Here is a 55,981-nt window from a genome sequence, read left to right as displayed (position 1 = left end):
TTATAAACTAACAGCTTACATTTTCAAAATTTCTGTAACGCTACAGGCAGGTAGCTACTTGTTAGCGGTTTGAAATAAAGTTTATTGAGGTGGGGGGAGGGAAAAAAAACATGACTGCGACAATATTGCCTCGCGGACTCACGGACAGCAGGTGAGTTTAACCCACAGGTATGCGGGAAGTGTGTTTTACTCACCTTTCTGTCAGCTTTTCTCTTTATTTTCTGGCACCTTCCATATGAACCGGAGCCTATAGTGTGCAGCACCTCGTAGTCCTCCACCCGGGACGGCATGCTGATTTGTAACCGATTCTAACGTTCAAAACTTACCGGACTGGCGTCACCGTCAGCTAACGGCAACGTAAATATAAACCGGAAGTAGTGTCCTTCAACACAGGCTCTCAGTTTAATCCTAAACCGCCTTTTATGTCTATGTATATGTTTAAATGGTCATTTCCTTATATTTCTTTCCTCTATCGTGTACTCGTGTGTTAACTACCAAAACAGGAAGTGATTACTCTCTGTTTAAATTGGTGCCGAAATCCTTGATTGTGATTGGCCTTGCTCGCGCAGCTGATTGGCAGCCGATTGGTCAGCGCAGAGACGCAACTTGTGAGGTTGAAGCGTGTGGACCTTAAAAATGAGCAGCGTTAGATTAAAAAGGTCAGTTATTAATGACTTAATATTTTATGTTAATTTTTATATTGATATTAGATATTGATGTTTTACTATTTTATTTTACTGACTTCATCTTTTTTTTTTTTTTAACGTTTGTTGTTGTTGGTAACTTAATTATTCCAATGAAGGAAATTCCTTTCTTTGGGTCAAGGGTTACTTTGAAAATACATCAGCTCTCAATGGGGAGATAAACATGTTGGATATCTACACTCATATAGACTGGGTAATGCATTAGCAATAAAATGATGCCAGATCCTTTGACAAAAGTGAAAATTATTAAATGATTTACCTTTGGAGGGCTTAATTTAAAGACCCTGAAACTCAAAGTAAAAAATAATGTGTAGATTTTGCCAAAATGTACCCAGTAGTTTGAATGGCAGGAGGAACCCAGGATTTCATCCCAATACCTAATGGCAGTCCCTTCATGGATATACCTACACAGACCCTTACTCACCCAGCACCACACTGGTCATGCTGAATGATGTTACAGACAGCACAAGTTCTCCAAGGCTTCTCAGACAGTGAGCACAGGGCCCAGATCAATATCCCACAAGAGTATACTGGTGCCGAAATCCTTGATTGTGATTGGCCTTGCTATATAGTCACCCCCCCAGAGGCCCTTTTTATTAAGGTCTGTATTGTGTAAATTCCTGTATTTACCTAATACTCTTCCTGCTGTGCTGTAATCAGTTATTATTTACGTTTGTGTCTGACAGTAAAGCCTGTTTTTCTGGTTTTATAGCCATTGGCAACAGTGACATGTGTTTAAATGCCGTCCCTATTTTAAGGAGCATTTCATAACTCAATTCATAACATAATACATTTGATTGTACATTAAGACATTGTATGCAGTTTATCCTTCTCTGCCTCCTGACATCTGACCCACATTAAACTCATGGACTGAACATACACACACCCACAATGGACAACTGTACCCTCAAACACACAATAATAACATGGACTGAACCACCACTCACAACCACTAGCACTTTATATAGCCTCTCTAGAAACTATCTACACCCTCACTTATCTTAACTGCACTACTGTATAGCTCTGTGTAAATAATCATTCTGTACATTCGATAATCTTTAATCCTACAACTGTTTACAACTTGCATAGTTCCCATTTCTGTATAGCTGTATATCTCAGATTTCTGTAAAGTTATTTATTTCATATTCTGTATAGTTTTTCATATTTATATCCTGTTCATAGCCTGTACATAGCTTGTACTCACTACAGCCTGTACATACTTATAGTTATACAATATTCACAACATACTTCATACCGTGTACATTATAACATACCATAATAGACCCATTTCTGTAATATACTCACATCTATATTATTGCTAATATATATTGTAATATATCTATATCACTAAAGCACTTCTGGATGGATGCAAACTGCATTTCGTTGCCCTGTGCATGTGCAATGACAATAAAGTTGAATTCTATTCTATTCTATTCTTCTAGGGCAGGAGTTGGGAACTCAAGCCTCAAGGGCTGGTGTTCTGCAGGTTTTAGATATCACCCTGGATCAACACACCTGAATCAAATGATTAGTTCATTACCAGGCCTCTGGAGAACTTGGAGACATGTTGATGAGGTCATTTAGCCATTTGAATCAGCTGTGTTGGATCAAGGACACATCTAAAACCTGCAGGACACCAGCCCTTGAGGCCTAGCATTCCCCCCACCCGTGTTCTAGAATAAAGACAAGTTGCCCGAGTTAGCTTTACTTTTCCATAGCTTCCACTTGTCTTCTTACGACACTGGCCTTTATGGAAAGACATTCTCTGATCTCTGATTCAGATAACCACGGTTCTTTGACTTTTATGTCTGTAATTCTGGTTAATTCAAAGCTGGTTTGTATCGTAGATCCTGGTGTGGAAGGAGCTGGATTATGGCACCATGGCAGAGGGTGAGAAGCAGATGCTGGTGTCAGAGGTGAACCTGCTGAGGGAGCTCAAACACCCAAATATAGTGAGGTACTACGACCGCATCATAGACCGGACAAACACCACTCTGTACATTGTCATGGAGTACTGCGAAGGCGGCGACCTGTCCAGTCTCATCAGCCGCTGCATCAAGGAGAGGTGGGGTTGAATGCTAAATGATACTGACGGTTGCATGCTGGTGAGTCCTTTCCCTTCATCGGTGTATGCATGTGTTTTTTTTTTACCTTGACAGGCGCTATTTGGAGGAGCAGTTCATCCTGCGAGTCATGGCCCAGCTCACGTTGGCCCTGAAGGAGTGTCACAGGCGGAGTGACGGCAGGGCCACAGTCCTTCATCGGGACCTGAAACCAGCCAACATCTTCCTCGACATCAAGCAGAATGTCAAACTGGGCGACTTTGGCCTGGCGAGGATCCTGAACCATGACACCAGCTTTGCAAAGACGTTTGTCGGGACGCCGTACTACATGTCTCCAGTGAGTGGCTTCATGCTGCTGGAGTTTGAAGTGTTTAATCTGAGCTTACAACTTTCCTTGCCTGAACTTTTGATTTTATTCTTGTTTGTTAATCTTTGTTTTACTTCATGATTAAAAAAAAATGAGGACAAATATAATCTCTTTTTTTTTTTTTCTGTCAGGAACAAATAAACCGGATGTCATACAACGAGAAGTCCGATATTTGGTCTCTGGGATGTCTGCTCTACGAACTCTGTGCCTTATCGTAAGTTTTCCAGCTGTTCCACTTTAGCTGATTTCCCCACTGCAAACTGTTAGGCAGCAGATCTTGCAGTTTTTCCTGCATTTTTCTTTTTCCTCTCCAGGCCTCCTTTTACTGCTTACAACCAAAAAGAGCTGGCAGAAAAGATCAGAGAGGGCAAATTCAGAAGGATCCCGTACCGGTACTCTGAGGAGCTGAACACTCTGCTCGGCAAAATGCTCAACTTAAAGGTTGGAATTGAATTTATTTTTAAAATTTACATGATATGGTGCCTGAGCTATCTGATTATTTTAGATGGTATAAAAGATGGACCACGTGTCCACATCTGGAAGAGGGGAAGTCTGTGCAGAAATACTTCAAACCTTGCATTCTTTCTAACAGCCTGCAGGGGGCAACTGCTCTAGTTTTAGTGCCTTCCATGGCAAACTGGCCCTCAGTAACTACTTTCCCATGACTTTATGGACTCAAGTGCTAGTTTTAGGTCACTGAATAAAACGTGAAGAATTTTGTAAATTCTAGTTAAATGAGCACTCTAAGCACTTTTTACCACCACCCACATTCACCCATTCTCACACACATTCATACGGTGCCTTTAGGTGCTTTTTCTAACTTTCTCACGCTTGCTCACTCTTCGGTAGATCCTGAACTGGGCCAATTTGTTGTTCAGTATCTTGTCCAAGGACACTTGACATGTGGATTGGGATGTCATGGTGGCTACATCCATCTTTTATGCGGTCTAAGGTTTTGCACCGACGTGATGCTGGCGTCTGATCTGGAATGGGTTCGGGGCATTTCCACCCTTAAAGTGCCAACAGATATTACCCTAGCCTCTGCTAGCAGCATTACATAATAACTGGACCTCAAACTTGTGGAAATGGGAACTAGTTCTCAAAATGAAACCACTGGCAGCGACACTAGCACCACATTGGCAGGAACAAAAAAGGCTATTTATGTTTCATTTATGGGCCCCTTCTCTTGGCAGGACTATTTGAGACCTTCTGTAGAATCTATTCTCCAGAGCAGCCTGCTGAGCGAGGCGGTTGCTGAGGAGCAGAGGAAGGTACAGTCGCGACTCCAAAGGAGATCAGCTGATTCTGATGTTCCTCTCCACAAACCGGCAGAGACGGCGCACGCCTCGGCCACGGAGATCAGACTGAAGGAGCAGGCGCTGCGGGACCGAGAACAAGCACTGAAAGAACGTGAGGAGCAGCTGGAGAGTAAGACCTGTTTAAGCCCTGCTTTTAGCCGCACATACCTCAAGCATATGTCTGTCAGTGTTGCTGTAGTCTGGCCTAGATTTTGGGAGAAATTAGAAAAACTGTATTGTATTTTTAGTAGAGAAATATTTGATTTACATCAGTTTGAAGAGGCTACTCCTAACAGGAACATCCTCTTCTGCAAAGAGGACTCATCAGTATTATCTCATGTTTATGGACTTGTTTTCACATTGGCAGCAATAAGTAAAGTTGAGTAATACCATAGAAAGTACTAGGTACATCTTGCTAAGAGGGTGGAAGTGTAGTTCAAGAAACCTGTGTGGATGGAACAGGTTTCTTCATGTTGCTTGGGGTGTCGCAACCAAACGATGACCTACTTCTACACCTACAGCTCCTACATGTGTGTGTGTGTGTGTGTGTGTGTGTGTGTGTGTGTGTGTGTCCAGAAATATGTGGAAATAAGAGATTGTTAGTCACACACAGCTATGATAAAATAAAATGCCTCCTCTTTTCATTCTAAGATTTTACATGTGCAGACATAATGAAACCTTTTAAATATTACCTGATTTTTAAGACCCTCTGAGGGATGTCCTGGTGTTTAGACTTGAAAGAGGGTGTACTTTCTTGAAAAGTGAGGGATAAATTCCCAAACTGAAACTGTCCATTTTTGTCTTTTAATTACAGGAAGAGAGCAGGAGCTGTGTGTTCGTGAACGACTTGCAAATGAGAAGCTCGTGCGGTAAAAAAAACTTTTAAGATAGAAATGATTTAAGTAATTCATTTATTTTCATTCTAACCATTCTTTGGCAGTCTTTCCAGCTGATTTTAATTTTTTTTTCCCTTTATGTTGAATCAACCGCTTCAGAGTGGAGAGTTTGCTGAAGAATTACAGCCACCTACAGCACCACAGGGACACGACACCGATCTATGACAAAGACATAGGTATGGGAATCCAGCAAAGACTTCTGAACTTACTGAACCAAGACCAGAGCTGAGCAGTTTACTTTTAACGTGTGTTTTAACGCATGTGTCGACAATGTGAATGACTTTGGATCAAATGTATTTTTTTTTTTTTATACAACAATAAAGAAATTATTTTTAAAAAGTTGCAGTTCTAAAAGCTCACACGACACACCTCAGAATCACAGCTGTTGAGATTGTGATTTGTTAACAAGTTTACGTGACTGCTTTGGTCTAGATGCGGAGAACCTCTCTCCGGGTAAGAAGAAGGTCCACTTTGCTGGCGAGAGCAAAGAGAACCAGCGGCCCGATGCTCTGCAGAGAGCGCCGTCCCAGGAGCTGGTGCTGCTGAGGAGGCTGCAGGCAGCGGCCCAGCGGAGCCAAGCTCTGAGTGAAATGGAGAAGATGTGCCAGCTCAAGAGCAGGCAAATCCTCGGCCTGCGCTGATCGCACAGGTGTGACCGTGAAAGCTTCTGAAGGCCTGGAGTCATAACAACTGGATGAAAATGTTCATGTGTAGCTGTGTGTGTGTGTGTGTGTGTGTGTGTTACTGTCTTATTTTTATGTAGCCTGATGAGTGAGTGTGTTATCTCGGGCAGCTAATGCGATTATCAATGTACTGTGTATAGTTTTTTGCTGTATTTATGGCTGTAGACCTTCTTTAGAGACATCTCTAGAAGAAGGGAGACTATGTGGAATGACATGATCCTGTGATGTCAATAAACAAAGTGATTATATTCATTAATACATTAAATTAGGCATGATGCGATGATAAATACTTGTTCTATACCATTTGGGTTTGTTTTTTATTTTTAATTTTTATTTTATATAGCAGTTGAAATGATGTAATAATTTTAGTATCTGCCAAACAGATATGCTGTATTATAGAAGGAAAGAGGATGTGGTCTGAGAGGTGTTCTGGTGTCAGTGGAGCTGAATCCTTCAGTTAGAGAAGATGTTCTGCTGCCTGTACAGTAAGTGGTGTAGAGGGTCTAGATCACAGGTGTTGAACTCTAGGCCTTGAGGGCCAGTGTCCTGTAGGTGTTAGATATGTCCTTAATCCAACACAGCTGATTTAAGTGGCCAAATTACTTCCTTAACATGTCTCGAAGTTCCCCAGAGGCCTGGTAATGAATTAATCATTTGATTCAGGTGTGATGACCCAGGGTGAGAAACCTGCAGGACACCAGCTCTTGAGGCCTGGAGTTCCCCACCCCTGCTCTAAAATGTGTATACTTGATATATCAACAAGCAAACATGACTGATAAATGAGGAATTCTTACTCCACTCAGTTTGTGGGGAAATGTGTGCTTCTCTTGTTTGTTGCCTAGAGACATTACAGCTGTCTATGTTACTTTAACAGGGATAAATCTGTTTGCCCGGCCACAAAAAAAGAATCTGCCCTGGGGTCTATCACAGGGCTGTTATGCAATATGCTATATTTCATATGTATACAGACTGTAGTGGGTCTAAGTTGGGCCAAAACTAGTTTCTCCTGTGGTTTTTCACACTAGTGTAGCAATAGATGTATATGAAAAAGAGATAAGTTACAGGCTGGGCTGATCATTTTCATAGTAATGGAATTGTTTTTATATAATACTAGCTCCCACAAGGGGTCATCACTTTTCCATGAAAAGATATTAAAATGCAATTTGCAATCAAGCCTTTGCTTTGAGTAAGTAGCAGAATAGATGTAACTTATTGTTACATCTGTCTTTATTTCCATTGAAGCTGGTAGCTTACTGGCTTGATTACTGAGTTTTTTTGTGTTTGCTTGTTTGGTTGGTTTTTTCTTGGAGGGGGGGGCAACTTGTATTTAACTTAATGTAAAATTAAATCATTTTACAGCGTAAGTATACGGACATTTGGAAAATAAAATATAAAATAAAGGAAGCAATTATAGTGTGTAGTTGGAACATCAGTAAATTTATTTAGGGATTTTTCCTTGATTAAAAGCTGAGTAAAGACCACTGATTGTATAAAAAAGTGTTTTTACTGGCAAGGGCTCAGTTTCTGTGATTCTTCGCAGTCACCTGGTTTCAGCTGAAACGCCAAGATTTACGAATCAGTTACGGACCTCATCGCGATATTACAATTGCCATTAGCGTGCGTAGCAACCACCGTTGTTTGGCTTCTTTGCGCCGCCTACTTGCAAGAGTTGCAGAACGTGACCAATTACGTTCCTCCCTGTAGCTCGTCGACCAACGGAAATCGTAGTAGGCGTGTCCCACTATGTGCCGTGTTCCGTGTGGAAAGTTTACCGGCTCGGGTGCAAAGTTTCAGCCGTCTGCAAAGCGGAGCTCGTCGGCAAAACGAGCGAGGAAGGTGCTGGTATTTATACGGTTGCTGAATCATTTTTAATCGCCAATTGATTCGGTGTGTGTTTGTCCTCAGATATAGCCGAGTGTTGCTGCCGTCGCCGAATAAGAGTGTTTTACGCGGATGATATTACCAGCGATCGTATTGTCTCAGGGAGCCAAGCTAGCTTAACGTAGCCCGGAGTTAAACGGGAAAGCCAACCAGCGGATGTCGTGGGGATTTCTTGGGCTTTCTCAAACCTGCTGATTTCTTCAACGCTAACTTATCAACGCTAACTTAAACTTGAATCGACTGTGAGGAAGGAAAAATGGCTTGCGAACCCAATCGTGCCCGGCTGCTGTGCATGCTATCATTGACTTTTGGGTTTTTCATCGTGGAAGTGGTGGTCAGTCGGATGACCTCGTCCCTGTCAATGCTGTCGGACTCCTTCCATATGCTGTCGGATGTCATCGCACTCGTCGTGGCTCTAGTGGCGGTTCGGTTCGCGGAAAAAACCCAGGCGACCAACAAGAACACCTTCGGCTGGATCCGAGCGGAGGTGATGGGGGCTCTGGTCAATGCCGTCTTTCTCACGGCGCTGTGCTTCACCATCGTCCTGGAGGCGGTCGAGCGTTTCACCGAGCCCCACGAGATCGAGTCTCCAGTGGTGGTGGCCGGGGTCGGTGCCGCGGGGCTTCTGGTTAACCTGCTGGGGCTCTGCTTGTTCCACGGCCACGCGGGCGGAGGCCACGGACACTCTCACGGAGGGCACTCTCATGGGAGTAAGAATAAGCGGGGCAAAACGAGCAAGAACTCGAAGGCTGGAAACGGGTCTTCGGGAGAGGAGACCAACAACTTGGTGGGAAATCACAACAGCCCAGGCGATGGGAGACCAAGAAATGGTGAGCAATGAGTTGTTGGTGCTTTAGTTTTGAAATGGACAGTCCACCCTCACTATCTCACCATTAATCTGGATACATGTGCCAGTCTTTATCTTCACTGTTAGCACTCCAGATTGTGTAACAGTGCATCAGCCTGCCCTGAGAACTGCCCAAGTGACTAATCCGTATTGGGGGTTTTTCTTGACATATGTGTTTGGCGTCTCATATTTGTTGGGTTATTCTATCCTTGGAAACATGGTCTCCGTGTTGGTGACATTCCTGGGTAAAGCCTCAGGTTTCACTCTGGCTTCTAAATAATGATAACGAGAAGTTTCTGACTGACACAGTTGAGTCAAACTGAACTCGATTTTAAGTTTTTACCTGAATTTCCACACTGACTGTAGCTTGGGCCAGTATTTAAAACTTATAGTGGGATCCTTGTAAAGTCTCCTGACCCCCTGAAGAGCTTAGTGAGTTACCTTATCTGCTAAATAATTAGTAACTAAAGCTTAAAAATAAATGCAGTGAAGTAGGTGCCCACCCTTTACACTCTCCTGGCTGTCAGCTATCAGCAAGGAATCAGAAGCAAAACAAACTCATCTGCATACAGGCAGCTTTTATTTTAGCTTCTTCTTAATTTAATTGTGCTTCTACAAGGTATTGAGTGGAAGAAAAACCGGACAAAGGCCAAAGTGGGGCAGCAGCTGGCCAATCAGCTTGTCCACCATACATTTTTGTTACATTAAACGCTTCTTACCAGACAAGTTGATTGTACTGATAACCTCATGTTGGTGTCTGCATGTCAGTTAAAAAGTTTCACAGCAGCACTGGAGAGCTTCCGTGGCCCTTTCTGCTGGTCAGTCTAACTGAAGGGTTAAACATACAGAAACTCATTTATTCTTCCCCCCGCACTGTTAGACCCTGCCAGTTTCAATAAATGGGGGTTATATCCCCCGCCCCTCCATGCACTGATTGCTGTTACTGGGCCATACATCAGTGTAGCTGTGGAGTCGACAGCCCCAGACACACCATTAGCCACTGATGAATAGACCAGCTTGGTCCCTGGGATGGAAGCGAGCCATTGTTGCTCAGGTGCCGTTGCCCCAGCTTAGAGTGTGTTGCCTGCCATTACTAACTGAATTTGCCTAATGTGAATTACTGAGCAGCATTTTGCTGCGTTTAGGTTTTTTTCTTTGGTCATCTGGCATGTTGTTTTCCTGAGTGTGGCCTTGGGCAGTTATATAGCACAGATTCAGTCACAAGATGAAGTCTTCAGCAGTGAAATCTGCAACATTGTTATGTAGTTTCACATGAACTTTTCCCCTTTCGCTCTTAATAATGGCATTGTATTTAACAGCTGGCTGCCATTTGATGGCATCCAGAGTTTTTACCAGGAGAAAAACAAAACCGAGTAGGGTTCACTGGGAGTTTTTGACGGTGTTGGAAAGTGGGGTTTAATTTTATTCAAAACTGAATACATGTTTTCTTATCACATGACCAAAAACAACAGGACAATTCACTGAATTCTGTTGTCAGGTGACATGATTTCTCCCCCCCCCCCCCCCCATCTTAACTATATGATTAACAATCGTTCAGTGTGCTTAGTCCCCATGCTCAAAATGGGCCCTGGGTGGGGTGGGGGGTACAGTCAGTCTAGACAAACGGACTGTGTTACCTTAGTCCTTGCAATTTCTTACAATTTGATAACCTAAACTGTGTTATTATGGTTTAGTATATTAAATACTAACAAACCTGTTAGCCCCAGATAAAATCTTCTTTCAGGGTGTGTGGGAAACACATGCTTCTTTATGTAGGATAAACCCTGGTCTGTATAATTTGTGTGAAACCTGTGTGTCAAAGTCCATTTGATTATTTAACTGTTCCAAACTAATCTCTGTTTTCCCTTTTTAATCTTTAGAAATCAGCTGTAAAGGCAGCACAGAGGTGCAGATGAATGGAAACACCCACTATGAGGAGATGGATCCCGACCACGACTCGTCGTCGCAGCTCAACATGCGCGGGGTCTTCCTGCATGTGCTGGGCGACGCCCTGGGCTCCGTCATCGTAGTGGTCAACGCTGTAATATTCACCTTTGTGTGGCAGCCCTGCATCAAAGGTGAGAAGTGCGTGAATCCGTGCGTCAACAGCCACTCCGCTGACCATTACCATGACAACAACACCTTTGTCGATCTGCACGTGGGTCCAACTGTGCCGACCATGAAGTTCGCCGGCCCCTGCTGGGTTCTTTACCTTGATCCCACGCTGTGCATCATCATGGTGAGCATCCTGCTGTACACTACCTACCCTCTCCTCAAAGAGTCGGCCCTCATCCTGCTGCAGACCGTGCCCAAGCAGATCAACATGCACCGGCTCAACGAGCGTCTGCTGAGCCTGGACGGCGTCCTGGCCATCCACGAGCTGCACATCTGGCAGCTGGCCGGAAGCCGCATCATCGCCACGGCACACATCAAATGCCACGACCCCACATCTTACATGGAGGTGGCCAAACGCATCAAGGACTTATTCCACAACGAGGGCATCCACGCCACCACCATCCAGCCCGAGTTTGTCACGTTCAGCTCAGAGTCTCGAGACTCCCTGTGCGAGCTCTCCTGTCGGACTCAGTGCGCTCCCAAGCTATGCTGCGGCGCCGCGGACAAACAGAACACCGGCTCTGACAAGAAGGCTGCAGTCGCTTCAAACCTGGAGGTGATCAGTGAGACTTCAGAGGCGGCGGGGGTCGTAGTTCAGGTGTGCCCTGGGTCTGAGGCTGAGGTCAGGATTGCCAGAGAAGTGGAGTCATCTCTGTGAGATGAAGGGTGTGGAGAAGAGCAGAGGAGAAGCAAGAAAACCTCTACTTTGAGCAAAAACATCATCATCATTTGCAGGAAGCTGTACTATTTGTGGCTTAATCATTTCCCCCGATAGGTCCTTTTATTTTCGATTATTGCCCATCTACACGCCTGAACCCCTTTCACTCCCTCCCATGTTCATACATTGAGCATTAGTTCAACCCCCCCCAAGCCTCTCCTCCGCCACTCAGTCCCTCCCTTGTTGTCTGTGGCTCTGGCAGTATGGGGGTATGGTTGCGATGCATGTTGGGTTGCACTGACCTCATCTCCACTAGAACTGGATCAAGGCCTGCATGAGCGTCATTAGCACCGTGTTGTGATGTCTCATCTCGTCTCATGGTGTTTCTGTGCCAAAGCTTCTCAGTGGACCGAAGGGATCAGAGGGACATTCCCTCCTCCAAATGGACACACAGCACACACATCACTAGGTTATTTATTTAGCCTATGGACCTGCTGGAAAAGAGTCTACCTTCCTGTTTTTTTGTGTAGGCTTCAAGCAGACCTATTTTCTTTACCCTCTGGCCTCCAGATGGAATAGTATTGTATTGCATAATAATTTATGTACCTAAGTTATTAGAAATGATCTATTCTCTGTAGATGCTGTTTGTAATGTTTAGTTTGGATGATAAACATTTATTTTTTCTCTTTTCTCTCTTCTTGAAATCTTTTGACAGACCATCTATGATGAATTCAGTTTTTTTTTCCAGGTGTGATGTTTTTATAATGATTTTGTTTCTCAGACGTTTTCGTCTGGCCTTGACTCGGATTTAATTGCAGTCGTTAGCTGGATACAAAAGCCGTACCAACACCTCTCTCACCTTGCCTTTTAATTAAAGAAAACTGTTGCGATATGGCACTAACATAGTCGACTCTGTGTAACAGGACTTCTCGCAGTGGCACAGTCACCTAATTAATTAAATAAACGTTTATTCTTAAATTTCGATGCCTCACAAGCCAGAGAGTTGCAAAGAAACGAGCACTGTTCGCCATTTAGTGAAACCTCCGTCTGAATTTGTACCGGAAAGCTTTCTGTTGGCCTGTTGGGTTTTAAAAACCCTCATGAATGTGTTCGGCACCTTGTCACAATCCATGCTGAGGGAGGTTTTTTTTTTTTTTTTTTTTTTAATTTTAAATATATATATATCCAGGACCTTCTGTGTTGTCTGCATGACCAAACTGAGACCTGGTGTTCGACTTTTTAACAGCTCCACTAAGAGCTCTAGTTGCTGCTTACCAGCGTCTGCTGGTATCCTACTATATTACTCATGACAGTGTGTGGGGGAATGACTCATCATATAGCTCTGTGTGTCCTCTGCTGTGGACAGCTGAGGCGAGCTGGTTGTTTGCTGAACTGAAGTCCATACAGTGGCCTTTGAATTTGTTTCGACTTTTCCCCTCATCAGCACAGATACCGTGTGAAGTTGACCTGTTGATGAGTTTTGGATTTCCACTCTTTGATTTATTTTGCATTATAGAAATGTGTTCTGGGATATGTATTTTTTTTCCATTTGTAATGTTTGGTCACTTTTACTCTTTTATGACTTGAGCTCTATGTGCAAATCGAAAACAAGTGTGTGTGTGTGTGTGTGTGTGTGTGCGTGTGGTGGGGTTGTGTGTTTTTTTTTTTTTTTTTTTTAAATTTTAGATTAATCAGCTGATGTGTTTTTGAACTGTATGGTGGCATGCAAAAGTTTGTCCACTGCTGCACTGCTGGTCAACATGACTTACTGTGACTAGTTAATAAACAATTACCTTATTTCCAAAAGGCAAATAATGGTTAATGGACTTATTTTTAAAGTGTGTAAATAATAGGTTTACCCTCTGCATGGTCACTTTTTTCTGTTGGTTGACTGTGAGGGTCTTGGAAAACTGTCAGAAGTCTGCTCTTCATCTTCAGATCTTTTTGTCCAGTGTTTGCCGGTATTTAAATCAATCCACTCTTCTTTTCACCAGTGAATGCAGGACTCGCTGCAGCACAGCATGGTCAAAGCCATCCCCATGCTTAACAGTTGAACAAGTATTCTTCTAATGAAAGTCCTTATCCATTTTTTTTCCCCAAGCATACCTTTGCTTATTTGGCCTGATGAGTTTCGTCTGCTGACTCTCCAATGAGTCATATTTGCACGTTTCACGGCGCAGGAGGTCGGTGCACAACGTCTCCAGCCTCTGATAAATCTTCCCAAAGGTCAAAGTTTTCCTTGTCTTTCGCACCTGAGCTGCATTTCCAGTATACCTTAAATTCTTTGCAGACTTCAGGATCAACTATCTGAAAATGCTTTGCTCTCTCCTCCTGAGTGGGCACCACTTGTTTTAATCTCCAGACTGCTATGGAGCGCCTTAGAGGAGCAATATCAGAGTGTATAAAGCTTTAAAATATGAAACTCACAACTTTTCCCAGTTATTGCGAATAAGCCATAGACCTAAAAGCAAATTAAGGTCTGAGACTTTAGTAAAAATTATTTGTGAGGTCAAATCTTGTGTAAAATGTTAAAAATCTATAATTTTCTGCCTTCTGGAGATCAATCCATCCTCTGTTTGCTTAGCTGTTCACAGTAACCTAAACTATTTTGCAAATTATCCAAACTTCTGCATGCCACTGTATTGACATATATACCTAAAGTACCTGTCCAGTGTGTTATTGTGAAATTAAAGCAAAACATGTTCGTTAAAGCTGAAGAACCCGAGTTAGTCTCATTCTTACTTTCTCCAGCTTTTCAAATGTACATTTTTACATAGAGCACCACTTTTTAAAAAGTTAGTAAATTACAGAAGGTGGAAGGTGGTAATGGCAAAAGCCAGAGCATCTTTCAGCTTTTCCCTGCTGCAGAGAAGGACCAAAGGAGTACCCAGGGGTGCCTTTGCTGCCCTAGATAATCCTACCTCAGTCAGGAAATTGTCCAGTAACCCTGGATCAGCTCCAAGTTAACTTAACATGTCAATCAAACAAACACAAACGGAAAACAAGCACGAAGTGAAGCAAACCTGCGAAAGAAGACTGAAATGACCACAGAAAAAGACTTGTGAGAACTTTCAAATGCACAAAACACCCACAAAGAAGCACAAGGTGAAACAAGTGGTGCATGTGGGTTTGCTGCCGAGGTTAAGGGAAAAAAAAAAGGTAAAAAGCTGTCACTCAAAAAGAATCTCAGTGAGGATATAGAAAAGAGTTTTAAGCAACAATTACGAATTTTCTAAACTTGTGCTTTGAAATCTAAATCTTTCTGTGTCACAGCCATCAGTTAAAGTCAAATTAACACAGAAAGAAACATTTACAAGCCCGCTGTGTGTAAAGACCCGTGCACGTTCATGTGGCTTGTAAGGCCAAGTGGATATTTGTGGCTTATGTCCTCTATCCAGCTCCAGAAACCTCAACTACCTAAACAGTGATAACGGTTAGCCGTAAATCTCTCTGAGTGACTTGTGCAGTTACATAAGTCCATAATTGCAGTGTTTCACAACTCTTCTCCACGGTTCGCAGCAGGGAATCCTGGCCTCCGTCTGCAACTGGGTTTCTATGGAAGTCTGGAGAGGCTGCTGACTGAATATGTGGCTGCCGCCGGCCCGAGAGGCCTTATGTAAGAGACCCAGGGGCATTCCAAGGGCAACAAGCATGAGGCTCTCACTGGATCCTTTCACATGGACAGAAAGGGGCTCGTGCTGTGGTTGTCTCTCATTATGTACTCTTGGGTTTAAGTCAGGTGTTCTCCTGCAGCCCCCTGAATACAACAATCCTCTACTCTGTGGCTTGTGTGTGTTTCCATCTCATCCGTATCACTGAGATAAGCAACGGAAATCTGTGAAAAACACAGAGGCTCATTTAACAGCAGTTTAAAGCTGTTGTGTTGTGATGTTTTTTTCTTAAGGCTGCTTAAGAATATAAGAACATCTGGATTTAAAGAAATATTCTGTTTACTACTTTGGTTCTGTGATGCAAAAGTCCTTTTACTAAAAGAAAGGTTTGTCTCAAAATATTATCAACCAACACTAGAAAGCAAAGTGCAAAGTATATATATCAGCCACCCACAGAGGTCACTGACACAAAGTCACTGCAATCAGCTGATGAAGCAATTGATTTTTCTTTACAGACAATAGCAACACGTGCTATATGATATTCATTTGTGTAATGGTGTAGAGTACTAAGATGTCAGAGTAAATTATGGAATAATTTAGGGAAGGTTATTACTATGTGTGTAGTAATATCAGTATATACACTGGAATAGCAGCTAACAATGTAACATAGAGCTTAAATCCAGCACAAGCAGTTAATGTTGTGACTCTATGGAAGCTCGTTTCAGCCACGGAGAAATATATTTCTCGCCTGAGTTATTATCTCAAATAAAAACTAAGCATCTTTCTGCTAATTTCCATTTAAATTGTGACACCATATAAGGACAATAAGTTTACAACAAAAAACAATACAGTCATAGTTTCACAAAAACAGTAATTATAAGGGTCAGAAATGAAAAACAAAATCTCAGGATCTAAAGATGTAAAAGAAGCATTTCTGCATTTTTAAATGCACTTATTTCAATAATGAAGGCTGGTTCTTATTAACCCACATAGCAGTCGGTTAATTTAGCTTAGCATAACGGCTGGAAACTAGGGAAGAAAACAAGCAGCCTGGCTCTATCCAGTGACTGGTTATTGCTACATAAATGTCCTGTCCTTTTTTTTTTTTTTAATCAAAATGAAAGGAGCTATTATTTAAGGCTTGAGGCTTAAGTATAACTTAAGTATAGCTTAGGCCTGCAGCTACCAAATTATTTTGGTGACTAAAGTGTTAAAGGTTTAAATGTTAACCTCGAGGCTTCTTCACTAGTAAATCTTACTATTCTAGGTCCGTTAGCCGTGGTTCACTACAAAACAAAACAATGTAGTGATTAGAAGCCAGTGGGCAAATAAATCGGGCAAATAAATTCATGTTAGGAAACATTTTTAACTTTAAAACTATTGCTGCACATACAGCTGAGCTGATAAATGACCCTGCTCAGTCAGCCGTATCAGTAAAACCAGTGACAGGTGAGTTGAATAACATCAGGTTACAGCAGCACCTGTTCAAGGCTGGATGGCTATTAGCCAGCAAGTCATCAGTCAGGTCTTGCAGTTGATGCTTTGTAAGCAGAAGAATGGGAAAGCGACTTCGACAGGAGGCCAAAACCACAGAGACTCCACCTGTTGTCCAAGCTCAGGTCAGAAACGATTCCCCTCCGGGCCTGCTGATGTTTTGAGCCTCTTTGGGGTGTTTTTAAACTGAAACCCGAACAGCAGCAATGCATTATTTTGGTTCAAGTCATTCAGCAGACTGATACAACAGACTGCCAGAGTAACAGCACACTTGTGGCATGGGTTCCTTTCAGATATTATGAACTGAAACCCGGATTTTTGGTGAAAAAAGCAGAACTTTGATTACTGAGGGAGTCTGTTTTGAGTAAATGTGACAGATCAGGGTGGTTTTGGGTGTGTTACTAGGCTGTAAATATGAGATGATGACTTAAAAAGAAATTGATTTACAGTTCTGTGATAAAGAAAATCTCTGCAGGAGTATGTGCAGCCTGGTGAGAAAAAAAACTACATACCATGATTCAGCAGCTTGTACAGCCACCTTTAGCATAAATAACTTGAAATAATTTTTCTGCCTCTCATATTGTTGTAGATGAATTTTACTTCACTCTTTGAATGTGAATTATGTGCAAATTATACAATATGTGCATTATATTGTATCTATGCTTATTAGGTTTGAAAATGGACACATGATATATGACTTATGAACTGCAGACCAAATCTACCAGTGGGTTCAGATAATGTAAACTAAACTGAACCCGAGACCATTTCCCAGCTGTGCTTGTGCATAGCACAAGTTTATGCCCTTATTTGAATTGCTGATTTTGACATTTCTATCTATACAATGTTAAAAAAAAAATGAAAGCAAAGAAAGGAAAGCAATGCAGTGCATACCGAACAAACCAGTTCATCAGTGCCCACGCTTCCGGGGATTCATCAGAGTGAGTCAGAGACCTCCCAGGTAGAAAATGAACATGACATGAGATCCAAACCTATTGCTCAGGCAGTGAAAGCAAGGGAATCACTTAGAAATCTCCCTGGATTTCACCACTAGAATGTCCTCTCTCACGCTTCTCTCTTTAATCACATGGCAGGCCTGTAGCCACAAAGGGCCTGTCCATCTTAGAGAGATTAGCAGTGCAGGAATGTTACTCAGATGATGATCCTGAGACGAAGAAAACCCCAAACTGATCTTTGTGAGTAAAATGGAACCACCACAATGGTCCAATTTCCCATTAAAAGGTAAAAAGAAATTGAATAAATATTATATAAATTAGAATATACTGTTAAAAGACAACAAATAACATCTACAATGTAACCATTTACATGCCTGTGGCCTCAAAGTAAGGCACCACAATCTAACTGTGGCTGTGTGCTGTCAGGTTACCGCCTGCAGCCAGCAAATCTGTGCTCTAGAAAATATCTGTCCTCAGTCAACATGCACCGAAGAGACACGAGAGGCATATTCTGCTCCTTCAGGGCAACTCTCAAATGAGTGGAAAATGACTCTAATGAAGAAGAAAGAAAAAAAACCCCCAACTTCTGTCGACAACAAGCCTCTCAGAGTGGTCCAGGAACAAGTGTGGGGTATAAACAGGGCATAAAAGGAGTTTTCAACACACAAAGATCACACAAGTTTAATGAAATCAGCTGATATGTTGCTGACAAACAACTGTGAGGGATAAGCCGAAGAACTGCTGGATCTTGACACCACAGAGGCAAAGCCAAAAATTACAAAGAGGAGATACACAAGGGTGATGAAGGGTTTAATACCCCTTGAATTAAACAGAATCTTTGTTACATCTGAAATTACGATGTAATCATATTTACCTACACATATTTACTGATCAAAGTTAAAATAGCTTTCAGCTTTTTAAAATCATTTCTTCTTTTCTTGTTTCCTCTCCTTAAAGAAGTGCTAAGTCATTCATCAAAAGAGGCATTTGTGTAAAAGAGGTAACATTTTCCTTGTCAACCTAAAGTGGAACGTGCACTTCATCTAAACCTCACGAAAGACACTTTCACAAATAACAAAGTAAGACAAAGTGCAGATTTTTAGTGGCATTTAAAAACAAATCTTCCCTGTCTTAAAAAAGTTGAAGCAAAAGTAGAATAAAACACATAATGAGACCATAATGACAGCTAACTACTAAAAGAAGGAATCCCTCTATGTGTGTCTTTTCCCAGTGACATCAGAAGTTAAGCATGGACTCTGACATTAATATAAAGGTGAGAAACAGGGACAAAGCACTCAGTTATATAACATCATAAACAGGTCTGCACCACAGCAGGAGTGCATGCCTGCAGTGCAGTGCACAGGTTGAAAGTAATGTCACAACTACAGGGAGGAGACAAGGAAGTTATAATGACGAAATTGAAACAGTATCCTCATGTCTGAAAATAGGACATATGAAATACAGCTGTTGCAGCTGTGTGTTAACAGCGGTGATATAGTTTTAAAATCATGTGACTGTATTAGTCTGCAGAAAGAATCTAACAAGAGGAGTGCTTTGATTTTCTTCTTTTTGGTCAAGCAGCAAATTCAAAGGTCAAAAATCGATTTCTCGTGGAAGTTATCTCCAGTTTATCGTGCTGACACGTAGACTGAAAAGTTTTATCAGCGCTGCTGAAATGCTGATGTTGTGGAGATGTGGACAACGGAAAAAAGGTCAAGACATGCTGTTTCATCAAAGCACAGATGCATTTATACTTTTTTACTGTGTTTTTATTCTATCGATTTTGGATTGTGTACCCAGTTTCAGATCTTGTGAAACAATTGAAAAACTGAAAGTGGAGAAAGTAGCAAATTGAATCTTGGATTGTTCTCACGGCTGTTGAAGAAAGATGTAGGGAAAACACTCGGTTAATGTTTCACTGACGCTCGCACTGTACGGCCTCACTGGCCAGCCTCTCAGACTTTGATCGCAGAGTTGATCGGGTTCAACCCAGCGTTAAATAATTCCTCACTGATAAACAGCATGATAGGAAGAGAAGAGAGCAAACACTCACTGTCTCCCCGTCCTCTATCATGCAATCTGCATAAAGGGAAGATTCCTCTTTTAATGTCTTATGCTCATAGACTCATGTAACGGCTGCTCAGCATTTCAGCATGTGGACACTGCAACAGCTTATCATCTCTATAAGATCTGAGGACACAGGACAGTTAAATATTAGCTACTTTCATTTGAGTTAAAATCATAATCCCATCATTTTAATGCAAAATCCTGTTATCCTACTACTGCACTAAGTTGACCTGATTGAAGTTACAGTCGTGTTTTAATAAAGGTGGTTCTCTGTTTCTATATTTGTGTTAGTTTTATTACCATCTCTTTTTACTAAACTGTTGTCAGCCTCATGAACCGTCACCTATTATGCAGCTTTATTCAGCTAGGCTTTAAGTGTGAAGTTCCCAAGGACCAGAAAATCTCAAAAACTGAGCAAGAATGGATAGATTAAATGTAATCGTGTCCCAGTTTTTTTGCAGCACGGTGGCACGGTGGTTAGCACTGTTGCCGCACAGCAAGAAGGTCCTGAGTTCAATTCCTCCATCAGGCCGGGGTCTTTCTGTGTGGAGTTTGCATGTTCTCCCCGTGTTTGCGTGGGTTCTCTCCGGGTACTCCGGCTTCCTCCCACCGTCCAAAGACATGCAGCTTGTGGGGATAGGTTAATTGATTAATCTAAATTGTCACTAGGTATGAATGTGAGTGTGAATGGTTGTCTGTCCCTATGTGTTAGCCCTGCGACAGACTGGCGACCTGTCCAGGGTGTACCCCGCCTTTCGCCCTATGACAGCTGGGATAGGCTCCAGCGCCCCCCGCGACCCTGAAAAAGGATAAGCGGAAGCGAATGGATGGATGGATGGTGTCCCAGTTTGATTTTGTAAAAAGAATTAATAGACTATACACACTATTAACAACAGCAAAATCCAAACTTTAATACGGTTACATGGATTTTTTTTTAACTTAAACTAATTTAATTTGATTGAAAGTCAACTCCTTTATATTGTATTGAATATATCATAAAGTCAGTGACATAAAAGACAATAAAATGTTATTAATAGGCTATTTCCATTTATAAACGGCATATAAACTGAACATGGAAAGTCATTCTCAGCCAGCAATCTAGTCAAGATCAGCCGATCTCAGTGTCCGCCCACATCAGCTGACTGCTCAGCACTCTTCTACATGTGTTGTTGGCAAATCTCATATGGGCTGTGCTGTTTAAATTGCTTCAGCTTGACTCTGCAAGCTGCTTTGTAACCCCCCCTCCACTCTGGCACTTCCTTTTTATGTGAGTTAATCAGTCACGTCAGAGAAACCTGACCTATTCAGTGGGGAGGCCCCAAGCTATGACTGCAGAAGCAATGACCAGCTAGTTTCCCCAGCTTGCCTGTCACTGATCAATAAAGTTGTTTTTAATCATGTAACTGTTTGGTGATGATTAAATCAGGCTAGAACATTTACTCCTCTGCATTTTGTCGCACGTCACGATGAAGCTGCAAACAGACTTTTGCTGTTACGCAATCTTAGCCGCGCTTCCTTTTCTCCTGACGTTCTCCGCCTCCAGCTCACAGATTTGTGATGATTCACAAACATTATCTTTGGAAACAAACACACAGGTATGAGCTGCTGTTGGACACCGCGTACCTCCCTCCTCCCCCGACTTACACACGCGCAAGCTATCATCACCGTGTGTGAGAACCAGCAAGCTCACGACGGAAGGACTATCCCTGACTGAAGAGGCTTTAATATGCTCCCCTCCTACACACACACACACACACACACACACACACACACACACACACACACAGATTCAGTGAATTCCACATTTTGCTATATTTCAAACCCAGTTTAAAATTGACTTTGCTCAATATTCGACGGCAACACAGAAAAACAATCAAAGATGAGACCTGGTACATGGATAAAAACCTCTCCATGTACCAGCGCTCCGGCATATTATAGTCTTGTACATCTCATTTATTCTTGAAGGACATTAAGTCTTTTAAATTATTTATGATGAAAGGCATTCTGGAGGGAAAACGACTGCAGTGTCCTCCATTTGGAGAAGTTACTGCAGATCTGGACTTGAACACTTTTATGGTAAGGATAAATTAAAAGCTGAACTACCAATGACAACAGAGTACACCCTTTTACCCTCGAATTTGTATTGAAGGGTTGTTCTCTTTGTTGGTATTTTTATCTATGCTGGGTTAGCTGTGAGCAATGATAACCAATTATTGTTAAAGTATTCAATCATTTAATCAGTAATAACCAAATTTATTGGATTTGGTTACACAGAAGAAGATTAGAACCAACCACAGTCTAGCTCAGTGTGGCTGGGGTCAGACCCAGTGGTCTCTATGAGTAACATCAGAACAGTCACCTCAAGGTGCTTTATATTGTGAGATAAAGAGCCTACAATATTAGAAAAAAAATCCCACCAATCAGCCGACCTCCTTTAAGCAAGCACTTGGTGACAGGGGGAAGGAAAATCTCCCATTTTAACAGGAAGAACCCTCTATCAGATGGAGGGGCAGCCGTCTGCTGTGACTGATTGGACGTAACATACTCCACCAGTCTGACTTCTAAAGGTACCTGACAGCCAATGGGGAGTTAGCCAAAAGGTGCCGAGGACCTTTGGTTGGGCTGAAGGTTTAGAACAAGTTTTTCTATCAGGAAATCTGGGAGTAGTCTAGTCAGAGTCTGAATCTGATCCCAACAGATCCCTGAGGAGGCCTAAAAATTGAAGTTCACCAGCACTCTCCATCCAGCCTGAGGGAGCTTGTTTCTTTTTGACTGCACAATAAAGACACCAAAGTCAGTTCACTGAACATTGATGCTAAAGACATTATTTCCAACAAACCTGCAGTGTATCTTTGACTGCTTAGAAAGTAACCATCAGTACTTTCAGACTAGAAACAGTATTTATTCAAAGCACCAGGTACAAGTTCTTTGTGTTTTTCAGTGCTAAGCTGGAATTAGCTGGTATTATTCGTTGATCAGAGTTATAGTGAATTGTAGTAGTTATAGTAACAGAAATGTTCCCTCTCATTTTCCACATTTTGTGCAACAATGTTCGCTCAGTTGTGAAAGTAAATAAACCACAACAGAGGAAAGTGACAAAGGGTAAAAGCTATATAATAATAATTTAATTTATGGATGTTATTGTCAATCAAATGTAGATACATTTATTGTGCACTATTGCTTTTCTGAAAACAAATGCTTTCCCCTAGACTTAGACTTTGAATATAGACTAAATCAATTAGCCAGTAATTTGCCAACACCCAGGCTTAAGAGAGATCATTCTGCACAGAAGGTGAACTCTAGTTTTCATGGAGGATTTTATTCTTTCGTTTCATTACATTTCTACCCATCTGCCATTGCAATATGGCCGTGACAGCCAGCAAATCACGCCTCAGGGTGGCCATGCCAAGCTGACTAGCCGACTGTAAGCTGGCAGGCAGATCTCAGTGCAGACCGGTGAACAGGGAACGCTGGGATTTGTTTTACATAACATGTTTTTGTAAAGTAATTCATCACTAGTCTTGCTCGTGTTTTTTCGGACATGTTGTTGACAGAGCTGCTTTGAGAGCTAGATGTAGATGGTTAAAGGTGTCGCTTTCAGCACACCCACATCTCTGCGGTTCCCCTCAGCTGTAACCAAATGTTTTGACACTTTGTTTTTCAGCCCACTTTAGTGCTTTTCACGCACAGCTTTTTTTTTTTTTACGTCACAGATTCAAACAGCAGTTTGACAGTCTACAAGTCCCTGGTGCGCAAAAAAAGGATAATGGAGCCAGATGTTTCTCTAAAGAGATGATGAGGAAAAGAAAAATGAGGAAAGAAACATGATTATTTTGATTGAATGTGGATGGAAAAGTGATGTGTGATGTATAGGTGTCTAGTGTATGTTTTACCATGTTAAACTTTGTACTGTCTTGTCAGTCAATACAGGTTTAAGTAGTTTAGCACTTACAGGTATCAGTGGGTCTGGCAAGAAGCTGTGTTTGTACCTTTGTAGTATTTTTAATAAAGTTACCTGACAAGCGTTGCTTCCTGTGCGGTTACTTGTCCTAACAGACCACCTAAAACATCAGTCCTCAAGTTTAAGTAAGTGAAATTTTATTTTTTCTTACTTGGCACTAGTTAGCAGGTTCATTTGTCTGTGACAGTAATGTCACAGACAAATGAACAAAACAAAAGACAAAACAAAACAGCATGGCGGTGGCCGTAGTACTAAAATTAAGGTTTCAAAGCCAAGTTTCACAAACCTACAGGTGATTTCATTGTAGGTATTTCCATCTTTTATATACAGTACTGTGCAAAATCATGAGCCATCCCTCAATTCTTTATATTTTGCTAAGAAAATGGGAACGATTTATTGAAACACGCAAACATGCACCCAAAATTCAAGTAATTAAGATACAAAACAGAAAGAGCTTGAAATGAAAGTCAAAATTTGATATTACCTCCTTCAACGCAGTCAGTCTTGTCTTTTTTTCAGCAGTCTTCAGGAATAATTCTCTTCTTTGGATGTCGGCTGCCTTTTGTTCCATTTTTCTCAAGATGATCTGACTCTGCTCTGAGGAGGCCGATCCATGACTGATTCCCATTTTTTCCTTGTCCAGGTTTCTTATTTTTTTAATTTATTTATTTTGAGACACTGAACATAATGCGGAGATCCCAAATATCTGTCCAAAAGCTCACTGAGAATCACCTTGTTGTACAAAAGTATAGTTTTATGCCTGTCAAACTTGACACTTTTCATAGATTCTAAGAAATGGTAACAAATGATGCGACACAGAGATGCTTAGTGACAAAGTGCATAACGATAATATTTAATATTCGTTCTTTTGCTAAGCAATCAATCATGTATAGACACAACAGTGGTTCATCCCTTAAGTTAGATGCCTTTTTTAAAACCGTTTTTTAGGCAGAAGACTTTTGCACAATGGTGTTAAAGAGCTGTACAGTTAAAGTTAAGAAATGTTTCATGAAGGTTACCATAAATGCAAAGGACTGGTGTTATACCATCAGTTCAAGTAATCCCCTGAACGTGTAATTTTGCACTGGAATATGAATAAAAAAATATTTCATTAAATACTTGTGTGATGTATCTTCTACCTGTAAACGGTTTAATTTTTTTTTTTTTTGCTTGATTTTAAAGTTTCTTTATGGGTTCTTTTCCACCTCCTCTGACTGTGATGATCTATGAGAACATTCACGTCGCAGCACAGATTCACTGACCTTAGTACACACTCCACAATCCACACACCCCACAGAGGCTTTTCTAGTAAAATGGGCCGCTGGACAAAGGCCAATGAAAATGGGGATGTCAGCATTTTGGAGGTTTTTTTTCCCTAAGTCTCCGCTCTCATGTGATCTGCCCTGCATTTCCTTCCCCATTGTCACAGCAGAGGGCAGTTTGGGACATTGCTGTCAGGCCAATTTCACTTCCAGGCAGAAGTCTGATAACATGTCCTTTCTTCCAGGGCTGTAGGGTTACAAAATAATCAAAAGTTTGCGTCATACAATGAAGAAGGTGGATTGAATAAAAGAAACAATGAAACGCCATGATAGCAGGACCAAGGCCCTCTGATAAGTGGATTTTTCTGCATCGCAGTTCTTCATTACTTTTCTTGCCTTTGGTTTACAGAAACCCTTACCAAGTCCTCCATTCACAGTGAAGAACCTGCTTTTAAAATTTGCAACAAAAATATGCCTCAAAATATCAAAAAAGGGAACAACAGATGCTGCCATCCTGATGATGTCTTCTTTAATGAGATGCCTTGTTTACTTTAAGTGAGTGTCGCGAAATCAATCAATGCCGAGCAGTGAAACAAACCACGGAGGCCCCAGAAAAGTGCAATCAAACGATGAGTTTATTAACACACAGGAGAAAACATCAGCATATGTCTTCTGACAAAAATACATGTTGTGAACACTTTAAAAACAGTGAGGTATCCGCCCCTCCAAGGCAAAAATAGGTTAAAGACGTTAGTTACAGTAAATGGTACACCTTAGATGGCTATAAACAGACATAAAACTTCTCATTTCTATAACACCTTCCAAACAAGGTAATAACTTCAAGCCTTCAAGGTGTCTGAGGGCTGGTTATTGACTCCGATCATCTGTTACCAAGTAGACTAAAATGCAGTTAGAAGCTAAATGAGTTAAGGCCTCAGGCCTGGCATATTTCTAGATTATATGTGTATTGTAAGCATGTATTGCAGTTATCTTTCTATGCTCTAGTCTTTAACACAATACATTGTGAAGACTCGCGCTTCACAAAGCTTAAGACCCTCTGTAGATTTAAGCAACAACTCTGAATGAGCACAAATAATATGCAATGTGTATGACCTACTTCTGGCCGTACCTGTAATAAAAGTTAACATAATGGAAGGATCCTTAAATGAACATCTTCAATAAACAACTTTAATGCAATATCAATCCTTTGAGAAATATTATTGAATGGAATAATGCTGTAAAGAATGTTATTAATGCAATTGTAATGAAGCAGGTTATATGGCAGCAATAAAAGAATTTCTGTATCTCCACATTTCCCTCTTTTGACATTCCAAAAAGGAATGTCACCACACCTTGTGTTGTATCACTCCCTGCCCCACTCTATGGGTTCTAAGTTCACAATAACCAAAAAGATTCAGCATGTACGTTCATTCATTCAGCATAAAGTCATGAATATTTGCAATGATGCAGGTCCTGCGTTGTTGAGAGCTGAAATCCAACATAAATGGAAATGGAAACTTCTAGACGATGCCTTCTTTCTTCCTTTTTAAGTATTTTTTTTTTTCAAACTGTTGTTTAACCTGGAGAATAAAATATCAATTTTAAATTCTTTGTCCAAGAAAGACATCAGTTCAGTCAGAAGTGACAAAAATACACACAAATATACAAAATAAATCAAGACTGAGATTCAAAAGCTTCCAGCTTATAGCACTTCATTGGTTGATTAAGTTAAGTTGCATTTTTATCAGCTTGACACAATCTGGTCATTTTCTTCTGGTCTCTGACAGACAGAAGAAGGTACAAACTGGTTTTTACTCCTCTGATTTAAGGGTGTGTTTTAGGGTAGAATTCTTGGGACGACAGCTTCCCATACTTTTCTGACAGATGCAGGTCAGTAAGTAAGATGGCCTTATTAGTACGAATATGATTATATGAAGTCTTTAGAAGGACAAAGTAGACCGACAGAGGTGAGAAGGGCTTTAAAATTCACAAATGATGAACCAAAGATGTGTATGACATGTTTGTGAGCACTGTGGATGCTACAGGTGGATTTTGTCATCTGTGGACAGAGCCAGGGTTACTGTCTCAAACATATATTTAACTATTCCTTTTAATAGTCGAAAATGTCTTTAAAAGGTTTTATCCACTAAACCTTTGCTGAAGTTAGAGTTTGGGGGCATTTTCACACCAGTAAATAAAAGTCAGGGCTCAAGGTCAGATTATGACACCAGAGTTTAGATTGTCACTTGGGAGATAATACAAGACTGTGGCGAGATCAAACCGTTTTGGGAAATCACAAGCTGGATATTTATCACGGAACAGAGAAAATATCTGAAAAAAAAAGACAAAAAGTCAGTGTCAGAGGAACGGACCTCTGACGTCAGTGCCAGTGTTTTGTGCTCGGCTCATCATGTGACTCTTACTCAGTTGACTTCAGTGTGGAGCGCACAAAGCCCGACGCGTGTGGAAAAGAGGCTGACAATGAAACAAAGCTCACGTTCAGCACCGTGTCTGACCATGACACTTCACTTTAATGCGCAACGAGCTCTGAAGGTTAGTGTGACATTTCTGCACACGTCCCTCCGTTAACAGATAACAAGTCCTCCTCGCCCCTTTCATTTGTGTTGATAGTTCAGGAATGCGTTCATGCATGTGGAATAATGTTTGTTCAGCAGGTGAGGCTGCCTGTTGTTTGTTTGGTCCAACTTTTCAGGCTTTTCATCTCAAGAATGTCAAGCAGGAGTTCTCAAAACAAAACAGCTTGCTCCATCTGCTCCCGTTTCTCTCCACCCAAAACCTGTGGTGACTATTTTACAAGCAAACCCCACGTTCTTGCAGAGATAAAGATATAAACGAGCTTATGCGGGGTGTATATGAAGCCTCTAGGCAGCTAACGTGGTCAGCTTCTTCCCCCTTGTGGTGGGTTTGGGTATTGCAAAAGCATGAGGCTCTAAGAGGAACTTAATCATCTGGTTTCATTGTGATTATAAGTAGACTGCTAAAATGCTTCAGTATAAAATCACTTTAGATGCAGGCCACTTTAGCACAAAGGAAGTTCAAAGCATTACAAAGTATTTAAATGCAGATTTTAACATGGATAAAACTGAGTGAGAACTTGAGTGGATTTATGCAAATCCCAGTATATACATGAAAATGACCAGAGTGCGACCAGCTGCCTCACTGGAGCATGATGTCCTTCTCAGTATTGTTTTCCAGGCTTCCTGCAATCAATCCCCTGCTTGAGTCACTCTGACTCACTGTCTACATTTGCCGTGTCCTGTTCACCTCACGGAGCTTAAGAGGTTTATTTATCACGGTCAGCTGTAGAATGAAACCACCTTGTTCACTCTTAGTAATCAAAGCAAATTTACTAGAACAGCAAAAATAGATTTTTGATGCTTGATGCCGAGCTGTTTGCCACCTGTTGAAATAATAACACAACAGAGCATGAACAGGAAATTTACAAGGAACAGTTTAGGCCTGAAAAATGATCTGTGTAAAAACGGGAAACACCAAGAAAAGGCTTTTTGGTTTGTCTGTTTTTTAGGATGGATGAAGGGGTTAGCATCGTTAGGTCCCGGATTTGAATCTGAGTGAAGTTTACATATTTTCCCCATGTCTGTGCGGGTTCAAACTGGACTTCCTCCCACAGTTCAAAAGCATGTCGGTTAAGTTAGCTGTTGATTCCAAATAGACTATGAGTGTGAATGGTTGTGTTTCTTGGCCCTGAAATGGACTGGCAACCTGTCAAGGGTATAACCTACTTCTGGCCCTATGACAGCTAAAATAAAGACTAACAAACAACCCTCAGCATTTGATGTTTTTCACTGTTTTTTCACTGTTTCACTTTACCAAAGAGCTTCCTTATATTATTGTGACCAGTAGCAGCACAGTAAACAAGAGTAGCCCACATATTTAGGCCACATATTTAAAACAACAACAATATTATTTGTGTAGCACTTTAAAAAAAAAACACTCAGTTACAAAGTGCTTCACAGTTTAGATAAAACAACACATTAAAATAAGCCTGCAAAGCTCTCATTAGGACCTCATAGCTACCAGCACAGTACCAGTCTTCATGCTAAAATAAGCATGATGAATGAATTGTGCAAAATGTGGAATGATTTCTTTTTAAATGCACATCCTGACTGGTTTTGATGGAATCTTTCTGATCATTTAGTGCAAAACATGCTCGGGCAGTCACGGAAACCCATTCAAGAGCCTATTTTCCCAGAAAAACACCACGCTGTCCCACTGCAGCAATTTTCACCCGCCTGGTAATTGTTTGCGACTAGGTGCAAATGCAGACAGTGTGAGTCTAACCAGTTTGCTACCCAGAAGTGAGATGCGTCAGATCACACATCAAATCTGCCAAACCATCCAAATGAACTCCGTGCCGGTGACGCACTGTCCGAGCCCTGCCGCCGCTCACTCTGAGTTTAACATGGGGCGGATGGAGGGAATCACTTTAGAGGATTAAAACTGTCATCTGGTTGGATTACAGCGAGAGCTTACCTGCCCATCTGTCACCTTCAAACTGTGGCAGAGAGACTACCTTTGGATAGTGGAGGCCTCAATCCAGCCAGACAGACTGAAACCATGACACAATTGTGTTGGATGTTTGGAAGTATTCAGTGCCTTCATCCTGTGTTATATTACATCTTCTATTTGCAAAGAAGTGCCCGAAAACTCAGTGCATGTGCAGCTTTTGATTGAAAACCCACCTTAGATTCATGTTTTAATAAAAACTCAAGGGAAATTAGGCAGTATAGAGACTTTGACTGATCAATATCACTTAATCATGAGCTGTAGGTGACACAGGATCTTTAGGTTGTAGTTTACTATTATTAAACAGATTAGACTCATGTACAAAAAGAAAATGGTCAGAGTGCCCACTTGACTTAAGAGCTACATTAAAAACACTTTTAGGTAATTGGAAACTCTTAATTGCTCATAGTTGTGAATGTGAGTGCGAATAGCTGTCTGTGTCTATGTGTTAACCCTGCGACAGACTGGCGACCTGTCCAGGGTGTACCCTGCCTCTTGCCCCAAGACAGCTGGGATAGGCTCCAGCTTCCCCGCGACCCTGAAAAGGATAACCCGCAGAGAATGGATGGATGGAATAAGGGGGTAACAAGTCAGGTTTGTTACCCCTTTACCTCCAAGCCCTGAAAGGTACAGTGTGCTAACAATGTAAGGTGGGAAAATATTGGTTGTTTTTCTGTGAAATGACTGTGTACTTAAAATTACTTACATTATAATTTGTCCACTTCTTCTGCACAATACCCAGAATTTAGGCATTACTTAAAGTTATGCGATACTTACATTTACTTACAATTACAATTAAGTATGAAGAACGTTTTCCACTACGTTTGCACTACTTAAAATTACTTATGCAGTATTTGAAATTATGTACAGAATAATTTACATCTCCTTTCCTGTCACATACTTTAAGTTATACAATATTTCAAATTAATCAGGCACTATTTAAAATGAGGTACACATTATAATTACTTAAAGATTAATAAATTTTTCTTGCAGATTAATAGTTTTTGTTTCCTGTAATAATCTGATCTATTACCCCTATTTCTAGTGCACCTACCTTTAAGTATTTGCAGATAAATATAATTGCATTGTAATTTCAAATATAATACCCTGATATTCAATTTAATTACAGGAGAATTAAGTGACAGGCTGTATTATAAAGTGTTACCGACAATTATTGTTCATCATTCCAGTAAAGGAGCCGTATACTTTCTAAAAGTGTAGAGTCTATGCACTTTAACCATAGTTTTGCTTGGTGTAATAATCTGTCCTGTTTAAAAAAATCACTTTGTAACTTATTTACAGAAAAATACTTCCTCTTCATTTTACAGCGCCTTCGTAAAAACGCTACAGAAACACAAGGAAGTGCTGCAGCATGTCATACGTCTTTCATATGATGTGTGTGCTGACTGCAGACAGACTTGAATTATGTGAACTCTTGTTCTCCTTGTTCGCACTGTCTTTATCTCTCTTCCAGGAAACAGGTGAGTGGAGCTGACCTGGTTAGAGATGCACCACACCCGATCAGGCAGGGCTGAGGAGACTGTGGCTGAGTTCCAATCCAGACAATGCACCCTCCCCCTACACACTTTCACTCTATCTGCACGGAGGATAAACATCTTCAGCTGCCTGGGCGACTGAAAAAGCTCTTTGTGTTTTATATTCATACTCTTAACGCAGTGACTGCATACTTATTCACATGACAGATTTACTTTCTTAATTTAACACTGTGTCATTATATAGATTGTTACATACTTTTGGGGCACATTGTGGCATGCATATAAGAAAGAACAGTTTCATGAGTTTTGAGCCTTCTTTCTGAGCTCAGCTCATGTTAAAATGCTCAGTTTTCTACAAAAAAACAAAAACAGTTTCTGAAATCTCCTGGTGAAATTGTACTAAGTCTTATTATTGGATGACTGGTGGATGCCGATACAGGTGGCTGTAGCTACTAGCTCTCTGCTTTGCTTCACTTCTGCTAACTGGAGTAACTGGGTTGTGCTTTTGATTCCTTTTGGACTATTCATAATGCCTTTATCTTACAAATAATACCGTTTTCTATGCCATATTGTTTGCCATATAATTATACTGACTGAGTGTGTGTAAAATTCTAGGATTTTATTTGGATCTTGCTCATTAGCAGGCCTCTGGGACTGTGTAATGCACCCATATGGTCTTTGGGTGCAGCTTGCTAAACCATCTCATCTTTATCTTTAAGCCTCATGGCATGATGGGAAATGCTATCCCTTGATATGATATTAGCTTAAGCTGTGATTTATTGTTAACAGTCTCTCTATAATCTGTGTTCTGCCTGAAGCCTGTTCAAAGGGAGTTCTTCCTCCCCACCATTGCCAAGTGTTGCCCACAGGATTCTTATGAATACATTTTGAGTTTTCATGGCTGGCATCACTACAGCAGCTGTATAGTGGTTAGCACTACCAACTCGAGGGCCCTTTCTGTGTGCAGCCTGTACGTTATCCTTGTGCCTGCATGTTTCCTCCAGATGCTCTCGTGTCCTCCCATAGTTCAAAGACATCCATGCTGGGCTAACTGATGATTCTGGATATGAAATAGATAAAGTGTATACAATGACTGGTAAGTAAATGGGGAATGTTAACTACATAATCTTTGGATTTTTTAATTCTTGACTTCCTCAATAGTTCCTCAACATGATTACAATTTTTTTTTACATTTAGCCAGGCACTTAGGACACAACACTTTCTAAATTCAAGCCCCTGTTTCTGTTGTAATAGCAAGAAATTGTGGATGTAGTAATGCATGTATTCACAGTGAGTATTGTTTACGCCAACTTACTGTCATGTCACTGTGAAAAAAGAGTACTTTTCAGACCTGCTTGAATTGTTTGCTGCAATATTTTTATGAACCATAAATATTGTGACGCATTTAGAGCTTTTATTTTATTTCTTTTTATATTGGTGTCACCATGTTATCATTAGAAGATGCAGGAGTGAATATAAATGTTTCTCTTGTTTTACTTAGTGAGCATTCTCAGTAATGGATTCTTCTGCAGTGACTAAACAGAGGTCGCGGTTCATCCAGCATTTTATTTAGCGGTGTATCGCTAAAGAGGAGGATGGTTTTGTGCTGTAATGGAAGGGTGATGAGGATTTTAAGGTTGGAGTGAGAATGCACAGAAGGAAACTGTCAGAGGTTAGCTGCTGTTGCTGTTGCTGTTGCTGCTGCTGCTGCTACTCACACCTACACACAGAATAAGCCAACAAACCTTGATTTCCTCCTACACAACAACTGCACATTAAGTCTGGACTCTATCCTGTGCATCACACACACTGACAAACATTTCCTCCTGTAATTAGCACATTTCCTCCCCTCCAAAAATTCAGGACCATCCACTGTAACCCAGTGACTCCCATTATCTGCGGGAAGTTAATTTGTTCATTTACACAGGATGACCTCCCGCATGTGTTGTCCGTGCACCGCCGAGCTCCCACGCCACTAACACTGTCCTCCGAACAACATTCTTTGATTTGTCTTCCTCTTTCCTTCTCGCTGCTCAACCCACTCTGTCCTGTTTATCTGCCTCTTCATCGCTCTCAGGCTCCCTTTTCAGCTGATGGAGCTTATTGTGGACAAATAGGCTTACAAGTGTCTCTATGGCAACGGCGGATCGTAAAGAGCTACATAAGCACTTCATCAGGGGCCATGATCCAACGGCTCCCATTGGAGATGGTGCCCCCAACCTCCTGCAACAAGTAAAGGCAGGCCAGAGAGGCTCCTGGGAGGAGGAGGGGAGAGCGAGAGGTGGCGATAATGCTGAGAGAGGATGGAAGAGGAGGCGAGAGAAAAACCATTTCTCCTCTCTCTTCTCTCTGCGTTTCATTCAGCCAGTCTCTTCGACATCCACCCAGCTCTTCTGCTTCCTGAGGACTTTTACTGTCCGGCTCTACGGTGATTTTATATCTTGTGGAGACCAAAGAAAACTTCAGAAACAAGGAAGAGGTAAGGCATTCTTTGAAGCAACAAGCTGGTTCAAAATAAAGGCTGAAAAAACTGACTTCAAGAAGGCATGTATTTTTTTTTCTGGTATTCACGCCACTTATAAATAAGAAATCACTCAGATTTGGAGTCCTGAAAGAGAGCAGCAGACCAGTCTCCAATTCAGGGCTGAAAGGAGTGGTCAGTTTAAATGGTTGCTATTGACAGAGAAATTAATTGACAATGGCTGGAAATCCAGTGATCTTTTAGGTCATTTATTAACAAATATTACAAAAACAGCTTGAGATTAAAGGTCTTTCAATGCTTGGTTATTTTGTGGTTTTAGTTTATGTCATTTCTCTGTAAAAGACTCACCTATTTTAATTTTTTTATTTTCTGACTTTACTTCCTAGCAAGTTTAATATTTTGGACATCTGATTAAAAAGAAGATGCAATCAGATTGTTTTGTTTTCAAATTACTTGATAGATTGAAAAATGCAGCCTTTATCCTTCCTGATGTAAAACATACTGATGCAGTGACTCTTTTACTTGCTCCATTTTTAGGGGTTAAAGTGCTGGCCACTTGGGGTCGAGGTAGGGCTGTAATCTCACTCCATCGCTCTGTTGTGAAACCTTTTCTCAGCGCATGTTTTATTGTAGCCACAGCACCTGGAGGCGCATTTACAACTGATGTGGCCCAGAAGATACCTCCAGCATGTAAATAGATTAACCTACCATAAAAACACTGTGGTCAAGCATTAAAGGGGCTGGTCATGCTGAAAACAACATCTATACTAGAAAAACCACTAAAAATGGGACTTAGATTTGTAAGCTTTAAAGCTGTGAATCATTTAGAAAAAAAAGGTGCCAAAGTCCCATCATGTAAAATCAATGCTTTAAAATCCTGAATAATGACTCACGACACATGAATCAGTGGCCTGCACAGCTGTGCTTTTTAATACAAGCTAACAAAAGGCCCACTATTGATGGGCTTGAATAGAGATCCTTTGGAGCGGATATGACACCTGCAGAACAAAGAGCCGACGCAGCATGGTGGATGTTGTCTTTTTGAAAAATATGCAGATATCGAACACACTTCAGAGGATGCTTTGTTTTACAAAATGAATGTTCATTAAAACTCGTTGCAGGTCAACCCTGTGCTGTTTTTTATGTTTTATTGGTACCATTTTCAAACATCCACAGATTCTAATTAAACATTTCAAGCGTGTCTCTTTCACATTATTTATTTATTTATCACTCGATTGAGAATAAGAATGTTATTTCCATCTGCTATAATTCAAGTTTGGCAGTGTGGCTCTGGGACAGCAGAAGCGAAAATGCTCACAGAGCAGAGCAGGCAACAGAGGCGGGTTGCAAAGTGGCTTGCAGATGTCCAGGAACTGGCAGGTTAATGCAGATTAAATAGCGCAACCTGTATTGCCAATTGGATGCATAAAAGAGCGTCAGCTGAGTCGTCAGCTGATGTGGGCTCAGTTCAGCTGATCTGGGATTAGGCTGATTTTGACTTTGTTGCCTGTTTGAATGAATGCTCTGTTCTCACAGACACAGCCTTTCAGAAATAAACTTGAAGTCTGGTTGTCATTTCCCCTCATCAGTGAACAGTGAAGGAGGACGCGGCCATGGCCTCCTGGTTCAGCTGGAACGAACCGTATTACCGGTCTCCCCGCCGGGACCCGGCCGACGTGGTCACCGACACCCTGATGCTCGAGTTCAGCTGGCAGCTGAAGGAGTCTGAGAAGCAGCAGAGAGAGAGGGAGAACGAGTACCGACGCACAAAGACTGGGGTCGACTACAGCTGGCTAGCCAGCACGCCCCGGTCCACCTACAACATCAGTACAGGCGAGAGGCTTGGCCTGGAGGACCTCTGTGCCAAGGTGCCCCCATCCTGTTGTGGGCTGGTCATACTCAAGTAAGGTGATAGTGAGTAGGCGTGAGATGAAAATCACTATAGCAGTTTAGCAGTATACCATATTGTTTCCTTGTCGCCAAAAATCTACTTTAATTTTATTAAATGTGAAGACAGTTTGACTTCAGAGCTACTATCTCATGACTACTTATGAAATGAATGAGGATAGCTACAAGTTAGCATCTATTCTCTAAGAAGAAGAAGAAGAAGAAAAAAAGAACTCAGAGATTAAATTTATTGACACATTATTTAACACTGGATAATCATGACAGCACAATCACATACATTCACACAGTGCAATGAATAAATAAAGCTATTTAGCTAGCAAGCATGCTAACCTTAGCTTTATTTATTAGAAAAAGATTTGTGCTTCGAGTTGAAAGATAAGATCACCAATGTTGTAAGAATGTATTTAAATATATAATTGTATTTATTTTTTGTAACAATACCCATAACCAACACAGCAATGCTAACAAGCCAATGTGGTACAAAGTTTACTGTTATTTTGGTTTTGTGTGTTAGCACAGCGGTCTTCAACCTTTTTTGCACCACGGACCAGTTTATGTCCGACAATATTTTCACGGACTGGCCTGTAAGGTGCTGCGGATAAGTAACAAAAAAAGAACATTCATTCATAACAGACGGGGGGGGGACAGCAACGATAAAAACCGATAAAACCCTAAAAAACATAAATCTCGACTCTCTGCCGGTACCAAACGACTCACATGGCCCAGGGGTTGGGGACTGCTGTGTTAGCATGCTTCCTAAGTACTAGAGGCTAAGTTGGATCTGGCCATTTTTTTTTTAAAAATTTTCCCGCTCAGGTATTTATAGACACACCCACTGGACACTTCATTACTTCCACTTGTTCAACTGCTTGTTAATGCAAATAACTAATCAGCAAATATCGTGGCAGCAACTCATGCATTTAGAAAGGTAGACATGTTCAAGACAACCTGCTGAAGTTCAAATTGAGCATCAGAGTGGAGCTATTTAAACTGGATAGACAAAATATCCAGTGAACGGCAGTTCAGAGGAGAATGATTGGACTTCAAGCTGATGGTTATGCAACCATGCGCAACCATGCTGAATACACCTTGTTATTCATCACGCTAAACCTTGAAGCAGGTGGGCTACAGCAGCAGAAGACCACATTGAGCGCCACTCCTGTCCTGATTTCTGGTACATTATTCAGATAGTAGGGTCAGAAAGCATAGTTTCATCTTTCCTTGTATCAGTGTTTAAACTCCTGGTGGTGTAATGCATGAAGCTTATTTTTTGGCACAGTTTAGACCCTTTAGTACCAACTGAGTATCATTTAAAATCCACACTGACCTGAGTATTGTCGCTGACTGTGTTGATTCCTTTTAAGACAACAAAATCTTTTGCGACAGTTTGAGACTACATTGCATCAACTAGGCACGAGGCACTCTGGTGGTCTTCAAAAACTTATAACAGGAATGGCTACTGGTCTGTGTCTGTAACCAACTATAACCCCTCCCTAATTCTGTTTGTGTTAACACTTTTACGAGACACACTTAAGCGTCTTCTTTGGCACAGACCAGGGGAAGGTTTTGTGAGGCAAACTGATAAGATGGCCAGCTTCTCCGTCATTTGACGCGTGACTTTAATGCTCTGGTGCATTCAAAGCCATTTAATCTCCGACAGAGACTTCCTGAACTCATCTTAGCGTCTGTTCGTAGAAAGCTGCAGAGGCTCCAGGTGCCTTGTTAGAGTTTAACAGCGTTAATGTGAGTAAGAGGTGAGGTGCTAAATGGTAAGTGGAAGTCACCAACACAGCAGGGACCAAGATTACCATGTTTTTACAATCTCAGTTTGCCTCATGTTGGCAAAGCACTCAGCTGTCTTACTATAAAGTGTATTTAACAAAGTAAAATTGCATTTATTCATCCATTTTTGTCCAGTTCAAGGTAGAAGGGAGACTGGGGCCTGTTCCAGCTGCCACAGGGCAACTGGGAGATCCCCCTGCCCCAAAATAAGTGTTGTTTTTTTTTTTTTAAACAAGCAGTTTTAGGTTAGATATTCTGTCTGGTGAGTCTGATTTCTGTGGAATTGTTAAAAGTGTCATCTTTATTTATATTAAACTTACTCAATTTCATACATAAAATGAAACTGATTGACTCTATTGGTAAAGTTGGTTAATTTTTAATCTGTTTTACAACCGAAAAGAAAAGTTTTGTGCCAGCCAAACACATTAATAACACGTTTTTGAACATCTTACCTTAGATAATACATTTAACTAGTATTTATTATAATCGAGTGAGATTACTAGGGTTGAGAAGTCAGCCCAGGATCATGACATATGAAGCCCTAAGGATGGATTTCCGTTTCTTTTAAAATTTCTTGCCAAACTAAATTGTATCCTTAATAGGAATATTTTACTGTATTTCTAAAATTATATTTTTGGAATCATAAAAGCAACATCAGAGATGCTAAATCTGAGCTAGCATGAGTTGATCAAAAGGCCAATTATGAGTCAGTTTGAAGTACTTACTGAGCAACTGGTTCCCAGGTTTTCTATTTAAAGGTTTGTTAGGGCCTCAGGCACTTGTTGGCAGAGGAGGAACATTTGCCATCACGTGGATACTCATCTGTTACAGGCAGGTTAAGATGGCTCTGAGCATTACATGTCATGGGACGTGTGAAAGATTTCATTTATCGAACGTACCGACAAAAGAAACACAGAATTTGCTAGAAAATGATGATGCTCATTAACTGACTGCAGTTCCAGCGTTAGTTCTGACAAGCATCCTTTTATCAGATCATTTGACCATAGTCGCTTTCACACGTGCACTTTACTTAAAAAAGAAAAGAAAGAAAAAAGCAAAGCATATATATAGACAGTCCTGCTTTGAGGATCTCAAGTGATTCACAGCTAGAAGAGCAAGCAGGTGTTATAATGTGAGCACGTTTGTATTAAAAGGCATCTGCTGTCACTCCACTGGACTCATTAAGGACACAAGACAAAGAACCTAGGTTCCACCATTTGTTATCTCACAATGCTCAGATTTCATCTAATAAATCTGCTTGTTAGATAGTTGTGCGGGAAAATCCCAGCAGATTAGCAGTTTCTGAGATACTTAGACCAATCTGTCTTGTAGCAAATCTCCTTTCTTTTGCCCCTTTTGATGTTCAGTTTGAGCTTCAGCAGGTCGTCTCTATGAAGTCTCCATTCCTAAATGCACCGAGCTGCTTCCGTGCGATTAGCTGATTTGATGTTTTTGTTTACAAGCATCTGAACCTAACAAGTATATAGAGGTGGGAAATGTGACTCTAAATGATTCAAACTTGTTGTATGAGTTAGTTAGAAGCTAATTGCTAATAATGTTCATATTTTTTAAATGAAAAACATTTTTAATGGCGTCTTTTTGTAGAAAGGGTGCACAAAACAACCAAAAGAAAAAAAGCCAATTACATAACCATCGCACTGACAACCACACAATCACTGTTTCATTTCTTTGCACAGGTTCAGGGAGGCCATGCAGGCCAATGAGCCCGAAGTGCATGAAGTTTCTGGTCTGTTTCGCTCTGTCCTCATGGAGGCTCTGGATCACCTGAAGGAGGAGCAGGAGGCGGAGCGACTTGCTCGCCAGTGGAACAACAAACGTGCCATGAGCGTTTCCCTCATGAACTTTAGATCGCGGATCAAGATCAACCCGTTTGGAAGCACAGTGGGCCTGACCACTGCTGCAGCTGAAGGGGCGGGTCTAAGCGACCTCAAAACCGTGTCAGAGGACGTGGAGAGAGGGATGGACAAGGACGAGAAGATGCAGAGAGTGTGGAGCATGCCTGACTTTAGATACAAAGGAACCGGCAGCAGTAAGATTGTTTGATGCGGGAGTTCACGGGACAGAGATGGTGATGATGATGATAATGACGTTTCAGTAGGACTAATGCTTTGTAGCAGTGTCCACTTTTGCACCAGGAGAGAGGATGAGTCCATCTGTCCGCCTGGTTTTACAGTACAGTACCAATCAGCATTTGACCCTGCTTTACTCTCTTATCTGAAGTGTCTTTTTTCTAGTTTATCATATTTTAAATATTTTTCCGTACTTGAAAGAATTTTCCTGAGATTATCACTACTTGAAGTGATGCCTCTTTCATTTTGCAGAGATTTGGCATCTAAGCACTGAGGGCTTTTTAATGTAGCCTAATAGGGAAATTAATCTAATTTAAACTGCTGTTTATTGGGAGGAGAAACTTGGTGCTAGGTCAGACTACACAGGCAGGGCTGGGCTATAAATTTTGTTCATACAGTTTTTGTATAGAAGGAAAACAGTCTTAAAACAAATGACTTAATCCAATGAGAAGGTGAGTCACACGTTCCCTCCTGAACTGCACAGAAGGACCCAGGAACATAATTCATCATCCAAGGTCGGTGAACTGAAAGCTCTCTTCCTGTGCTCTTTATTTGCAAGAGGATGTTGGAGGGGAGGGGTTGGGGGAAGAGGAATTAATCATCAAAGGCTGTCAGATCAAAGTAAAAGCTTTGACGCACTTTAATTGCTGTTTCTGCTCCATTTGTCACCCACCATTATTCAGCAATACATAAAAGGTTTCATCCATCATCCATAAACATCTTGACATTATCTCCATACAAGAGGAACTGACAGTGTCTGTGTTTTTATATGTCAATACAATAAAAATAACTGATTTTGAAACATTGTTCATGAGAGAATAAATGTTTATGAATAAGACTTACTATAATAATTCAACAATACAGAGTCGATTCGCATTTTTAACATAATATACATGTTAAAAACTTATTTCAACACACAATCAGACTTGCACTTTTGCAACCACAATTCTCATCAGCTACAAGCAGAAAATGAACGTACGAAACCTTTCTAAATGTAGAAAGACTGCTATGAATGGGGAAAGTAACTAAGAGCTGAAAGAAGAACAGCAAAGTCTGTTTTCAAATCTTTAAATCAGGTTTATTAAAAAAGAAAATCAGGGGGTGTGACTTGATCAGTCCTCTTTTTGTTGCTACGTGAGACTCCGACCAGGCTGCCGGTGGCTGAGATACACTGTGGGTAATGTTGGAGCCAGCTTCACACATGGAAGACACATATAGATCTAAGCCCATATCTTTTCTGAACCAATTACTGAATGAATTCTGTATTTTGTGAAATGGTATGTTGCGACCTAATTAGGGAGTTCTTTTTTTGAAAGAGATGACAAACTGCGAGCAAATCTGAGAAGTCAGAGGCAGGTGAGCAACTTTATTTCCATCTGGTGGACCACAGATGAACTTACCCAACTGCTTAATAATAACACCGCGTACATCATGAGCCTGCGGTGTGACTGCTTCTTGTTTTGCCCACAGAAATATCTCCTCCTGCACTCCGGCAACGTTGCTGCTGCCTCTCTGTGGCAACTCAATTTACAGTCATCTTTTCCTTCTCAGAAAACTCTGCTTTTATTTTTTCCTGAGATCTGCTGAGGTGTCTGGGCCTGACAAACAGGACCGGTGTTCACAGCGGGATTACAGGGTAGAGTTCAAGAACTCCAGAAGCTCTGCTCGATTTTTGTCTCGCTGTAAGAAAACAAAGCACACATAAGACAAGTGAAAAAACAAACAAACAATCTATAAACTACAAAAAGGCACATCTGATTGCTTACCTGTTTGTCTTTCTTTGATTTCTTTACTTTCATCTTTATCTTCTTCCCTGAAATCATGCTGTATTTGCCCTTTTTCCTGTCCTTCAAATACTGAAAGAAAAACACATTTAATTTTAAAGAATCTTATCAGTTCAACTTCTAACTAATCCCAGGAAAATGCCAGACAGGCACTATCACATTCCAATATCAATGCAAACACAGACTGTACTCAAGACAACACTTGCAATTTGAAGAAATGCACCACAGCATGCCCCAGAAACAGCTCTTTGTTCTGTGATGCTTAACACAGCACTGGGTTTATTATGCATGGAAGCTGCACATGGCGTATGAGGATGGCAGGAAGTCAGGTACAGGAAAAGAATAAAGAATGAGGTCAATTTTCAAAATAAAAGCCAAGTTAAGGATGGAATAAAAATGTCGGAAAACGCGAAGATGCACACCCGCAGTAACAGTATGAAGAAATATGGATCAAAACAATTAAAGAATAAAACGTTTGGGTGTTCTGACTTTAAAATGCCTGTCATATTAGCCAGGCTGGAGTCAGAACTCTTTAAAAACAAAGTTGTAAAATGAAGAATATAACCACCTATTATGGATGGCTTTGATATTAGAAGTCCTTTATGGTCTATAGGATTTTGGAGGGGACTTTATGGTGAGGCGAGCTTCATTTGGACAGGTGCTTGTGTGCTTTGTTATTCCCACCTCAAAGATGAGGAGGATGAGTAGCAATTGTTGCATGTTTTATTCTAAGAATAAAGATGAATAGACTTATTCTATAATTCATCTTTGGCCATTGTGAGAACACCTAATGATTAAAGTGCTAGTCCGTAATCTTAAAAATCAATCACTCTATTCTTCCTGTGAAAGAAATGTTTGCAAATGCATGAATATATTTACATGATATAATGCACCAATATAACACACTCGTCTAACAGAAACATGTAAAGGTTTTTGCTGAATGTTTTCCTACCTTGGAGATCTGCACAGGTCCTGAGCTGTCCTCCTCTCCTTTTGACTTCTTTTCTTTCTTACGTTTAGACCGTTTCTCTTTCTTCCCTTTCTGGAGAGAAAAGAAAAAAGCATAATTCAGTTTTCTTGGGGCTTAAAAATTCTTTGGCAATATAAGCTAACAAATGAATAGTAAATTACTTTTTTATGTTTCTCCTTTCTCCTTTTCTTGGACTGTTTTCTGGATTTACTGCGAGAGTCTAACAGGAACAGAAATAACACACTAAGCTGAATCCAAACAGATATCAGCACTGTGATGAGAAACTTCAGGAAAAAAAAGACTCTTTAGATACATTTCAGACATTTAGTGCACACTTACCACTACTGCTAGAGCTGCTGCGACTTCGGCTGGATGACCGTGAAGAACCTGAAGATGACGATGAAGATGACGATGCAGACGAAGAAGAAGACGATGATGATGAGCTGGAAGAGGATGATGAGGAAGATCTGCTACGGCTGCGTTTCCGCCTCCTTTTTTCTCTTCCTGAAAAAAAGGGGCAAAACAAAAATGTAATTACACAATAAACTAACGTAAGCCATATTTACAAAATTACAAATGCAGCCATTCATCATTTCCCTTGACTGACAGTGTCTGGAAGCGAGACACAGTAAGGTAGTATAATTGGTTACTAAGGTGTAATTTTCAATATGACATACACAAACATAGTTTGTACTCTGGTTTTTACTATTTTTAAGCATTTATATAGCTCTAGGTGCAGTGAAACATAAAGGAAATGTGTCCTGTTTTATTGTTTTTCTGCTAATGTGAACTCAGTCTTTTTTATGTATTTTTGCTGCTATATCTTCACAAAAAATGAAGACTTTCAGTCAATTTTTAATAGATTTGGAGAGATATGTTGCATCTACTATTCTACTAGTAAACATAATAGGTAAACACTAATTTAACAGTCAGTTTTCCTTCTTCTCAGCAACAATCAGTCCACTCTTTGATCCCCAGTCACCAACATGAGACACTGTTTTACACTGTCGGCTGCTATAATTTCCCTTGAGATCAATTAAGTATCTATTCATTTATTTATCTATGTCCAGCCGTAACGTCAAGCCGTAAGTGTCTTCGGCTGTTAACTCTAATAAAAATAAATAAAATGAAAGCGCAACCGGTAAGCACTGGGGGGAAACTTGCCTGTGCTTCTGGATCTTTTCCTTTCATCCTTCCTGGAGCTGGAGGAGGTGGACACTCTACAGTCCGCTTCTGCCGACTGCAAACGCAGAGAAATCATTATTGCTTGTGTTGCGTGTGTGTATATGTGCGGGTTTTGTGTGTGACAAGAAACAGGTCACCCTTTAAAGCTCCTGGATAAGCTGGCAAAGCTACGAATAACAAAACCCCAAATAAATGGAAGAATGCGGAGATATGGATATACAAAAACGTTGCACAGTGCTACGTTTACAGAGCTACAGCTAGAAAACCCCCGCTATAAGCTATTAAACCTGAGCTTTTGTACTCACCATAGCGACAGTTGGGTGCAGTTAAAATTATATTAATATTTTCTATCTACAAAGACTTTAAGAAGGCGTAAACTGTGAGTTTATAACCAGTTATCTCCGGTAAATTAGCACTAGTTAGCTACCTTAGGAAACATTTTGTATCCCATGATGCACCGGTACAAGCTACTTTCAAAACAAAGGCGCGAGAAGAACCGAAAGCTATCACAGCGCCCCCCAGTGGCGACAGAGATATTATTCATTGCAGAGTATTCGTACTGCTTGTGTTTGCTCGATGAAAACATACTACTATACTATTATATTTAAATAAAGAGAAGGAGTTTTGAAAATAATTTAATCAATAAGTGGTCTAGAGAAAGCTTATGCTAGGTTAACAAGAGAGGAACTGTGATGCTTCATTAGAAAACAGGAATGGCAGACAAGTATATTTTTATTCCTTGACCTCCTCTCCCATATCTTGAGAGAGTGTTCCACATTTTAACAGGTCCTGTGGGAGATACATCTAAAATTCGCCTTTTTACGCAGTGTATGTGAAAAGAAGGCTTTTTTATTCTAATTAGATGAATAAAATAAAATCAAGAAAATGCTATGTGCACTAAAGAAGGTTGCAAGCTACAGCTTTGCAGATTTTGATGAATATCATTGAAAATCTTTGGTCATTTTTTCTCCTGCTAGACATGTATTTCAATTTTGCACAGGAGAAAATATAATGTGAATTGACATAATATGTCTGAGTCATAATTTGTTTAAAACAGGTATGCCAAACTACCAAGACTGTTACCAGTGAGAAAAGCAGCTATATTCGAATACAGCAACTATCACAAGTGATAAATGAGAATAAACTTGACCTTTTTTTAAATCATATTATTATTATTATTATTATTATTATTATGATTATTATTATTCCTTAGTAAGAATGTTAAAAAAGTTGCATTCTATATTATATATTTCACAACATCCCAGCATTGTGAACGTGTCTCTCTTTGTCCCACACAAACGCTGTGTTCATCCCACACTGCATGAGGACAGCAACGCAGTGGTGAGATGTGCAGTAGGAGTAACATATGGGTTCAAGGTGGAGGTGTGATTGCATCAAAAATCGGCTCTGAATCCCTTTTTGTTTGCAGTGGTGATAGACAGGGTGACAGATGAGGTCAGGCAGGAGACGACACTGTGATCTATAGTGAGAGTACAAAGTAGTTGGAAGAAAGCCTGGAGAGGTGGACTTATGCTCTGTAGAGAAGAGCAATGAAAGTCAGAAGAAGTGAGATAGAATGCGTGCGTGAATGGGAAGGTGAAGAAGAAAGGAGGAGTAAGAGCGAAGGTGGATGAATTTAAATACCTGGGGTCAACCATCCCAAGCAAGAAGAGCACGCAGACATTGTGGAGTAGGTGGAGATGAGTATTAGTAGTGATTTGCAAAAGAAGGATAGTGGCAGGAGTGAAGGGGAAGTTTCATAAAAAGTGAGACCTGCTATGATAGTTGGTTTGGAGGTGGTGGCGCTAACAAAAACACACGTAGAGGGTTTGTGTGACAGAGGAAGGTACTATGGATAAGGTGAGATTGAAGAAGATGATCTTCTTTGGTGACCCCTAATAAAAATTTCCATGCATTTATTTTCAGATGTTTGTTTGTTTAGTTGTCTCTAATACGAATAATTCAGCTCATGTAGTGGGCTCTGCAGAGCTCAAGTATATTGTGTGTATTGCAGGTCCAGTGATGAGTGATGGATGTCTGAACAAAATTTCATGGCGATCCATCAAAGAAATCAATAAGAAACGGAGAAATTGCAGTTATAATTGAGCCATGCACCCATCGAAGAGTCAGATTATGCACTGACGTCATTCTGGTAATCATTTAACTCGGTTATATTGTGTAGAATTAAAATTATGCTCTGTCTCTCATTGCTTATACAGAGGAGGGCAAAAATCCAAGACAAAAAACAAAACAAAACAAAAAAATCCTCCCATAACATTTCTTTAGTTAAACTGAGAACTTGAAATAATTGAAACATGCTTTAAAATAACCACAAAAACTGTACAAAAACATGTTTATTATGACAGTAATAGTATACCATACAAATAAGAGCTCATGTTAGCTGTATAAAAATACAAAATCATGATGCATTTTAGTGTGAGCATCATAGATCATTTGAGAAAAAACAAGAAAATCATTAAGTCAGTTTTATCTAGCGCTCAGTCCCGTGTTTTAACCTGTCCTGCAGTGCTTTGCCGTCGTGCTGTTCAAAATCTAGATTGAGGGAGTGCACAGTGCACAAATTTCACAGCAATAGAGGAAAGAAAAATGGTGGATATTATGATACTATCTATGGTATGACAGTTTGTTTGTTGCCATCGTGGCACTGCATATTGGTAGGTAGCTTCCTTTTATACTGTTTGAATAATATCTGAAAAATATTCAGTACCAGTTTCTATGTTTAAAGCTTTGATAAAACTGACCATGTCCATGTCTAAGATCTAAACTGTATGTACATGTAGGAATACATTTGCTCTGAACAGAAAACAGAGTGAAAAACAAACCCCAGCTCACCCAGTGACAGCCAATCAACTTTTCTACAGCTGCGCTCAGAAAGATAGAAAATGCTAGGAAGGTTTATTAGTTGCAGTAATATCATACGGCTGTCCCTGCACACTTCAGAGCCACACTGCTGGTTTTTACAATGCCTGACTTAACCTCTCACATGAGGACTGGGCTCCAGTGAGGTCAAAGCGCAGTTTTTCTGCTCGAGCTTCTACAGAAAAATATAATGTATAAGAAAAATACACACTGTAATCATATAGTAAACATGCTTTTATGTTTTTTTATCATATAAAATGAAAAAAAAAAAAGAGCTTATACAAGTGTGTCAGCAGTGAAGCTGTGGAGCGGTTCGGAATGATAAGTCAACAAGTGTAAAAAAAAAAAATCCCTGAAGTTAACCAAATTTAAATTTTTTATATCATGTCATATATGTGTGTGTGTATATATATATGTTATCAGTATATATATATTGTATATATATATATATATATATATTATATATTATATATATATATATTATATATATATATTTTATATATATTAATATATAACGTTTAAGTGCTCTTTCCGATACAAATTCAAACTTTACTATGATGAAAATAACTCTGTGCGTGGTTCGCAGTTCAGAAATGGAATAAGCACCACGTTTAAGCGAATCCTGCATCAACAAACTGATATTTGGTCTTGTGGTGGAGCTGAACTGTGACTTTTTAAAAAAACGTCTTCATTTATAGCTAAGGCAAAATCGTGGGCAATTGTTTAAACATCTGCTTTGTGCTTTGATTGATCTCCGTGAGCCAGGCTCTCCTCGTTCTCTTCCTCCTCATTAGGAACCTGGAAAACGAGCAATGCAAATTATTTGTCTGTGGCATAAATGGTCACCAGGCAAGCAAAATACAGTTCAAACAAATGCACAATGCATTTATGGACATGCATGATATGCACAATGTGTTTCTGTGAATTAAAATCTGTATCTAATGATATACTGATTGACTGCTTATTATTTGGCTCTAATTTAATACTTTAATTATTAAAACACGGTGTTTGTCAGGTATGTGTAGTTTTTGTGCCTGGATGTGCTCACTTTTTCTCTACTTACACTGATATATGAACCAAGTCTATCTGAGTTAATAACTTGAATAAACAAATCTGCCTTCTGCCACTCGCACCAGACAGTCAGAGACCTGAAGATAATATTTATGAGGAATGGGATTTCTTACCTCCCAGTAAATAGAGTCATCGAAGCAGTTCTGGTCTGGAGGTTGTCCCCAGAAAGGCAACTTCATTATTAGACCTTAAAGAAGAAAATGAATGTTTGATCACCCTTTTCTAAACCTCAATGTCTTTCCATTGAGCAATTTGGCCGTTGGGTGTAACATTTATAGTTTTATTAATCTCCTCTGCCCACCTGTAATAGTACCCCCAACCAAAGCGAACCCGAGGGATGAACCCAAGGCAGCAGCTTGCATGGTAGCGCTAGCACTAAGGAGACAGGATGAGAAGAAGTGACTTTTAAATGAAGTAAATCGTGTCAAAGCCATATTGCTTTTATGTGTGTGTATATATGGGTTATTATAATACTGTGGTGAGATTTTATTGCGTGAGGTGACTATTACCCGTCTTTTTTCCCCAAAGCTGCAGCCACAATTCCAGCCAGCCCGCCCAGGATGCCAGGCAAGCCATGCAGATTGTGGACACCGCAGGTATCCTGGATACCCAGGTTGGATGCCAGTATAGGCTGCAGAGAAGGAATGACAGGGGATTTTTAGTCACCAACAAAAGTACACATTGCTAATTCAGATTCAGCCTGTACCAGGTTGTACCAGTTGTATTTCTTTTGACTCACATTTAGGTATTTGAATCCCAGGGTGGAGATAATGCCAGCTACGAGCCCAATCAGCATGGCTCCAAATGGCCCGATGCTCATGTCAGCACATGTTCCCACTGCAACACCACCAGCCAAGGTGGCGTTCTGAATGTGCACCTGTGCAGTAGAAAGACATAAAGACAAGTGTATGACTGAATTTCTGCTTTTAACTCTGTGAACTGTCGCTGTCATAACTATTAGAGTAAAGTTGCCGGACCATGTCCAGTTTTCCTTTGTGCTCCACCAGGCTGGAGATGGCATAGGCAGAGAGCACGCAGGCGGCCAGGGAGAGGTAGGTGTTGATCACTGCAGTGAGCTGAGTGTAGCTCAACGGTGGTTCAGCGATGGCTGAGTTAAAGCTGGGCCAGAACATCCACAAGAAGATGGTTCCTGTAGAAGAGGATGTTAAAAACGGAAATGTCAAGGTCCATGCTGCACAGCTGTCTGTGTCCACTAGATGGCATAAGTCTGACTTCCATTGGAGGCCAGTGATGCACCAGGGAGGGAAAGTCACGGGAAAGAAGGGAAAACTATCTCTGTAAACACATTTTAATATATGATCACAGAATTATTTTCTGTGCTCTCTTACCGATCATAGCAAACATATCAGAGTGATAAACAGATCCATCGTTCTCATGTCCATTTCTTAAACCTGGTCTGTAAAGTACTCGAGCCACTGCCAAGCCAAAGTAGGCTCCGTAAGCATGGATGATCATAGATGCTCCAACATCACTAGCCTGTTGAAGAGAAAGGCATGATAGACCCACAGTAGTGTTTGATAAAACAGTGAATATTCATGGTTGTTATGTGGGGATTTATGTTTTTTTGCTCAGTTCATGGACACACATGCACTTGCTACTATGAACTCACTTCCATGATAGCAACCACCAGATGCTCATTGACGGAAAAGATGGTGATCTCCAGTATGGTCATGATGAGGAGCTGCACAGGGCTGGTTTTACCCAGAACGGCGCCAAATGAAATCAGGACCGTAGCTGTGCTGAAATCTGCATTGATTATTCTGCAGGAGTGAGAACAAAAGTTATTAGAAAAAACATCAACAGACATCATCTGTGATCTATTAGAGCTTGTCATGTGCAGGAATTGGCTTTATTTAGCATGTACTTGGTAATGATGTAGAAGGCTGTGCAAGTCTTAGGGACTTGCATCATGACAGCAACCCCAAACCTACAGCCAGCCATGTGCATTTTTCTTATAGCAGTTGTTTTTGAAAAGCGATATGTGCAGCAAAGAAAGCCATACTTCAAAATGCTGACTTTAATCTTGCCCCCTTCCAGGTGCCAGATGCCCTGCATGAGGAGGCCCCACTGCAGGCCGAAGGCAGCCAGGAGCAAGTTGATGCCCACACTGCTGAACCCGTATCTCTTGAGAAATGTCATCAGGAACCCGAAGCCAATGAAGATCATCACGTGGACGTCCTGAAACACTGGGGACATGAGAAGGGAGGTCAGTTAATGCTGTGTTAGCTAGTCCCACTTTAACCTCAGTTGAATGTGGTCTTATAATTGAATTGAATGAAACACTTATTCAGTTCAAAGTAAAGTATTTGCTGCGACCCTGCTGCTCACAGTGGTATGTTTTTTTTTTTTAACTTTGTGGTTTAAATGACTTATTGAGAAGTAGCTGGACTTCTCAGGATTCATTTCTGTCCACAGTGGCCTCATTGTCAGCTGTGACCTGTCAGGTGGAAAAGCAATTCAATCACACTATGAATGGCATGCTGAGAAAATACCCCCACTGTCCCTGTTGGGGTTATGGGCTTGTGCTTTTCTATTAAGTGCATATGATGTTAATAAGTCTAAACTTAAGATGTCTCAAAGGGAGGGGATGCTTTGTGCACTCTTATCTCTTTTTGTCAGCCGTTAGACTGAAAAAGGCAGCAAGGTTTGGAGTTTGCTCATCTTATATCCCCTGTTTGATTACACACACACACACACACACACACACACACACACACACACACACACACACACACACACACACACACACACACACAAATATACACACACACAAACATACATACACATACACACATACACAGACACACAAACACACACACACAAACACACACACACACACACACACACACACACACACATAAACAGATATATATATATAAATCTATAGATTGATAGATGTAACCCATCTGTGATTACATAATCACACACACCAACACACACACACATCACAACAACACAACACACACACACACACACAACACACACCAACACACATATATTATATATACACACACACACACACATAACACACACACACACACAAAACACACACACACACACAATATATAATATATATATATATAAATATATAATATAATATATATATAATATATATAATATATATATATATATTATATATATTATATATATATATTCGCCTGTCCTTGCTTCAAACCTCATCTGAGGACAAAAAACACATACATACATACATACATACATACATCCACCCACACACACACACACACACAGACATATATATATATATATATATATATATATATAATTTTTTGATAAGTGAGGATAGATGAGTCTGGATTAAGGCCAAATACATTTTAGGGGGATTTGAGTCATCATCATGGCAGGAAGGGAGACTTCTTTTTCCCTTAAGGTTTTAAGCTTGCTATGATGAGCTTTACATGTGGAAAATATATCAAGCTGTATGTATGTGTAGGCTGGGAAACAATAGACTAATTTCCTTAGTTCATAATGAGCACACATTGTGTCTGTTATTGTCTAGACAGGACACACTGTGTTGCAGCCTTAAAAAATACTTTTACAGCTGTTTCTCAGTTTGTTTGTTCTTAGTTAGTTATGAGTACTTAACTGACTTAAAACAAGTGCAAAAAACACCTGCAGTTCCTCTGCTGGCCACTGGTGGCAGAATCTGAAAGCTAGTTTAGTTTTAAAATGTTGAACTTCACAGTGAAAGTAAACATGCTTACAGCATGGTACAAATAAGGTTTTGGTGTATGGATAGAAGAGAATGGGTGAGTTTATTTAGGGGTGTGGCTATTCTAACTGCCTGATGTGCTGATATAAACAGCTGGACAGTGAATGGCTGTCTGCTAAGCTTCACTAGGCTAATTAGCATCACTGGACTAGACCTCTTGACCATGTTTTTGGTGTTGGTAGCTTTGAAAAGCCTGTTGTGTGGTATTGCACATTCGTCTCTCAACACCAGTTAGCAGCTACCTGTCTACTATGTCTGCACTATGCTTCTGTATACATTATGAATGCAACTTGCTAACCAAGGTTATGAAGTTTAGCTGATAGTTTAGGACTCTATTTTTGCATCCAACTATAGTCTAGTCTGTCTCTAGAAAAAGAGCTACAGACAGTTTTCTCTAGTTGTTGTCTCTATTAGCATTTAGCCAAAATGCTAAAATTACAGCTTCAACATAATGAGACCAGAAACAATGTGAGTGTGCCCATCTTTTATATACAGTCTGTGGTTCTGCTGTGTTCATGAGTAATATATAAAGCAGCCTTTTCGCTTAGCTTAGCACAAAGACTGAAAATGGAGAAGACCAACTTTGAACTCTCTAAAGAAAAGCAAAAAAGATCTGCCAGTTTAAGCCTCTAAAATTCTTTATTTTACATCTCATCTGTTTAATGGCTGAAGTGTTATTACCACAAAGTTGTCAGTGGTTTATCAGACAAATGGCAAAGACTGGAGGATGTTACTATACGCTGCCAAGAAACAGTCTGACAACATGTTGTTTTTACACTTACATAAAATGTGTTAAACATTAAACTTTGGACATTTTTGTTGACTTGTAAAAGAGTCAGATTAGTTGTTTCCAGTCTTTGTGCTAAGGCAAGATCAGCCTTTCCTAGCTGTGGCCTTGTATTATACTATAAAAGTATCATCTGCTTCATATTTTGTAGATAGACATTTATGTTAAAAGTTTGAAGTATTATTTATCATGATTTAGCATTTTGAAAAGTAAAAATAGAGGTTGAATGTGAACTCAATCTCAACATTTTGATTTTATCCCCTAGACGAAAAAGCCCAAACTCAGACGTAGGTGCGTTAAAGCTGTTTAAAGCGTCAGGCTCCCATGCGCCATTTACATCAGAGTACATTATTTTGCAAGCAGCAGCTTTCAAATGGCGATAATGGGGGAGATTAAATGCATCCACATCTATTTCCATAAACTGTTTCTGCATATAGAATGTCAGCAAATTTCTAACACATCCTTGGGTATTTGGGAAACATACAAACCCACTCACATCTGCTTTAGTCAGGAATCTGTATATGTGCTTAAAAGCCCTGATAGCTCAACATCTGATTACTGTGTGCTCTATTATAATAAAAACGCTCCAGGTTCTGACAGTTCAACATCAAAACCAAACACCAAAAGAGAGTCACATCTTTCCATTTCAGTCTTAATTAGCAGTAACAATCAGCATTTTGAAGACATCTGCACCTGCAAGCTGATGTGTAGACATCTGACTAAGCTTAACTCCATGAAGCTGTTTTGAAGAAAATCTTTTTGCCCCTGAACTTGCACTTTTACCCCTCTCTGTTTCTCAGCTGGGTGAGTCAGAATTGCTCTCTTTGTAGAACAGTAGATGGGGGACGGGGATGAGATAAAACTGGAAAGCAGCCACAGTGACTGGCACCACGCCTAGATGTTAGGTAACGCGAATCCTCTGAAGAACTGGCTGAACCAAGACAAGCGAGAGACACCTCAGGTGCAACTGTGCAGCCTTTTTTTTCAAGCCATGCAAAAAAAAGATGAATAATTATTTCATTTTACAAAGTATTAAGTCAAAGTCTTCCTTTACTTTAATGTTTAATTTAGCATATTAATCACTCTTTAAGAAGAAATGAAAGACAAAAAGTCACAATTACAACATTTTTGAGGTATTTTTTCATACTAGACCACAATTTTACTTCTGCAAATTGCATGTTTTAACTGCTTATTTGTTGTCCTTTGAGCTTGTAATTGCAGAAGTCTGGGATGTGTGAGATAATGGATCTCTTTCAGCATGCAACCCCAAGCCTCATGCTTTCTAACATTGCGCAGTCCCAGTTTAAATGCTAATGGTTTTAGATTATCAAGCATAATTTAAATTTTGCAAAAGTTTTAGCTCTGGGCCTGTTATTCCAAAAACAAGTATCCCTTCTGAACTTTTGAAGATAAATCACTGCATATTTTTTACTCCTTTATGACTAACTGGGAATTAATGGAGTGTTACAAAGATAACATAAGTTTTGTGCAGAAAAGACACAGCAGAGTTCACAGCAGAGTCTAGCCTTAAATGTGATCTTTACTTCAGAATTTATTTCTTGATAGTCAACGTATGTGACTTAAACATCCCATGTGAAGAAGAAGATACGGTCAGCTTCAATGCTGAGCTAATCTCTTGGGTGTCACAACCGCCCCACCCAATCGTGAGCAGGCACTCATGCAGTAAAACAGCAGCTATCTGAATGCAGATAAGTGCACAAGCTGCAAAGAAGCCGCTAAACTGTAGAAACCGCTCAGAGCTCACAAAAAATGCTAAAGCTACTGCAGGATAACTTGAAAAATATCAATTTGAATGCAGCACAAAACCTCCAGCTTCCACCTGACTGTCCTTTATGAGCCTTTTTTGGACACAGTAATGAAATCACATGTGACCTCCACCTTTCCCAACAGGATTCACTTGTCTTCTCAGCTGCATGTGTTTGATTAGACCTTGTGACAGATGAGAATTCAACCCCATGACTCCTTTTATTGCATTTAGTTGACCTGCGCTGCAAACAACCTCCAATTTATGTTTGCAAGCGACTGATTGATTAACTAGACCCCTAAAATAGAATTTATTTTATTCAAGAAAAAGAAAGTAAAAATAAATGTGGAAATTTTGTTTACTTTGCTATTTTTATGAGAAACAAGCAAAATGTTTGTCATCTTGTTTTCTGTAAAATTTCAGTGTCACTAATATTTTCTGCTTTTAGTCTAAATTTTTTTTAGATGCAGTCTCAACACTGTGATATAACAGATGTAGCATTCATAAAAATCTATTTAGAAATAAAATGTTGACCAAGCAAGCAAGCAAGCATGCGGCTCCAGGTAGACTTACTGGGGTAGAGGTCCATAGGCTCCAATTTATGGTCAGTGTTATTGTGGGTGTCGTGTGAGTCATGGTGTCCATGTTCCCCATCATCATAGACGACAAATACCGCAAATAGGATGATGGTGATAATCTCCAAAATCAAGGCTATGATGGGGAACTTTGTCCTCATGTTGGTGGCATATGCAGGCATCCTGAGACCAACTCTGCTTATCTCTCGTGCAGCCTCTCCCTCCTCAGCTCTCTTTTTAGGGGGTTGTGCTGTGTGAAGAAAGTGGTGTCTGGTTTTAAACTGATGTAGGTTTTGCCGTGACCAATGACAAGGCAGAAGACCAGGGCCTCGGTGGTGAGCACCCCCTCCGTCGTGCACTTTGCTCACGAGGGATGGGTTTCCTCTGTGGATGCCGGAGGGGGCAAAACAAAACACAAACGTAACGACACCCAGCCAATGAGCGGACATGAAAAGACTCAATGACTGCTCCTTCCCACTCATTTTGCGCTGTCAAACTTACTGCATGTTTGTTTACTTAACTTTGCACTCATCATTTTATGTCTTGAAATACAGCAGCAGAAAATGCAAATCTAATGTGCAAATAAGACATGCTTTTATAGAAGGGGATACTGATTATTTACTGCTAATATGTAACAGCTTTCAAACTGTTACTCCTTTGTTCCTCTTTTTTCTCCTGTTAAACAACATTGTATTTTATTTTATTTATTTTTTATTTTTCTTTGTTGTGTTTTTACTGATGCACCTGCATTTTCAGATACAATGATACAAATACAAAATATACAGAAATATTGTCACAAAATGTGTAGAAAGAAAAGGTTGTGGTGGATTTGTTGTAATTTATTTGTAATCATCTACGCTTTGGTAACAGGAGTACACTTTGGTAATCACGTGGAAAATCAAATTGTACAATTCCTTTAATTTAATACAAGAAAACATCTACAATGACTGAACTTGTGTAACATCATGTTATTAATAATACTAAATTTTGTGACCTAGCTGTCCCACATTTTCTCTAAATTAGATTAGATGAGATTAGATTAGAGCCAGGAACACTTTGTTTTCCACCCCTCCCCATTTAGCAGTGTGTAAACATTTAGTGAGCACTTTATTGTGCTCTCTAATGTAGTTGTAAACACATATAAATGTGTATCAACGTTTTGGTTAACAGCAGCTTGTTCTGTTGTAAGTGACTTCTCCCGAGATGTTGAGGTTGGTATATCAAAAGACACGTACCAATTTTCAACGCAAAAAACAGGTGTTATGATATAAATATCTCAGCATTGAAGACAAGCACTTATTAATATCAACATACAATGACATTAACTGCTTATTAAATACTCAACCAAGGAGTTCAAGCGTCTTCAAGCGGATGTCTCAAGCATCCGACAAGTATCTCACATGCACTCACCAACCACTTTGTTAAATACTTTGCTAGTACTGAGTTGGAGCTGGTGGCTGTGGAGGCCATTTGAGTTCAATAAACTCACCATCATCTTCAAGAAACCAGTTTAAAATGATTTGTGACATTTTGTGTTATCCTGCTTGAAGCAGACATCAGAAGATGGGTACACTGGGGTGATAAAGGGTTGGATGTGGACGGAAAACAATACTCAGATAGCTGTGGTGTTTAAATAATGCTCAGTTGGTGCTTTTCCAATCTTCTGTTTTCCAATATTATTGAGTTTATGCAAATTATCCCATCAGCTTCCTGTTCTTACCTTACAAGAGTGGTGCCTTCTGCAGCTGTAGCCAGTCTGCTTCGAGGTTGAACATGTTGTGCATTCAGATATGATCAAGGGAGAATGCCCATCCTCCCTTGATCTCCAACTGCTCACTGGAGATGGTAGATCGGCAATTTTTGAAACAACTATATCTCGTTCAAAGTCACTTTAATCGTGTTTTTTCTCATTCTGATGCTTAGTTTGAACTTCAGCAGGTCGATTAGAAATTTGGGTTCACAAGCAGTTGAACAGTTGTCCCTAACAATGTGACCAGTGTGTACATGTTCATATTTGAGAACCAAACCATCCCAAGATAATTAAACC

At 40.3% G+C, this 55,981-nt stretch overlaps 5 protein-coding genes across 5 annotated transcripts; 3 read left to right on the top strand and 2 right to left on the bottom strand.

Moving 5' to 3' along the window:
• Positions 1 to 2,551: 2,551 nt before the first annotated feature.
• Positions 2,552 to 7,345, top strand: nek2 (NIMA-related kinase 2; the record flags this gene model as incomplete). The annotated part of the gene is given in 8 exon segments (XM_005921555.3): positions 2,552 to 2,769; positions 2,864 to 3,104; positions 3,266 to 3,348; positions 3,449 to 3,575; positions 4,328 to 4,562; positions 5,247 to 5,301; positions 5,428 to 5,504; positions 5,761 to 7,345. Coding segments are annotated over 8 exon segments (1,245 nt in total), but the record flags the coding sequence as incomplete, so codon positions are not given.
• Positions 7,346 to 7,755: 410 nt separating this feature from the next.
• Positions 7,756 to 20,095, top strand: slc30a1a (solute carrier family 30 member 1a). The gene is made up of 2 exons (XM_005921554.3): positions 7,756 to 8,722; positions 10,620 to 20,095. The coding sequence occupies exons 1-2, from the start codon at positions 8,149 to 8,151 to the stop codon at positions 11,510 to 11,512; spliced, it is 1,467 nt and encodes a 488-aa protein (XP_005921616.1). The 5' UTR covers positions 7,756 to 8,148; the 3' UTR covers positions 11,513 to 20,095.
• Positions 20,096 to 29,942: 9,847 nt separating this feature from the next.
• rd3 (retinal degeneration 3, GUCY2D regulator) lies at positions 29,943 to 39,810 on the top strand. The gene is made up of 3 exons (XM_005921559.3): positions 29,943 to 33,383; positions 34,976 to 35,289; positions 38,774 to 39,810. The coding sequence occupies exons 2-3, from the start codon at positions 35,000 to 35,002 to the stop codon at positions 39,138 to 39,140; spliced, it is 657 nt and encodes a 218-aa protein (XP_005921621.1). The 5' UTR covers positions 29,943 to 33,383; positions 34,976 to 34,999; the 3' UTR covers positions 39,141 to 39,810.
• A 702-nt stretch (positions 39,811 to 40,512) lies between these two features.
• On the bottom strand, positions 40,513 to 43,590 carry si:ch211-22i13.2 (uncharacterized protein LOC553945 homolog). Its single transcript, XM_005921558.3, has 7 exons — positions 43,411 to 43,590; positions 43,085 to 43,160; positions 42,260 to 42,424; positions 42,082 to 42,140; positions 41,903 to 41,992; positions 40,933 to 41,022; positions 40,513 to 40,846 (listed from the first exon to the last, which is right to left on the bottom strand). The coding sequence occupies exons 1-7, from the start codon at positions 43,411 to 43,413 to the stop codon at positions 40,796 to 40,798; spliced, it is 534 nt and encodes a 177-aa protein (XP_005921620.1). The 5' UTR covers positions 43,414 to 43,590; the 3' UTR covers positions 40,513 to 40,795.
• A 3,072-nt stretch (positions 43,591 to 46,662) lies between these two features.
• rhag (Rh associated glycoprotein) lies at positions 46,663 to 54,208 on the bottom strand. Its single transcript, XM_005921560.3, has 10 exons — positions 53,933 to 54,208; positions 49,080 to 49,263; positions 48,687 to 48,837; positions 48,406 to 48,553; positions 48,034 to 48,206; positions 47,796 to 47,933; positions 47,566 to 47,687; positions 47,358 to 47,431; positions 47,170 to 47,243; positions 46,663 to 46,783 (listed from the first exon to the last, which is right to left on the bottom strand). Exons 1-10 carry the CDS (start codon positions 54,114 to 54,116, stop codon positions 46,709 to 46,711), a joined length of 1,323 nt encoding a protein of 440 aa, XP_005921622.1. The 5' UTR covers positions 54,117 to 54,208; the 3' UTR covers positions 46,663 to 46,708.
• Positions 54,209 to 55,981: the final 1,773 nt, after the last annotated feature.

The sequence above is a fragment of the Haplochromis burtoni genome, unplaced genomic scaffold (genome assembly GCF_018398535.1).
Source record: "Haplochromis burtoni strain Fernald_Lab_line unplaced genomic scaffold, NCSU_Asbu1 Contig_47, whole genome shotgun sequence".
Lineage (NCBI taxonomy): Eukaryota > Metazoa > Chordata > Actinopteri > Cichliformes > Cichlidae > Haplochromis > Haplochromis burtoni.
The sequence above is the reverse complement of the archived record's forward strand: the minus strand, read 5'-3'. Positions and strand labels throughout refer to the sequence as shown.

What these genes read in the sequence shown, in the direction of transcription:
- rd3 (XM_005921559.3), top strand. Translation starts at nt 35,000, where the DNA reads ATGGCCTCCTGGTTCAGCTGGAACGAACCGTATTACCGGTCTCCCCGC. An exon ending in TGTGGGCTGGTCATACTCAA is followed by an intron (nt 35,290 to 38,773) that starts GTAAGGTGATAG and finishes TTCTTTGCACAG; the next exon opens with GTTCAGGGAGGCCATGCAGG.
- si:ch211-22i13.2 (XM_005921558.3), bottom strand. An exon ending in GAAAAGATCCAGAAGCACAG is followed by an intron (nt 42,425 to 43,084) that starts GCAAGTTTCCCC and finishes CCTTTTTTTCAG; the next exon opens with GAAGAGAAAAAAGGAGGCGG. An exon ending in CAGCAGCTCTAGCAGTAGTG is followed by an intron (nt 42,141 to 42,259) that starts GTAAGTGTGCAC and finishes TGTTCCTGTTAG; the next exon opens with ACTCTCGCAGTAAATCCAGA.
- rhag (XM_005921560.3), bottom strand. Translation starts at nt 54,116, where the DNA reads ATGCCTGCATATGCCACCAACATGAGGACAAAGTTCCCCATCATAGCC. An exon ending in GCCTATGGACCTCTACCCCA is followed by an intron (nt 49,264 to 53,932) that starts GTAAGTCTACCT and finishes TCATGTCCCCAG; the next exon opens with TGTTTCAGGACGTCCACGTG. An exon ending in GGTTGGGGGTACTATTACAG is followed by an intron (nt 47,244 to 47,357) that starts GTGGGCAGAGGA and finishes TTCTTCTTTAAG; the next exon opens with GTCTAATAATGAAGTTGCCT.
- slc30a1a (XM_005921554.3), top strand. Translation starts at nt 8,149, where the DNA reads ATGGCTTGCGAACCCAATCGTGCCCGGCTGCTGTGCATGCTATCATTG. An exon ending in CGATGGGAGACCAAGAAATG is followed by an intron (nt 8,723 to 10,619) that starts GTGAGCAATGAG and finishes TTTAATCTTTAG; the next exon opens with AAATCAGCTGTAAAGGCAGC.